The 61,912-nt window shown below is 31.8% G+C and overlaps 3 protein-coding genes across 3 annotated transcripts in view; all 3 read left to right on the top strand.

Moving 5' to 3' along the window:
• Positions 1-15,871, top strand: part of LOC130814109 (abscisic acid 8'-hydroxylase 2-like) — a 16,939-nt gene extending 1,068 nt beyond the window's left edge. Inside the window, exons 2-8 of the mRNA XM_057680113.1 lie at positions 1-204; positions 894-1,043; positions 1,945-2,205; positions 3,129-3,218; positions 3,527-3,712; positions 5,179-5,297; positions 9,987-15,871. The exon at positions 1-204 is cut by the window's left edge and continues 115 nt beyond it. Coding sequence (XP_057536096.1) covers positions 1-204; positions 894-1,043; positions 1,945-2,205; positions 3,129-3,218; positions 3,527-3,712; positions 5,179-5,297; positions 9,987-10,080 — 1,104 coding nt within the window. The 3' untranslated portion in view covers positions 10,081-15,871. The remainder of the gene's footprint in view (positions 205-893; positions 1,044-1,944; positions 2,206-3,128; positions 3,219-3,526; positions 3,713-5,178; positions 5,298-9,986) is intronic.
• An 11,929-nt stretch (positions 15,872-27,800) lies between these two features.
• LOC130814108 (ATP-dependent zinc metalloprotease FTSH 10, mitochondrial-like) lies at positions 27,801-35,926 on the top strand. The gene is made up of 8 exons (XM_057680112.1): positions 27,801-28,180; positions 28,312-28,543; positions 28,645-28,716; positions 31,518-31,657; positions 32,640-33,122; positions 33,282-34,049; positions 34,139-34,366; positions 35,306-35,926. Exons 1-8 carry the CDS (start codon positions 28,130-28,132, stop codon positions 35,780-35,782), a joined length of 2,451 nt encoding a protein of 816 aa, XP_057536095.1. The 5' UTR covers positions 27,801-28,129; the 3' UTR covers positions 35,783-35,926.
• Positions 35,927-47,688: 11,762 nt separating this feature from the next.
• LOC130814107 (uncharacterized) lies at positions 47,689-55,924 on the top strand. The gene is made up of 5 exons (XM_057680110.1): positions 47,689-47,969; positions 48,204-48,307; positions 52,999-53,080; positions 53,171-53,250; positions 55,335-55,924. Exons 1-5 carry the CDS (start codon positions 47,928-47,930, stop codon positions 55,579-55,581), a joined length of 555 nt encoding a protein of 184 aa, XP_057536093.1. The 5' UTR covers positions 47,689-47,927; the 3' UTR covers positions 55,582-55,924.
• Positions 55,925-61,912: the final 5,988 nt, after the last annotated feature.

Genomic DNA, 61,912 nt, shown 5'->3' with positions numbered 1-61,912 from the left:
CCACCTAGCAAAGAGAAGATGATTGGTCCTGAGGCTTTGTTTTTCCACCAAGGAGAATACCATTCTAAGCTTAAGAAGCTTATTCAAGCCTCTTTTCTTCCTTGTGCACTTAAGGGCTCTATATCTAATATTGAGAATATTGTCCTCAATATTCTTCCTACTTGGGAGAATAATACCATCAATACTCTACATGAAATGAAGAAGGTATAACAACTATATATCATTAGCATATTTGGGTCAAATATTCAATAGTTAGAGGAGTTACATCTGGTATACTCAATCTCAATTGAACTAAAGAGTACATTTTAGGAGCACAAGATCCGTAAAAGTAGATTGAGATAGTCCGGGCATTTGCGAAGGAAGACCACCAACTCGCTTGTAAGAAGGGTGGAAAACATTATTGCTGATGGGAAGAGAAGTCGTAGTAGACCTAAGAAAAAGAGAGAGAAGCAAATCAGGATTGAGATGAAAGAGTTGTACCCCTCTGAGCACTTGACTAGAAATAAAATTAGTTAGAAACGTCGTATTAGTATATTGATAGTTACCTTTAACTTATTTACCGAGTCTTGCATTTATAATTCTGTTTGTTATCCTCTGGATTATGGTATTAGCCTTAATATTGCTTAGATATGTCTTCCTACTTGTCTTCTGTTGTGACTCTTGTCTGGCTTTTTTTTTCATTTGTGGGGTTCTCGAGTTGAGAGTCTTATTGGCCGTAACCTTCTTATCTCCTTTGATAAGGGTATGGTATACCGTTTTCTGTCACTCTCCAAACAATAATAACTTTTTTGAACAACATATATTGGATATAATGATGATGCTTTTTTTTAGGATGTACGTGTGTATGTGATGTTAATTGTAAACTAACTTGGCTAATAAAATGTTAAATTCAGTACGCATTTGATGTCGCAATAATTTCGGCCTTTGGGGACAAAGGAGAATTGGAGATTGAAGGCATCAAGAATTTGTATCAATGCTTAGAGAAAGGCTACAATTCCATGCCATTGAATTTCCCCGGGACTCCTTTTCATAAAGCTATGAAGGTTTATCTCACTGCACTGCCTTAGTTTCTCTTTCAACCCCACATTATCACTATTTTCCAATAATATTTTTATCCTTCATAAATACTCTTCCCTTCCTTAAAGTTGTTTTTCCCATTTATCAGCTTAGGTTATTTTATTTATTTTTCAAAAATAACTTTTCTGTTTATATTATAAATTTTGAACATAATTAACCCTTTTAGCCTTATTTATAATATTTTACTAATATTTATGGCCCTATATATTTTCCACTAATTTCATTTTTATTCTTTCCACTAACTTTATTTAAATATTTTTTTAATAGTTATGGTTACGATATTTTTTCCACTAATTTTATTTTAATATTTTAATACTTATGGTCCTCATATTTCATCTATTAATTTATTATTTAATAAAATAATACATTTACCATCTAAAGATTATATTCATTTTTATTCTGGTGAGCATTCTTTGTAGGAATACTTTAAAGAACGGAGGAAGTAACGTATAAGAAACAATTGAAAAGAACATCTTTATTATCTACTCGCTCTTGCTTAATGCTTATACTTTACACAAATATATACACTTACAATCTTAAATTAAATTGATCATTTATAACTGCAAAGTGATGACTTAAAATTTAAAGTGATTATTTTTAATACTCTAAAAGTTATTAATATAACCTTACAGTTATCACTTAGAGTCTTAAAGGGACCAATATTTATTGTCTTAAATGATCACTTATAATTTTAAGGTGAAAATTACATGAAAAAAATTATTTATATAAACCCGTTTTTAGGGTGAGATAGTTTCATAAAAGACAGTTGTAAACTTTATTTATAATGATTATTAAATTGTTTTTACATATTACTTCATATTAGTTACTAATACACTTGTTTTCTCTATGTATATTTGTCCATTTTAGGCAAGGAAGGTTCTAAATGAGACATTAACAAATCTTATAGCAAAGAGAAGAAAAAATGAGAACATAGATGGAGGATTATTAGGTGTGTTACTAAAATGGCAAGACAAAAGATCATCTAGCAGTTCTGATCAACTAAGCGATTCTCAAATTGCCGATAATATTATTGGAGTCATATTCGCTGCTCATGATACTACTGCTAGTGTTCTCACTTGGGTTCTCAAATACTTACACGATAATGAGGAACTTCTCAAACATGTCATGGTAATATTTTCAACTTCACTGGAATTTGATTTTATCATCCACGTCATATATATCAATATTTATTTTACTTTGTCTTTTGATTTTTTTTAGAATATTTAACACTAAGTATAAGAAAATTTTATTGTCCATCTGCACATATAGTCTATTAGTGTATACTAAATGAGCGCATAATAGAATATAAAATTATTTTTAACACTTAAATTATTTTTTTAACTTTTAATTAAGGTAATGATTAATTAGTACTTCCTCCGTTTTCATACGTTCTTCTCATTTAGAATTTATAAATTTTAGTGTTTCACTTTGACTATAATTTCTCATTGATCTATATAAAAAAATATATTCATGCGGAATTTTGATAGATTCATTTCAATATGTATTTTCTAAAAATATCAACTTTTTAGAATTTTTAAAACTCTTAATAAAAATTATTTAACTTATCAGTTTGCATTGAGATCTGCACAAAAAATAAATGGGAAGAACAAATGAAAACAGAGAGAGTATTTCTTGGGTGTATCGAGAGTCACAATAATGATGAAAATCATTGTCTTTTTGAATTAATCAAATATATTTTGATTTGAATATTTTATTGAGTTGAATTTTTAATATATTATTAGAAGTTTATATTTACCTTTTCTTTTAAGCGGAGTATTTAACACTCCGAATAAGGGAAAATTATGGTACTATAACGTACACTTCCTATCTAACAATATATATAATATATTGTATAATTAAAGATTTAAAGGGGTATAATAGAATATAAAATTAGTTTAGAGACCTTAACTATTAACACAAACTTTTAATTTGAGTAAGTGAATTTTCGTTGTTGATCTTAAAAATAATACATTATTGATTGAGAGTAATATTTTGGTATATCCTTTATTATGACTTAATAACATGATCGCCATTAACTTTTGGAGTTGCAGAAGGAACAAGGACAAGTTAGACAAAGATTGATTGAAGATAACCGTGGGCTTACGTGGGAGGACACTAAGAACATGCCTTTGACTAATCGGGTATTACTTGTTTTTGTTAATTGATTTAAATTTATTGTCAATATCAATTTATAGTTGGCAATATAAAAGGTACAAATACTTCACAAGCCAATAAAATATTATCTTAAAATCATATGATAATGGAAGAAAAGACTTTAATAATTTATAAAGTGTGTGCACAACCTTTAATTCATCAGATGATTTATATTTTTATATATTCCTCTTTCAAATTGAAATTGCAACATCACCTAAATTTATATAATAACTTAATGAGATAAATAAAATGACAAAAAATGTTTCTAACTTAGAAACTATATGTTATATTATAGGTGATTCAAGAGACCTTGAGAAGAGCAAGTATACTATCATTTACATTTAGGGAAGCAGTCCATGATGTTGAGTTTGAAGGGTACTTGATTCCAAAAGGGTGGAAAGTCTTGCCCTTGTTTAGAAGTATTCACCACTCTCCTAATTTCTTCCCTCAGCCTGAAAAGTTTGACCCTTCAAGATTTGAGGTACTTTTACTTATACTTATCCTAAAGGATGGTGATATGGACTCTAGCTACAAACATGTCAAATTCAAAATTACTAATTCCTTTGTTAGAATTAGATTATCAATATTTCTATTTTTATTTACTTTTTTATTTTAGATAATATCCTCACAACTTTCTTTAATTATCATCATACATTTTTTTTTTTAAATCTTATTCGCACAATTTTAATATTCTCATAACTTTTAAAATCTTTGTACCTTTTACTATTGGTTTGATCTCATAGAGTCGGAGAGAGGATTATCATATCAGAAAAGTTAATTTTATGAAAATATGTGATTATACATTTCAAACAAAATCTGACATGACTATATTTTTTATTACAAATTAGTCACAATATATAAGATAGGCTCGAATGATAAATAGTGTCAATAGTTATAATGTAACAAGTATTTTAGAACGGAGAAATTTGATATTTATTAATTTGAAGGCCAAAATATAAGCTTCGGTTTAGTAGCATCTAGGTAATTAAAAGGCTTGAAAATTATGATATCTTAACTATTTTTTATTAGTACTAAGAACTATTAGTACGAGAGAGTATAAGGTAATTCAAATGTCTGGTTTTTGGAGAGATTGGAAATATAAGGTTATCAATGCTAGATTATCTTTGGTGGGGACTTATGTAAATCTTCTTGTGTTTAGGCCTTAGGGGAAATTGGGGACCCTCTTTAAAACCTCTACTAGCTTAAAATCACGTGAATTTGTTTAGGAATTCCCAATTTTTTTTGTTTTCTGTTTTCACTACAACAAATTTTTACGGCATTAAATTTAGTGGCATTAAAAAAATGTCAGTAATTTATATTTTTAGTGTAATAATCATTAGTTTTTATTTTAATTTTCTTTATAAAGTAATTTAGCGACACTTTATTTGATCTTTAGTGGCATATGTAATTGTTACTATAGTCTATAGTGACATTTGTGAGAAATGTCACTAAATCCTATATCGCAAAAAGCTTTAGTGTGATTTTTTATTATGCTGCTAAAGGGTCTAATAAATGTCATTATAACCTCTATATATACTAGTAGAAATTTAAAGTGGCGACATTTAAATTAAATGTCACTAAATATATCCCACTGAAAACAAATTATGTTGTAGTGTTTTTTTTGACATTTTCCACTTCAAAATTTTATTTAAAATTAACTTTTTGTCAACAAATCTTCTTTGTTGGTTTAGAATGTTTTTTTCTATAGTTAAGTTTAATATGAGACAGCTTAAACCGTTTAAATAACTTAGGCCGAGTATATCAGTAAGTTTAATATGAGACGGTTTAACCTATGTGAATAGCTTAGACCAAATATATAAGTAAGTTTAATATGAGATGGCTTAACTATGTGATTGACTTAGACTGAGTGAAAAACTTAACTATGTGATTGACTTAGACTAAATGAAAAAATATTAATATTGATTTATCGATTGCTGATTGGTTTAGGTACCACCAAGACCTAACACATACATGCCATTCGGAAATGGAGTCCATTCGTGTCCAGGGAGTGAGCTAGCTAAGCTTGAAATGCTTATTTTCCTCCATCATCTCACAACCACTTATAGGTTAGTTTGATCATTTCAACTATCTTAATATTACTATATTTAGATATTTGCTTTTAATTATATTACTTTAATGTGTTTATAAACATAGTCTTATAGATCGATGACATAACAAACATAATATAATATGATACATAATACTTTTCCTAAAAGAGTATTAGCATATAGCATATAAACTACTTTATTTATATCGAGAATTACTTAAATAAATTATTTAAGAGTCGACTAAAGAAACTATGTCATAGTCATAGTTATCATCAACTCAGTATCACGCATAAGTTGAGATCTAGGGGAGGAAGATTGCGGACAAATCATACTCGTACCTCCTCCAAAAAGAGGGCTAAGACGAATGTGCGCACTCAAATAATCTCCCAAATTGATGGGCTTTACAAAGAGAATGTGAGTGATATATAATTTGTTTGGAAAGACACCTGCAAGAAATCAAAATTATAATTGTAAATGAGTCATAATAAAAATAAATGATTACATAATAAGATATTAAAAACGTGATTAGAGATATTTCACCAACTTGTACATAATTGATCACATATTTTTCACTTAGAAGAAAAAAAATATATTGCATGATTAATTGTCATAGACAAATATTTTCAACCAAAAAGGATTATTTTAGTGGAGCACAGTACAAAAAAAGAAAATTGTGGAAGAAATTGCAAAGAAATTCTTACAACCAAGCTAGAGTGAGTGGGTTAAAGACTTTTTACATGGGACCAAAAAAGGACCACAACCTAATGGTTTCCTTAAGCCTTGGACATGAAGGCCCTTCACGTTGAGACCCAATGGGCCGGGCCCACTAATTTTAAGTCTGGAATGTGACCTTAAAAACTTCACAAATTCTAGGACTTGAAAACTGAAAATTTGAAACACTTAAGCAAAAAAAAAAAAAACACTAATTAAATAAGCTAAGTTTTAAACTTATTCTAAAAGTAAGCGTGAAATTTTCAAATCTGAAGTTTGGGACTGTTTGCAGTAACTAACTGCGAACAAATCAAAAAAAACAAAATAGCTGTTCGTGCTTACTAACTACGAACAACTATTTGACCTGTTTTGACCTGTTCGCAATTAGTAACTGCGAACAGCAACAGGACAAAATAGTTATTCCCAGTTACTAAGTGGGAACAACTATTTTGTCTTTTTTGACCTGTTCACAATTTGGGATTTTCACGCTTACTTTTGAAATAAGTTTAGAACTTAGTTTATTTTTTTTTTTTTTTTTTTTTTTTTTTTTTTTTTTTTTGCTTAAGTATTTCAAAAATTCTTGAAAACTTGGGATACTACCCTAGCTTAGTAAAGCCTATATACTAATAAATTGAATCTAGTCACGTGGATGTAATGTAAATAGAACCAAGGATCAAACCCTCTGTGTCATTTGTAAATCTATCAGATTCTTTGGTCGGAGTTAATTTATTGGGTTATAGATATATGGTGTAATTTTTTATCATTAAAATTTAAAAAATATTTTTCTCCTATTAAATTGGGCAAAAAAACATTATCAAGACATATTAGTTTAATAATAACTGAAAAAATTAAAATTAACGAAATAATAGTGAATTATAACTGAAATAATATTTTTACAAAAATTAACATGTTCAGCTATTTGTGACTTATTTGTATAGTTTTTATATGAGTATTTTTCAAAAAATTTATTCATGTTATATTATTGTGAAGTGGTCTAATGTAAAAGAAAAATGTGAAATAAATAAGTAATTTTAACCAAAAACAAAAAAAAGAGCTTCGGGTGAACTTAATTTCAAAAATAAGTATTTTTATGTCCGAGCCTAAAGTCAGGTTAGTTTACAGTTACTAACAGCAAACAAAAAAGTTGGTCAAAAAAAGTTAAAATTATTTATTCGCAGTTAATAACTACGAACAAAAGAAAGACAATGTTTTATAACATTAGAAGGGACAAAAAAAACTAAAAACATGTGTGTTTCCAGTCAGGCCCGATTATGAGCCTATTCCGGGTAGGCGACCGTCTAGGGCCCCTAGAAATAAAGGGTCTTATATATTAAATAGTGGTATTAATAAAATAAAATATAATTGAAAGAATTGGTAGAAGACTCATATGTTTTATAATGGGACTTTAGATCAAGTCTTACCAAAGACAAAAATTTTGTTTTTGGAAAATAAATTAGGTGGGCCCCACTAATAAATCACACCGAGCCTTATTTTTGGTAAATGCATATCAATCACGGTTGGCCCCACTGATAAATCACACTCCAACTTTATTTTTGGTAAATGTAATGTTTGCCTTCTGAACTCTGCAATCACCAATGCTTCACGCCTCACCTTCATCTTCTTCCCTCTAACCTTTCCACTTCTCCATTAATTTCTCCATCTAACAAAGTAATTTTTTTTTGGTAAATCAACTTTTATTTAAGATGAAGGAGAATTTTATTCATGTCTCCAATTTAATAACTGATTTCTTCATGAAATCATTTTTTAAACCATTTGAATTATTTTATAACTCCATATATTTGTTAAGATCTACAAATTACAATTTCTAGATCCCCAAAGTTGAATTATCAAAGAGAAAATTACATCAGATCTTCAATTAAAGGTATTTTATTTATTTAATTTTGTTTTTAATTCTTTGTTGATAATTGATTATAACTTATAAGATTTAATTTTCAGAATATTTTTTATTTTTATTTATTAATCTGGACTTTATGAATCAGTTGGGTTAATTGGTTAAATGCAAAATCAAAAATCTAGACTTTAAGTAATTTGTTTGTAAATTTTTTTCTATATTTTAAGTAATTTTTGATATTGTTACAATATATTATCTTGAACAATTTTTCTTGAAGTGGAAATTTTTTATCTTTTAATCTAACGAAGGGCCCCATTTTGAAAAAAATAGGACCTCAAAAATCTTTGCTCCGCCCCTGTTCCCAGTTACTACTGTGAACGAATATAATTTCACTTTTTTGTCTCTTCTAAAAGTATGACATTGTCTCCCTTTTATTCGCAATTAATAACTGCGAACGACCAATTTTGATTTTTTTTGACTAATTTTTTTATTCGCTGTTAGTAATTACGAACTAACCTGACCTTAGGCTCGGATATAAAAACTCTTATTTTTAGAATTAAGTTTACCCAAACTTTATTTTTTAATTTTGTTGTTAAAATTGCTTATTTGGTTCACATTTTCGGATGAAAGGACCTTAACGTAAAGATAACAATATAACATGATCGAGTATATAGCACCATTTACCAATTGAGAATCCCCCAATCTTTAGCCTTGAACAATAACACCTTTGGAGAAGTTGTACATAATTAATCAACCTGAAGTACTTCCTCTATTCTATAGTTTGAAATCAAGAATATTTGTGTCAATGAGATGACGAGAGAAGGTGAGTATCTGGAACATATAAGGTAAGACAATAAATGTAATTGATAAATAATTTTTCCATAATTATGGGTTGATTAAATAGCCAAAAAATGTTTTATAAATAGCTTTTAAGCAAAGTTGGTTTCTATACTAAAACCAAAAAATTATTGCGGTATTTTGCAAATTACAATTGATTTTTAATTGATTTTCTAACTAGCTAAAAGTGTTGGTTGTTTTTGTTCATTTTTAATTTATATAGATAAGCCAGTTGTTTAGCTAGGTAGATGTTTAATAAAATTATATATTAATTATTTATTATTTATTAAAAAAAAGTAAGTTAACAAGTCATAAATCATTGAAAATGAAACTATACATTGATCGTTTGAGCCCATTTTCATTCAGCACAACTCAAATCTTATTTACTTCTAGTATACAACTTTGTGTCTGATTAATATTAAAGAAAGACATTTCTAGCTTGGTACGTGAATCATGATCAAAAAAATGAACTATTATTAATAATAAAACACAATCAAATTTCAATATTGATTGCAATTGTACCTCGAAACATAGGTAATTTAACCTGCATCAACACTACCGATAATAACATAATATTTTATACATACTTAAAATCATGACTAGCGAATAAAATATTGAATTACAAACTTTCTCTTGAAATTTCCTTTATAATTTCTTTGAAGTTTGTTTTATAAATTTTACTTTTTTACTTTTTGCTATGACTTACACTTTTTTTAATTCTCAGAATTTACACATTTTTTACTTTCATATATATATATATATATTCTACTTTTCCTTGATTTACATAAAATTTGTAGTTGGTGCTAATTTCGTGAGAGAGATTAAAGATCCGGGGAAGAGGATCTTGGGTACGAAATCCAAATCCACATCAAATCAAAATCATAAGGTTTGAAAAAATGCTTTTCATAAATTGGGTCCAAATATTGACTTGTAAGCTAAATTAAGATGTACCAATAATTTTTTTTATCCAAATAGGATTATTTGAATATAGAGCATTGATATACCCAATCAAAGGGCTATTAAAACAACTGAAACTACAGTTGTTGAGATCTTATTTAATGAGATCTTCCGGACCGTTTTCAAGGGTAGTTTTGAAGTGTAATTGTTTAGGATTTAGCTTATACAAGGGCCCAAATTGAATTGGACCAATCAAAGGACCCACATTTTTAAAATTGGAAAAGAATACTTACCCATTTGAAATTTAATTGAAATTTTTTGAAATATTATCGATTTTATTTGATTTTGTTTTAGATCCTCTCCTCAATATATATGATATATATTAATTACATGTTTTCGGAAATTTTCAGGTGGAAAGTTGTGGGAAATGGAGATGAAATTCAATATGATCCATTTCCTATTCCTAATCGCGGTTTTCCTATAATGGTGCACCCACGAAAATAAAATTATTTTTTTTATTAAAATCTTACACTCTTCGCCTTGAAAGAAATATTTTTATCTAGTCTAGGAAATTGAAAGAAATATTCTTATCTAGTCTAGGAAAAAAGTGTTTGATAGGGGCAACTTATCCCATTTGAATTCTTGAACCTTCTCCCATTTTAATTCTAAATCCATTGTTTTTCAAAGAGTGGTTTTTTTTTTAAATTCCAAATTTCTTGCTTTTAAAAAAATCAAACTTTTATTGTTACTTTAAAACCCATTATTGGAATTGAGTTTTAATTGTCTTAATTTAAAAGCATGTACCAAGTTCTTAAATAAGATTTTGAGTTCGATTCTCATGTATCTCTACTTCTTCTACCAGTTTATCTAGTAATCCACAAAAAACTATTAATGACAACTGTCATGAAAATCATAACACAATTTTTCCTTGTTTTTGTAGAAAGGCTTAATTTGGCCATTTTATTAGTATCACTATCAATACGGTAGTTGTTGGAGTATTTGGTTATGTGAGTATGTAAGATTGTTGCAAAACAATTGTCAATTTGTTATGAAGGGAATTCAACATCCCGAAAGTTGAGAAATAGAAGATAATATTTCAACGCTTATGAACTTGTGGTATTTGGAAGATGCCCAAAAAGGTATTCTGACTTTTTTTGTACTTTTTAATTACTACTTCCTCCATAACATCAATTTTGCCCTACAAGAAAATTAGTAGGAAAATTAAAAAAAGCAGGTAAGTGATATTTTATATCAAAAAAAAAAGTAAAATAAATGTGTGGATAAGATAAAATAGTAAGATATTGGATGAGAATTAAAGAAATAGTATGAATTAAGTTTAAAATTACAAAGCAAGCAAATTTAGTAGAATGAACTAAAATAAAAGGTATGGCAAATTTAATTACATAGAGTGACTAATATAGGTTTTCACATTTGTAAAAGTCAAATGTTAAGGACGGCACACATGTAAAGTTATATGGAGTTTACACCGTATTCACTCTAATTGGGGTGAGTATGTGTATGAATTTGGTGGGAAGTGGATAGATATAAGTGTGAAAATTTCATACTTACCTGCCATGATATTAGATAGGTGGTGGCATAAAATTTTTCTCTGCTATGATATTAGGTAGTTGGTGGTATAAAGTCTTACATGTCCCTTATCCATTCACCTACCCTATATCTACAACATATAACTTTATACCAATTTTGTATATTTTGATCAAAAACTATTACGGAAAAAAAGTCAAGGATATTAATTTTATATATACTATATTGTATGGCTTTAATAACATTCGACTCTTAACCGATTCATATTGTACTTTTTAATTTTTAATATCATCATTATTATATTTTAAAAATAAATATCATGCATAATTATATCAACCAAAAAAATATTTTAAATAATTCATGTTATACGTTTGTCATTTATCTATCTTGCTTAATATTTAATACTTTTTCTTTCTCGAGTCAGAGGACTCTTTGACCGCGCTCTTCTTTATGGATATGAGTTGCCGCCGTCCTTCTCTCCCTGAACCCTGGCTATAGTTTTCTATGGGCAGAATACATTGGATGTGATGATGAAGATGACTTGAAAAATAGATGAAATTTATTATTGTAGTTGTAAATTACTAATTAATTTGAAAAAAGATATCATCCAAAAGAATTTTGTGTAAGTCCCCTTCTCTGAGGTTCTTTTAGGGTTAGGGTTTGCATCCTCTTTGTGGGTTTCCTCTAGAGACTTTTAGCCCCGACTTGATTCTCGTTTGATTATCATGGCGGATGACCTTGTCGAGCAATGCTCCAAACTAGCGTTAACTAGTGAAGAAAACGACGTTGTAGATCTTGGAGACAGCATTGAAGATGCTAACGATGATAATTTGTCTTTAAGATTGGTTGACCAAATCCTTACAGCAATACCGCTAAACTTCGATGTCGTTCGACGAACTTTGTTGCATATCTGGAGTCTTAAAGATGGCGTTATTATAAGGAGTATGGGTTCGAATTTGTTCCTCTTTCAATTCTTTCATTGGAGGGATAGGGATACAGTCCTCAACGGTAGACCGTGGTGCTTTGAAAATAAGTTGCTTGTTCTCCAAGAAATCGATAGAGAGAAACCGCCCGCTGATATGGAGTTCAACTTTTTGCCTTTCTGGATTCGTCTATACAACCTATTCGTTGGTTACAGATCGGATGAGAAGGTGAGAACCATTGCCAAGGCATTGAGAGATGTTTTGGAGATTGAAGAGGATTTTCTTAATATTAACCCTTTCCGTAGGGTTAGGGTTTGGCTTGATGTGACAAAACCGTTGAAGAGATTCCAAATGATCCGTCTCAAGAACAACACTACGTTAACGATCCCGCTTAAATATGAGCGTCTTCCACACTTTTGCTTCATGTGTGGATTGATGTGCCATACTGAGAAGGATTGTTCACATGTTTCTGATGAAGAGACGGAAGTTGGGTACGGTTGGGGTCTGAATATTAAAGCTTCTCCACGTAAGGGCCTCAGCAAGAACAATGAAGAAGTAAATGCCCTGAGATTAAAGAAGAGCGTGTTTGTAGTAAAGCCCAAAATCACGACAGCCTTGAATGTTCCTGTGAGAAATACAGAGACCATACACGATAATGAAACTGGAAATCAGGTAATAAAGACGTGTAATCCTGCATCTCATAGTGCAAATGGGGAAGATGTGATCGGCTTCGTGGCTAGCTCTCAGGAAGATACTTTTAATGCAAGTGATAAAATATAAAGGGAATCAGACCCCACGGCTCTACCATCAGCTTCCATTGAGGTTAGTGCTTCTGATGGTCACGAGAATATGATTAAAATAGAAGGGTCCATTACTACTGCTGTTGTGTCATGTCCTCCTTTTCAAATTGGTTGTCACAAATCCCAACCGAAAATATTTGTGAAAATTAAAAAACACAATAAAGGGGACAAGAATGTTAGGGGGGACCATAAATATTGTTGGGCCCACACAAAATACATCACTTGAAATGTCTGGAAAAGAGGAAAGCATGGGACTCTGATGTTATTATGGAGAACCGTGAGTGCGTGTGGAAAAGGTCTTGTATGGAACCTAATGTCGAATGTTTTGCCAAGGATTCAGTAGCGGAGGTCGGTTGTTCCCAACCCCACAAACAAAAATGAAAATATTTAGTTGGCATTGTCAGGGTCTCAACAATCGCCTGACAGTTCAAGCTCTCCACAGTTGGTGCTGGCGAGAGCGACCGAATTTTGTTTCATTATGGAGTCGATGATGGAAAAATGTAAACTTGAAGGGATTAGAGGTAAATGTGGCTTTAGTGATGGCCTGTGTGTCAGTGGCGAAGGCCACTCTAGTGGCATTGGTTTATGGTAAAGGAATGCATCTGTTAATTTAATCTCCTTTTCAACAAGACACATCCTGGTAGAGATTAGTGAAGCGGGGGGAGTGGATACTACGTGGTTTGCATGTGGCATTTATGGTTGGATTGTAGACCAAATAAGCACAAAACATGGGATTTAATCAAGAAACTTATGGAAGACTCACCGGGGCCAGTAATATTTTTTGGGGATTTTAATGAGATTATAAGTAATCATGAGAAGGAAGGAGGTGGGGCCAGAGCTGAAAGGGGCATGGATGCTTTTAGAGAATGCCTTGATGACTATGGTCTTCGTGATCTAGGGTACAGAGGGAGTACTTTTACATGGAGTAAAGGTAATTCTCCTGCTACTCTGATTAGGGAGAGGTTGGATCGCTTTGTGGCTTGCTCAGGGTGGCAACTGATTTTCCATTCTTACGATATTCGTCACTTTCCTATTTACCAGTCGGATCATGCCCCCATTATACTTCATACGTCTAGACCACAAGGGGAAGGGTGTGACGCAAAACTATTCAGATTCAAGTCTCTTTGGCTCTCTAATGAAGATTGTCGAAAAGTGGTTTCTGATGCTTGGCAAGAAGGTCTAGGTGCTGATATTGATTTCCTTATTGCAAACTGTGCTAGCAACCTGTCTTCATGGGCCAAATCGACTTTTGGGGTCCTTAAGTCCAGAATCAAAGCCTCGAAAAGAAAGCTACGAGCTGCTTAACGATGCCCTCAAGACGCAAACATGATCGACAATTGCAAATCCTTGTCAAGTGAGCTTGATGAACTCCATAAGAATGAGGAATCATATTGGCGTATGCGATCTAGGGCTAACGAACTTATAGATGGTGATCAGAACTCCAAATACTTCCACCATAAGTCTAGTTCTAGACGACAAAGGAACTTGATAAAAGGGTTGACTGACGAAAATGGCTCGTGGAAGACTAGCAATGTTGATATCTAAAGTCTTATCACGGCTTACTATGATAGTTTATTTGCCACTAGCTCTCCCTCAGGTTTTGAAGAAGCAGTTGATGGTGTTGGCTCAATGGTGACTGATGACATGAATGATAGTCTTGATGACGAACCTACTACAAAAGAGATATGCACAGCTGTATTCCAAATGCACCCCACTAAGGCCCTAGGTACGGATGGTTTTCATGCTCTATTTTATCAAAAGTTCTGGGATATTGTTGGTGATGATGTTGTGTGTCTTGTTAAGAGATGGTGGCAAGGGTTATTTTATTTGAAGGGGATTAACCAAACCTGTGTCTCTCTTATTCCAAAGTGCGACGAACCGAAGTCTCTTAAGGACTATAGACCTATTAGCTGTTGTAATGTGATATATAAGGTCATTTCAAAAACTGTTGTGAATATATTAAAGCCTTTGTTAAACAAGATCATCTCTCCTAATCAAAGTGCTTTCATCCTGGGGCGCTTGATCATTGATAATGCTTTGCTTGTTTTGAAACCTTTCATGCCATGAAAAGGTCGACAAATTGTAAAAACAATGCCTTTCATGCCAGTTAATGCGGTTCGCTTTAGGAGACATATGCATTCCTCTGCAATATGTGCTCGATGTAACAAAGCTGATGAATGACTATGTCATGCTCTGCTGGAATGTGTCGATGCTCGTGATGTTTGGCTTGCTTCCCCTTTTTGCTCTCTTATTAATGCTTTCCCTCGAGATACTTTTGAAACTTTATTCTTATGGTTGCATGCCCACTCTCCAAAGGATGAAATGTCCCTTATTTGTGCTTCTTTTTGGGCATGTTGGATGGGTAGAAATAAGGCGGTCATGGAGAATACCTACTGTGATCTTCTACAATTAACTTCTTCTATGAGCAAGCTTGTGAATGATTACAAGATATATGCACAGAAAGTTCACAATGTTCCTCGCCCGAGAGTGCTTTCCTTTGAAACATGGAAGCCTCCTGCTAATGGCTGGATCAAGCTCAATTTTGACGCCTATATGGGGGTTGGGTGCAAACAGGGGTTGGGCATTGTTTTCAAAGATGACCAGGGTCGTATCCTTCTCATGGGTACTAGACAAGTACACGCCAATTGGGCCGTAGATGTCTCAGAAGCTTCAGCTGCATGTTATGGATTGGAAGTAGCAAAACACATAGGTTTCAACTTGATACACTTAGAAGGCGATGCTCTCACTGTGATGTCTACCATCCCCAACAAAGACAATGGACTTACTCCAATTCATCTAGTCTATGATTGTAGTTTTGATTACCTGTCTTCTTTGGATGGCTTTCAATGTGGCTTTGTTCGTCGATGTGGTTATACGGTAGCCCATATGGTTGCTAGGTGGGATATGGGTGTGAGTCATGAGAAAATTTGTGTGCCCCTGTTCCCCGACTGTTTGTTAACTTTTGGAATAGCTCGATTTGAGCTAATTTTATCCCAGGTGATTTTCAAAAAAAAAAAAAAAGGATATCATCCAAAAGACTAACCTAGTAGGTGAGAGAGTCCATATACTCTATAAACCTCACATTAGTTACCCCATACAAGTGTACAACTTATGTGGACAAAGTCCTATAATCTTGTAATGGCCTCAAAATTCATTACATTATATTTGAACCCTCATAAGTTCCAATGTCCTCGTTGGTCATGGTTGGCTTAACCCATGTCACCACGTAGCAGGTTTGCCACTCTTGCGATATCTTAGTTATAGAATAAATAAAGGAACTCACCCAAAAGACTAGCTTAGTACATGAGAGAATTCATTTACTCAATGAACCCCATTCTACTTGTTCATACGACCAATATAGGACAAAGTCTCATAACCTTGTAATAGCCTTAAATCCATTCCATACCTAACTAACTAGAGGCATAACTACTAACAAACAATAATCAGGATTTTCTATTATAAACTATCAAATTCTGATACACCACAGCAATAACTAATAACTTAGATACACAAACATTAAAGCTATACAAATACACCTGAACAACGCGCACAATACTGACAGTGCCTTGTACATTCATTTAATATCGGATTTCTAGCTATATAGATAGCTAATTGATTATCAATAATAACCTAATTCTTGCAAAAGCCTTACAATCTACGAGACTTTGAAGGCTGTACTAGCCATCGCCATGTATTCAACCTCAGAACTAGATTTAGACGTAGTCTGTTGCTTCCTAGATTTCCAAAATATAGGTAAAGTACCAAGCAACAATAGATATCTTGTTACAGATTTTCTAGTGTCAACACATGCAGAACTAGACTTAGACATAGTCTGTTGCTTCCTAAATTTCCAAAATATAAGTAAAGTACCAAGCAACAATAGATATCTTGTTACAAATTTTCTAGTGGCAACACATGCCCTAGTGGAAAATCACAAAAATATTGGAGAACAATTTAATATAATTCAACGTATGTCGTAAGGCTTGAACTTCGAGGTTTTTGCATAAACTGTCTCAAATTCCGGATGGCATATGACAACTCTAGTCTAGTGTTTAAGTTCACCTATTGTACTTTTGTATTGAGTAGGATCTTGCAACAAAACAACTTCATGAGAAGATAGTTTAATGTTTTCTCTGTTCCAAATTACTTGCAACACCTTCCTCTTTTGGATATTCACAATACTTGCAATATTATCTTTTTTGACAAAAAGCAACTATATAATTCTCTATTTTACATACTTTTATTCACACTCCATACATCAACTTTTTACCTACTCATTGAGGGTATTATAGATATTATACACTTAAAAATGACATTTCTTAAAACTTATGCTAAAACACAATGTTGCAAGTAAATATGAACAAAAGAAGTATTAATAAGTGAAGGAAATACTACCTTCTTAAACTGTTGTACTTCACAAGTCTTTGACAGATCATTAGTGAATTTTTGCAGAATCAACCATTCCATCATCATCGTAACTAACTTCTATACCTAGGAAGTAATGTAACTTCCTTAGGTCGTTATTTCCCCATTGTTATTACCAATAATAATAGCATCCTCTATACATTGATGTTGTTTTTTTTCAAGAATAGAGAATAATCCTTTTTTTAACTAAACATATTGCATATATTAATTTCTTCTGACAATTTAGCATGACATTGTCTAGAAGCCTGCTTGAGAGACATTTCCAACAAAGCATACTTGTATCCGATTATGTGGTAAACCTTCTGAAACTTTCGTGTTAACTTTTCCATGCAAGTCTCAATGTAAGAGAGCATCATTTACATCAAGTTCAATGTTAACACACCTAATTGAAGACATTAGTCTATACCCTATTTTCGATTATATCCTTAACACCCAGTCTTTCTTTAAATCTCTCTAAGCTCCATTTGATTTTTGTTTAACCTTATAAACCATTTACTACCAATAGCTTTTTTTCCTTTAGGCAAACCCATAATACCCAAGTGTTACCTAAAGCATCTAATCATTTATTCATAGCTTCCATCCATTATGGATCTTTATAGGCTTCTTTGTATGAGCTAGGTTCACAAAATTTATCATGATTATATGAAATACCATATGATTGGGCAGCATTGGTGCTCCAACTGAAACCAAAGTAACGCGTCGCCATCCAAGTTCACCAACGCAACCTCTGCTTTTTCCTCCTTCTTAAGATTATAGAGATGAAAGTATTGTTCCGTCCGAATGATCCAACCATCTGGGTTGCAACACCAGCTCCATATACCATGAGGTACTTCTTTATATTCACCAACATACATTCAGTACAAACTAGCCTCTATATTTACAATGTTAGATTTTCCTAAATGCCACCTCATTGAAATCTAATAGATTCTTCCCCCTTACCCATAATTTTATTTCTTTTTTGTTATGACCTTGTGCATTGTACTTGGTTGATATTGTTTTAAGCTTTTTCCCATGTCAGCTCCAGAAAATGCCAGCTCAACCGTGGTGCCTTCTTTCTTCTTGTTCCTCCTTTGATATGTGATCCAACCTCTCTCTGCATATTAGGCATAGTACAAACCTTACTGGCAACCAAGATAATAAGAAAATAGAGGGCTCCCAACTTCAAGTCAGGTACTTAGTTGTACAGATCCTTGCATGACATGTTCTCCAACATGCCGTGTGATGAGCAATCTCAAGATGCAACACATCTAGCCTATTACATAATAATTAGATGAAATTGACAAGAGAGAAGAAATGCGAAAGATAGTATCACACAACCACTCAAAGTATGATGAATAATAAATATGTAACCGATCAAATAGTTCCCCAATTACTAACAAAAACAATCATCAAAGTGTGTGATTGATAAAATACTAATAGAATCTCATGTTATCCTTCTGAACTATCAAACTTTGTTAACACTTTGTATTAAAAGTAAAAAGTTATACCTAGTAAATAAACGAAATGAATTTGTACTTAACTTTGCTCGTGTACTTGAGATAGCTTTCTCTAATTTTCTCTACCATTAGATAATAAATCATTGGCATCATCAAATGATAAGTCCCTAAAGTTGTGAAACAAACTTTTAAGTTCAAAGCTTGAACTGGGGTTTTCAAAAACGACACATTTAACAGGTAGAAGCAAATGGGCACCCCTAAGCTTAGCTGAGTTCAATGGAAAAGATGAAAAAATTGAGACTTTCACCGTGCTACTAAGAAAATTTAGGGAAGAATGGGTTTTGCATAACAGGTGTTTGTTACCATGCCTAGCTGAGATTTTTCTGCTGAAGCAGGAACCCAGAGTGTAGTTAGTGGAATGTAGGGCAATTGATGGAGTAGCCATTGAAGTAGCAAGCGAAATTGCGTATTGATGCTATAATGTTATGGGAAGCTGAAGTCCATCGCAATCACCCTCTACGCTGAAGAGAGGAGGGGAAATTTAAGGACAGTCCGGAACATGATGGTTGAAAGTTAAAACAATATGAATATTTATGTGGGTAAAAATTAAGAGATAAAAGAAAGGCAGGGATGAGGAAGGAAAGGAAGAGAAGGGAAAGAGACGAAAAAGATTATATTGTTTGTATAGGAAGAAAAGGGAGGGGAAAAGATTTTATTTTTCTTTTAAATTTTTCCTATTATGAAGAGATTTGGATGTTAATAAAGTAAAGATAGTTAATCTCTCCAAATCTCTACCCTTCGTTTTTGCTATCCAAACAACGAAATTTTCATCCCTTCAAATCATTTCCTTTATTTTTCCTCCATTTCTCTTCATCCAAACAAGGATTTAAGTTCAATAACTCGACAATTCAATATTTATTCCGTTATGTAATCGAATTCGACTTTAATTTAACTTCTAAATTATGTAAAAATTTGATATTAAATAGGCATAAAATACCTAATCTCAAATCAACCTAATAACTCAAATAAACACCTTTAACTAAAACTATTGGCAAATTCAAGATACCATGCCCAACTCTAAGTGTCGCCTATGTTCTATGCGTTTGAGGAACCCACTTGTGCTACTAGCGAACATTTATAGAGGTCTTTATTGAGAGCTATTGTAATTGTACGTAATTTCTTAATTCAATTAATACTCTTTATTTTTTTATAAATTTAATAAATCAAATGATTTGATTATTGTGATAGATGTTTTTTGTAATCAAATCATTATACCTCCTCCGTTTCATAATACATGCATTTATTTATTTGGATTATTTTATAATATTTGCACTCTTTCTATCTTTGCCAAAAAAAAAAAAACAAGTCAATAATTTATTATTTTACTCCTACTTTATTTTCACTCATCACTTAATTACTCTTTCATCTACCATCTATAGGGGTAAAATAAACAAGTGTATTTAAGGTGATTTTCTTAATTCTTGTGTTACTATCCAAAGGTGCAAGTAATTCAGAATAGAGGTATTATATTGGAGTGAATATATATTTATAACCGAAAATATCTTTATATTTATGATGAACAATATATTACTCAATATTAACGAAAATAAATATTTGTTGCTTTTTTGTTCAATATATTTAGCTAGAAAAAATAAATATAAGTGTAACATTTGTGATTAAAATTAACTCTTTTTTATATTAGCATAGATTTGAAAGGGCTTTTTTTGAATTGTAAGTTTTAACAATCCCATATGGATTATTTTGAATTGTTTTCGATTTGTTTGGTTTCAATCTACTCTTAATTTCCTTTATAAAATGCTTATATAAACTTGATACAATTTTGTTTTTTAAGTTTATGGAATTTCTTTCTTGGGATGATGGATTTTTAAATTGATTTTTTTTTGTCAAATTGTTTAAAGTTTTTATGTTATAGGAAAAGTGAAGATGAAATAGGCTTTGTCTTGCGAAAGTTTTAAAAAATTACCTATTAATTATAGCAGTGAGATTGGTGGGTTTGTGTTATGGACTATGGCAAAAGACGCTAAATATATGATATTACCATTTATTTGACTTGTTTCTGATACAAAAGTTAGTGATGGAAATGTTGATTACAAATTCACTCCCATCTTCATTGCAAGTACAAGATGTAAATTTGATAATGTTCTTAGTACATCATTTGTGTTATTGAACTTTTGTTGGTACATTAATTTAATATTTTATTATCTCTAATTGTGTATATTTATAAATATTAATTTTGAATATATATAAATTAAAAATAAAATATAAATTTTAAAAAACCTCAATGTGCTCAAAAAGCAAATTGGAGACTTAAATTGTAATTCACCCTTAAAAAAGAGGATTAATATAAAATTTTGTGTTTGTTACCGACTCGTTTTGCAATTCAAAGACATGAACTTGATGAATTCCCTTATTCTTGTTTTACCATACTAGCAATTATTGTATTATGCTCACTACTATTGATTTGGTAAGGCCACCATTTAATAATTTCGCCTAGGGCTCTAAAATTCTTAAAGACGACTCTGGGTGATAAACATTATGGTTGATGAAAAGAGAAGTCGTGATAAGCCTAAGAAAATATAAGATGAGAAAATTAAGAATGACAAAAATTATGTACGTATTTTGTTGATGGTTTATTCAAGTGTTGATAATATAGTCTTTTCCATTTAAGAGAAACATGTTCCTAAACTTTTTGCATTGGTCACGTGGACAATGTCTTTTAAGTTTTAACTATTTATTAATAAAATTATATCACATATTAGTTTACTTTTGAGTTTTTTTCTTTTTAAGAATAACAAGTCGATCCTCCTCTTTTTGTCTAGAAGTCAAAGATTTCAAATTGTTACACGACCTTACAAATATAACTATTGCCCTAAGGGGCGCTCACCCATTAACTTCCAATATAGAGGTATATGTTTTATATTAAATTATAAAAATATTGAGTTGTAGTTTTTTTTTCAAACAAAATATTACAATGTGACCAAATAATATTCATTATCTTGTTTCTGATCTTGCAATCTAAATCTTTGTTAAAAGAGTGGTTGTTATATAACTCATGGCACAACAAATGAATTATACAAAATACTAGTATATAAACCCGTGCAATGCACGTTTTTTTTATATTAAATTAATATAAAGAATCTAAATTTTAATTAATGATGAAATTTCGTATTATCGTTATCATATTCATATGGTTTTTTTATTATTAATTAATAAATAACCATGTATGTAATCCAATCAAGATAAATTTTGAATACTATGTCTGCAAAAAATCTAAAATCCTAACTTTTCTTTACCATTATTGCAAATTAATATTACATTACAAAACTAATGCTGATTTTTAATGCATGAATTACAAAATATTTGCAAATCAATCATATAATTTTCTTATTTAATGTATCAGTTATTTCAAGATTTTAATGTATCAATTACAAAATTATTGATTTTAATGTGTCAATTACAAAATTATTGCAAATCAATTATAGAATTTCCTTATTTAATGTAAGATCACATGCTATATTTAAATTGCTTAGTCAACAACCTACTCCAATCAAATTAATCCAAATGTCAAAATCACTCCTATCGTGACATTTGTCATTTTCTTTCAGCTTTATTATAATGTATGATTATGATTATTTTTGAGCTTAAGACATAAGATTGTGTATATGAAAATAGAAAATTAATGTTTTATTTTTGTCTTATTTTGGTTGGATCACTTCAGTTTTGATAAAAGTTTAATGAACTAAGTTTTAATTTTCTTTATGATTTGAGATAAAAAAATTATACGTTTACATAAGGAAATATAGTGTATCAATAAATCACATATATTTATTGCCAATCAACAAATATACATGTTTTAATGTGTTAATTGTTTCCTTAAATATGAAATCAAGCATAAAAAATTTACATGTCAATGATAGAAAATAGACGAAAATATTTTTAATGAGAGTGACAGAGTGTGAGACGTGTCCTAAATTGTTTCTTCATTAGTATTTTTTTATTGATTTATTTTGAGCTTAGGACATAGCATTATGTATATGAAAATAGAAAATTGATATTTTTTTTTTCTTATTTTGGTTAGATCACTTCAGTTTTGATAACGATTTAATAAACCAAGTTTTAATTTTCTTTATGATTTTGAATAAAAAAAATTATGAGTTTACATAGGGAAATATAGTGTATCAATAATTCACATATATTTATAGTCAATCAACAAATACATGTTTTAATGTGTTAATTGTTTTCTTATATATAAAGTCAAATACAAAAAATTTCTATGTCAATGATAGATTATGAGCGAAAATTTTTTAATAAGAGTGTGACACGTGTCCTAAATTGTTTCTTTAGTAATATATTTTGTTGATTTGTTGATATTATCTTATTTCATATAATCGACCGAAATATAGTGGGATTAAAAACCTCTACATTATCGTTGTTGCTTTCATTTTGGAAAAATAATAAAAACTATTTATCTACATGTCCTGCTCGCTTAAGGAATGAGTGGGGCAGCAACAATAGAAAATTTGAAAAAAAATAAGATTATTTAACAACTTTATTCCAAAATAAGCTTCGTAAAAACTTTATTTCCAAAATAAGCGTCCGTACATCCAAACCTAGGCTTGGTGTAATGTCGTTGTTACTAACAGCGAAATAAAAAAAAAATTAGTAAAGTCTCAGGTCGTTGTTAGTAACAGCAACTTTAAGGTTGACTGGTCAACTCTTTAATCTCGTAGGTTGGGATGAAGAAGTAACTGAAATGACGAAGAAGAAACTTAAAACGCATTAAGTCGCTGTTAGTAACAGTGACTTAAGGCTTTACTAATTTTTATTTATTTTTATTTTATTTTTTTTTTTAATTCGCTGTTAGTAACAGCGATATTACCCCAAGCCTAGGTTTGGATGTACGGACACTTATTTTGGGAATAAAGTTTTCACGAAGTTTGTTTCTGGAATAAAGTTGTTAAATAATCTTATTTTTTTTAAATTTTCGCAACAATAAAGATAGGCCCATAAAAGCAGCTGAAGTTGGTAATTTTAGGCCCACAAATGATTTATTTTGGACAATTAAAATGTAAAATTCCCACCTCCTCTTGGATAATTTCGTCTTTTAATTAATATATAAATGGAAAAATTGTCAAAATAAACCAATCCTTGCTCGATCTAATGAAAATCCAACTATTATTTATTTTTAAATAATCCACCTATTCGGTATAGTTTTTGAAAATAAACTTAACTATTATTTATTTCTAATTACTTAACTTAGAAAGAAGCTTTAAAAAAATTGTACAATTGATGAATTTTTTTTTGGAAAATATACCTTATAAGTAGATTTATTAAAAGATAAACAATATGTGAATTTATTATTGACAATTTTCTCGATATAAAAATCGCACCTTTATAGCATTTATTAATCTAAGTAGGGCCGCAAGCCTGCAAAAGCTCTGATTTGGTCTGATTTAACACTATAATCAGAACAAGAAAAATACGTTTTATAAATTTTTAAGATTGGACAAAACTGTTTTAGACATTAAATACTATTTTCTTATTTGTTCAATTATTCCTTAATTAAATATTGTTTTCTTATTTGTTCAATTATTCCTTAATTAAATATTATTTTCTCTTTTGCTTAATTATTATCAATATCTCTAGAGTGTAAATCTTGTTTTCTCTTGTGTTTCTTAATTTGCATAATTTAAGTGGACTTCTTATAAAATCTAATGTCTTTATATATATTAAATTTATTTTTTCTATTGTTGCATTAAGATATAAATTGTCAGTAACTTACATTATAAATATAATATCTACTTTGATCGAGTATGTAAATTTTTTAACTATGATTATTAAATATTTTTTTTATTTGAATAATTAATAATTATGCTAAGAAAAAATTATCAAAATAGTTAAGACAATATATATATATATATATATATATATATATATATATATATATATATGTATATATATATATATATATATATATGTATATATATATATATATATATATGTATATATATATATATATATATATATATATATATATATATATATATATATATATGAAAATTTTAAAAATTTCATGTATTATTACAAAATTCAAATTGTAATCAATTGCTACCGACCTACCGTAGCATTACCAACTCACTCTAAATCTATACAAACAATGAAAAGCCATATGGGTGTTTGACAATTGGTTGTTGGCTTTTTTGATTGGTTTGTTTGACCAGCTGAAAATGTTGGTTGTTTTTGTTCGCTTTTATGTTAGCTGAAAAAGCTAGCTATTTGTAGAGATGTTTGGTAAATTTGAGTATTGGTTGTTTATTAGAGAAAAAGTAGGCCAACAAGCCAAAATCCAATCAAAAAAGTTAGCTGGAGCAGCTTTTTCATTTTGGCTTACAAGCCAGCTTTGCTGCTTTAAAAGTCATTTACCAAAAATTTTTTTGGCTCTTTGACCAACCAAAAAGCCAAAAGCCAAAAACCAACCAAAAAGCTAATAACCAAACACCCCATAGTAAAAAGGCAAAGGGTGTTTGAATGTTGGCTTTTATATTGACTTTTTGGTTGGCTTTTGATTTTGGCTATTGGTTGGTCAAATAGTAAAAAAAAATATTTGTTAAATGGCTTTTAAACTAGTTGTAAAGCTGACTTTTTTGTGCCAAAATAAAAAAGTTACTCTATTAACTTTTTTTGTTGGCTCTTAGTTTGTTGGCCCACTGTTTCTCTAACAAACAACCAACACTTAATACCTAAATTTACCAAATATCTCCACAAATAACCGACTTTTTCGATTAGCTTAAAAACCAACAAAATTAGCTAACATTCTTACTTGGTCAAATAAGTCAACTAAAAAAGTCAATAGTTAACAACCAACAACTAATTGCCAAACACCCACTTAAAATGATTAATGTTAAAATATGATTGTTGGAATTTTGATCAATCAGATAATTATAGAAAATTTGAAAAAAAAAAACTTATTTAAAAAAAATCCGAAAATAAGCTTTGAGAGATCTTAATTTTCAAAATAAGCATCTCCATGTCAAAGATTAGGTCAGGTATTTGTTCACTGTTACTAACAGTGAACAAAGAAACTACTAAAAAAGTCAAAATTCTTTGTTATTTGTTAGTATCAGTGACCAAACATGTTGTAACACCTCGGCCCCTTGGACCGCCGGTGAGTACTCATGGAGATTGTAGACTGGCTCCACATACCAACGCAAGTCTTTTCAACGCACTTTGGACTCACTCGTGCGCATTTAGAAAAACTTTCCAAAAGGTCAGCCATCCTAAGATTGCTCCCCACCAAGCACGCTTAACTATGGAGTTCTTAGTAAATGGGCTCCCTAGAAAAGAAGATGCAACTTGTTGATATGAGTAGTCTATCAAATTTTTTTTTAAACTAAATGACACTCACCCCCACTTAGGAATAAAACGTCCTCGTTGGACCGTAGTTTCAGAATCTTTTCCCCCTGCTAGGTGCACTGAACACATAATCAGTCACGGTCGCAAGGTTGCTCTGATACCATTTGTAACACCTCGGCCCCTTGGATCGCCGATGACTACTCATGGAGACTGTAAACTGGCCCCATAGACCAACATAAGTCTTTTCAGCGCACTTTGACCTCACTCGTGTGCAGCCAGGAAAACTTCCCAAGAGGTCACCTATCCTAAAACTGCTCCCCACCAAGCACGTTTAAATGTGGAGTTAGGGATGGTCATGGGTCCAGGACCCTGTAGGACCCGCTCCTTTTATAAGGGTCTGGGTCTTAATTTTTGAGACCCGTCGAATCCGGGTTCGGGTCTGGATCCAAATTTTTTTGACGGGTCCGGGTCCGGGTCCTAAGGTGAAGACCCGGACCCGGACCCGGACCCTAAACTTTTAAATTTTAAATTTTATATTTTTGAATTATGATATTATGAATAGATGGGCGTGGGAGTAGGCCATTCTCATTCTCAATTATTTACTTTTATAAGCCTTGCGTTGCCTCCTCTTACTGAGATTACAGTGTTGGTCTTCCACTGACTGCTTTGCTCTATTTTCATATCCTTCTTGTTCAGAAATGTTCAAGATATGGTAACTTTTTCAAACAATTTTGTTGACGGGATATAATCTAATTATTTTGTAATACGATATATTTTGTATTTGAATTTCATGGACTCGAACAAGTATTAGTAATACGATAATAAGTTGCTTACAAAAATACAAAAAAACTCGAAAAAGGTTCAATTTTGACAAATCAAAGAGGCTTTGTATAAGACCCATTAAGGACCCTAGACCCTGTCAGACCCGTAGGGTCCGGGTCCGGGTCTGAAAATTTTGGACCCTTAGGGTCCGGATCCGGGTCTGGATCCAAAAAAAAAAAGGGTCCGGGTCCGGGTCCGGGTCTGGCCAGACCCGCCCCATGACCATCCCTATGTGGAGTTTTTAGCAAATGGGTTCCCTAGAAAAGGAAATATACCTTATTGATATGGGTAGTTTATCAATCCTTTTTTTAACGCTATGAAATTGTTTTTATTTTATTTGCTGTTATTAACAGCGAAGAAACATGTTTTATTTTTTTTCCCTTCAAATGTTATGATATTGTCTTACTTTTGTTTGCTATTACTAACAGTAAACAAAGTAGTAGTAATTTTTTTTTCTCTTGTTGTTGTTGATAACAACAAACAAGCCCTGACCTTAGGCTCAGACATGGATAAAATTATTTTGGTAATTAAAATTAATTGAGATTTTTTTGATAACTTCTTTTATTCAATTTTTCTTACTTACAAAGAGAAAAGCTAAACACAAATTTCTAGAATAAGGTTTGGGAAATTTTAATTCCTAAAATAAGTGTCATCGTGTTTGAACCTAAGGTCAAATGTTAATTCACTGTTAACAACATTTGATTTATATTTCTATCGTTTTATATGTTATGACATTATCTATTTTTTGTTCGCGATTGTAACAGTGAACAAAATAAGTTTTTTTTGTTTGATATTAGTAACTTAGAACAATTTGTAACCGTAGACTCGAATACGAAGACGCTTTTTTTGAAAATTAAAATTTGCCAAACTTATTTTGGAAATTGTTTTTTTTAAAGTTTATTTTTTCAATTTTTCTCAATCCAGTTTCCTGCAAAGTGGAGTACTTAGTACTTACGAACGAGTAGTCGGAATTGGCTCAAGAGGAAAAGAAGAAAAAGAATCAAACCGCCCCTTCCCCCTTCGACTGTCGTATGAAAAAATCAATCTCGTGTTTTTGAATTGCTCCATGGCTATAATTCAATAAAATTAAGCCTTTCTGTCAAAATATCCTTCACCAATTAAATCCCCAACTTATTTTAGTCATTAAACTTCACATTCATCCCTTTTTTGAACAAGATACATCCATTTTCTCTTCTAGGTATTTTCCAAAATATCAAAAAGAAAAAAAATGATATTTTTTAAAGTGGGTCGTTCTTTGTCCCGTTCTTCTCGATCGAAGGTATGATTTTTTCTGCTTTTATAATGGTTTTCTTTACTTCAAATTTCTCTAAAATTTGTGGGTATTAAGTTTTTTTAGTGGGATTCATTTTAAGATTAATGTTTTATTCCTGATTATGGGTTTTACTGCAGAATATCATCAATGGATATTACAAAGGAAGGCCAGCTTTTTTAGATGAGAGTTTATTAAGAGCATCATATGTTAATTCATCTGTGAATGGGAATAATTCTAATTTAGGGTTTCTGAGGAATTATTTAGCTTCAACTGGAGTTCAGAATAAAGAGTATTTATCTGATATAAGATATGTACTTGCCAATCCTAGATTTTCTAGGTTTTTCTCCAGTGAAACCCCTAAGAAAAAGAGTAAGTATTTGATTATTTTTTGGGGAAAAAGTAATGCAATTTATTCTTGTTCTTTGTCGTCTTCTAGGCTTGATTTTTATTGTTGGATTGAATTACTGTAGATTATGAGAACTTTTATCCCAAGGAGAAGAAGGAAATTCCGAAAACAGATGAACAGAAATCCAGATCGAAAGGTACATGATTTTCTCCCTAGTTTTGCTTGATGGGTTCATTTTGATTGTTTAGTGGTGATTTAGGGTATGTAATAGAGCTAAATATAGGTGTATTGGCTCATTGCAATGTGGAAGATAACTTTAAGTTCAGTTTTGATTGCTCTGGTGACCTAAATTGATGGGTCAAATGCTCATTAAGGGGAAACTTTTGCTTCAGGAAACTGTTAAAGATTCAACTTCCAATAGTTCTTGATGAGTGAAGTTGGGAACTTAGGAGTTACGATTGCTGAGGCTTTGTAGACACTATCCTATATATCTTTACCTTTCACATATAGAAGTACCCCATAGAATTAAGGTTTTATACAGTGAAATTTTGGTCTTGTGCTACAGTGTAAGAGGCACTTGTTATAGCTTTCTAGACTGATTGTAAGGTTTGGCATTAGAACTTAGAGGTGGATAGCATGTCACCACTCTTTGGATAATTGATACCCATTAGTAAAGAGGGTGAACAACTATATGTTTGTACAAGGTTGTGTAATGTATCATTAGTGTTTGGGTGACTTCAGGTACATGTTGCTTGGACTGATTAGCTTATAAATTCAACTTGATTCTGTCATTAGGGATCATCTTCCGAAGAAGAAAAGATGTTATGATACATCATGAAAACATTGTGTGACTGCTTCAAGTTGCTTTTATGCTATCCAGTATCAGGATTAAAAGTTTCAAGTTTTGGTTAATGGTTATTCTCCTATCAAGATATACAAGCCTATTCTAGTTTTCAAATCAATGGCAAACCAAGTTGGATCCTAAATCAATTTACATGATTGTCACATCACACATGTCATTGCAACTCTTAACAACTAATATTAGAAGTTCTTGATGGAGTGTCTTTGAACTACATCTTGTGAGATTATTTTTTGTGAAGCTAAAAGCTAGATTGGGGTGTTGATAGCTTTATAAGCTTGATCTATGTGGCATTTTCTCATTGGGCTAGTGACTGCATTTTCAAAAGAGATACCGCTAGTTGCTTCTAATATACTTTTTGGGTGCATTTAGTCGTATCATGGTCCATATGTACTTACACGATCACAAGTCCACATTGAGCGTGCATTCGTTCAAAAACTAAAAGGGTCTTGTTCATCTCTTTTCATTGCTTTATTTTAGGAATGTATCCATGGTTTGAGTAACCTGATTTTTGTTAATTATTGTGGTATTTTTGGATAAATTTGTATTTCATGCATAAAACACCTCTATTTCGTTGAGTGTTTACAAGGTTACGAGAGAGGTTATTCCCGGCGCGAGGTGGCCTCTTTGAAAACAAAACTTTTCACTTTGTCTTTTCCTACTTTGGCGTGTTGAACATGTAATAATGAGTTATAGAATCTTGTTAAGATATATGACTATTGTATTTTTGTGGGAAAAGTATTAGATATATGTTATCAGCGGATTTTTCGGCCTCTTGTTAGCCGAAATTCAACTCTTGTTTAGGCGTGTGTTTTAGCCCGTTTGTTAGGGTTTCTAAGCTATGTGGTTGAGCTAAGATTCTAAGCCTCCATTCAAGTAGCTACCTATGTCTGTTGGTTTAAATGTACATAGGAGCTTAATCTATAAACATGAGGGAGAAAGAATTATGGGTTAGGACTTGGGAGAAAGAATTATGCCTACAATATGCACTTTATTATAATATGTATAAATTTAGTATTTTTTTAAAATCTTAAGTTGCATAGCCCTTATTGGCACAAAGTTTGCCTCGTCGTTGTGACCATAAAGAAAATTTCGGATCCACTTTCGTGGTCGATATTAAAAGTTTTGTGGTTATCACGACCTATATTGCGGTTGCAGTAACTTCAAGAACTGCTTTCACGTACCAATGAAGTGATATTTTGCACTATGTTTGTGACCTAAACATGACGGCTGAAGTTTACTTAGAAATTATAATATAACCAATGTATCTGTTGAAATGTGTCCATGAGATTTTGTTAAGGTCTAGATAGAATGGTACAATCTCACTATTTTTATTTGGGTCTTATGAATGATGCTTCAAGGTGGAAACAAAGGTAAACAAGATATGATGATATCATGTTTGAACAATGAGAATATGTTGGTGTTGAGGGGATAAAGAGGAGATGGTCATTAGATTAGACGGGATTTAAGTGTAACTTACAACTTATTATTTTAAATACTTAATGACAAAACAATTGTAACATTGTGAGCCATATTCAAGCATGGTTCAAGGTTGCTTGGTGATTAAGTAAACTTATTTAGCCTAGTTAGTGCAGGAATTAGTTTCATGGTTCAAGATTGTTTGGAGATCAAATAACCTATTAATCCTTTTTTTGGAGGAGTGAGTTTTCTTTCTTCTTGTTTTTCTATTGTCTTAGTTTGTGAGGAAAGGTTTTCGTACTGGGTTTTTACTTTGGTTGAATTAATTATTGATTAGGATTAGTTTCAGATTTCATAAGGTAATCATTATCAAGTCTACTTGTTTAGCTTTTGAATTCTTGTGAGTGAAGCATAATTTTGGCCAAAAGTTTGGTTAGAGTGAATCATCTAAGGTTCTAAGGGTGACAATACTTTTGAGCAATCAAAGTTTTTGAGGTGATTTGATGTGAGATTAGGTTAAAAATTCCTTTCCAATTTAAGGCTTTTTCAGAATAACAATGCCTTATCAAGTATCCAATTCGAGTATCTTCAATCTATAAATTCTTAAAATCACGCATAACATTGCTGATAGATTCGAGTTATTTTGGCCTTTGGGAGAAGAAAATATGTGATATGACAATCTACACCTTTGTAACTTGTTTAAGATTTTATAATTTCAGAGGAATCAAACTCGAATAATGAGGATCAAGGAAATTTTCAAGAAACATTTATGAAGCAGTTTCAAAATATGCTGACTCCTCTTTTAATGATCGGACTCTTTCTCTCAACACTCTCTTTCGGTTCTCATGAGGAGAAGCAGGTAAGGATATTTTATTGATAATTTGTTTTTGAAAAGAAGCGGATCATGTTTTAGTGACATTTATTTTCTGCTTGTGTTGGATTCTGTATGATTTTGTTGTACGACATGTTCATTAGGCTGTTTATCATCATAGCTGAAACCTGAATTAGTTAAGTTATTAGACTAGATAGCATCCGCATATAAGATATATGTGCCTTTTTCAATTTACAGAAGCCAAAGAAAAGAGTTAAGAAGGGAAAAGGGCAGTGAGGGGAAATTACACATGAAAGAAGCATTCAGCTCACTTCCGTATTTTGTTTGGATCTTACTAAAAGCAAGGAATCACCAAAGTTCCTCCTCAGGTCTTTTGATAACCATTGCATCATCAATGTATACTCGTCAGTTTGACTCGCGTTGGTTGAATTGACCATTAAAATTTTCTCTATTCATACCGGTCAAGCTAGTGTAGATCTGAATTTTTAGACGCATACATTGCTCATGTTAGTTGTTGAGGCGTGAAATTTTCTTGTTACTTTTTTCAGAGATCTGTTTACTCTACTTTACTGGGCCCGTATTCTTTGATTGTCCTGTTTTACCTGATATATGCAGTACGGATCTTGTCCAGCATAAGGCTTGTACATTAGCGTGCTTATCTTTTCAATCATGCTCGGGAGTTTAATGTTTTTTCATCAATATATCTTCTAAATGCTACTATGTTGTTTCAAAATTTCACCTCTCAAGGAGTATAACATAATGCTTAATCATGATTAGCCTTCATGCTGATTACGTATCAGTTTGTTTATCCTGTGGTTCATTTTGTTATATGATTGCTTGACTTCTGGGTTTTGTGTTTTTTTGCTAAATGCTTTAGATTAGGTAATTAATCCGCTATTTAATATTATTCACCTTATTTTAATTCTTACGTCCTGTTCGTGCTTCTTGAACTGTAGTATGTAGTCTCCTTCCTTTTTTGTGTGATTTTTGGTCTAATCTATTTTTGCAGATTAGTTTCCAAGAATTCAAAAATAAGCTTCTAGAACCAGGTCTAGTTGATCATATTGTTGTTTCAAATAAATCAGTTGCTAAAGTTTATGTAAGAAGTTCACCATGGAATCAAATAAATGACGATGTGGTACAAGGGCCGGCCAGTAGTGTACCTGCAAGAGGGCGCTCTGGTCAGTACAAGTATTATTTCACCATTGGAAGTGTTGAATCCTTTGAAGAGAAGTTGGAGGAAGCCCAGGAGGCCTTGGGTATTGACCCTCATGAGTATGTTCCTGTAACATATATGAATGAAATGGTGTGGTATCAGGAGATAATGAGGTTTGCTCCGACACTTTTGCTTCTTGGGTCACTTCTATACATGGGTAGAAAAATGCAAGGTGGGCTAGGTGTTGGTGGCACTGGTGGACGAGGAGGAGCGCGTGGAATATTCAACATTGGAAAAGCCCAAATCACGAAGGTGGACAAGAATGCAAAGAACAAGGTCAGATATATTTATTAAAAAATTGTACGTTTCATTCATTTGTTACATCTATACCATATATATTTAAGAGTGAACAGCAACCTTTTTGATGTGTAGTATATTTTTAAATGTTACATGATTGTGTTTTTGATATTTACAGTTTGTAAGCCACTGTTTCAGGTATACTTCAAAGATGTTGCTGGGTGTGATGAGGCAAAGCAAGAAATCATGGAGTTTGTGCACTTCCTTAAGAACCCGAAGAAGTATGAGGAATTGGGTGCAAAAATCCCTAAAGGTGCTCTCTTAGTTGGTCCGCCAGGGACAGGAAAGACGCTCTTAGCTAAGGCAACTGCTGGGGAATCCGGTGTACCCTTCCTTTCCATATCAGGTTCAGATTTTATGGAGATGTTTGTTGGCGTTGGGCCATCCAGGGTAAGAAACCTATTCCAAGAAGCAAGACAATGTGCTCCTAGTATTGTTTTCATTGATGAGATTGATGCCATTGGGCGTGCAAGAGGACGTGGTGGGTTTTCTGGTTCAAATGATGAGCGAGAAAGCACTCTTAATCAGCTGCTTGTTGAGATGGATGGTTTTGGAACTACATCTGGGGTGGTTGTCCTTGCCGGAACAAATAGGCCAGATATTCTGGATAAGGCTTTGTTGAGACCTGGCCGATTTGATCGCCAGATCACCATCGACAAGCCTGATATCAAAGGTCGTGAACAAATTTTTCAGATTTATTTGAAAAAGATCAAGCTTGATCATGAACCATCATACTATTCTGAAAGGCTTGCAGCACTGACTCCTGGATTTGCTGGAGCTGACATAGCGAATGTTTGTAATGAAGCTGCTTTAATTGCTGCAAGGAAGGAGGGGACAGTGGTTAATATGGAACATTTTGAGGCGGCTATAGATAGAGTTATCGGTGGCCTGGAGAAGAAAAACAAGGTATTTCCTGTATTCTGTAAGCTTTATTATGATGATTGCAGAAAAGGTAGCGAGGTCCTAAGGTTTTCAGTTCCTCTCTGGTCACACAGGTAATAAGTAAGTTGGAAAGACGGACTGTTGCTTACCATGAATCAGGCCATGCTGTAGCTGGATGGTTCCTCGAACATGCTGAGCCACTTTTGAAAGTCACAATAGTTCCTCGTGGCACAGCTGCCTTAGGATTTGCACAATATGTTCCAAATGAAAATCTGCTTATGACGAAAGAGCAGCTTTTTGACATGACTTGCATGACCCTGGGTGGCCGAGCTGCTGAACAGGTACTTGCTTCTCATTTTCTCATAGCCTACGACTGTTTGTTCCAAAGATGTTCCATTCTGCAATGTAAGTGGCAATTGTAAGTGAGGGGTGAGCATAATCGGATATCCAAAAGTTGACATATCCGTTACGCGATATCCGATCCGATTTGACTCGGATATCTGATGCTTTTAAGGATAAGTTGACAATTTTCAATTGGATGCCTGAAATTAGTCAAAATAATTTTTTAAAAAATATAAAATTTAGTATTATGATTATCATATATCTGAAGCTACTTATAAAATGTGCACATCTGCCAATTCAAAATTGTCGGATATCCGAAATCTCAAAATTGATATCCAAATCAGTATTCGATTTTTCGAATCGGATATCTGATCCGAATTATAATTTCAAATCGGGTATCCTAATATACAAATTGGATATCTGATCGAATCATCGGATTTTCAAATCATCAGATAGTTTTGCTTAGCCCATTATGTGACATACTATTTTTGGTGACTTCTGTCCTCTCTAGTCTTTACTTTTTCTGAAGTTGAGAATTCTAAACCAGTACCTAACCCAATCACCACCCACCATGTTTTTTGTACCTTTCCTTTTGCAATTTATGCCTAAAGAATTATTATTGGGGCTGGACTGGAACAACCTCATTATTATTAATAACAAGGGTAAGATTGCATACATTTAATCTGCAATCTATGCCTAGGTGGGAGTTATTTAATGGTATTTGGGTATTGGAATGTTTCTGCATACATCCGACTCCCAATGCACGCCTAGGTGGGAGCTATTTAATGACATTTGGGTATTACAATGTTTGTTGCAGGATTGGAATAACAATGATAACTGATCTTGATATGTTATCCCTATAGTTTTGAGGAATCGAGCAAATGAATATATGTAAAGGTTTTTCTGGGCTTTTCACATGATTTTTGTTAATTTTATAGGTTCTGATTGGTAAAATCTCGACGGGAGCTCAAAATGACCTGGAAAAGGTAACCAAAATGACATATGCCCAAGTTGCAATCTACGGGTTCAGTGACAAAGTGGGTCTACTCTCATTCCCCCAAAGGGAGGATGGTTTTGAAATGTCAAAGCCGTATAGCAACAAGACGGGTGCTATCATCGATGAAGAAGTGAGAGAGTGGGTAACCAAGGCATACAAGCGGACAGTTGAGTTGATCAAAGAACACAAGGAACAGGTTGCTAAAATAGCTGAATTATTGCTTGAAAAAGAAGTTCTCCATCAAGATGACTTGGTTCGTGTTCTTGGTGAGCGGCCCTTCAAACCAGCGGAGCTCACAAACTACGACAGGTTCAAACAAGGTTTCGAAGAAAGTGAGAAGAGCAGCCAAGCCTCGGAGAAGAGAACGTCAGAGGATGATGGATCGTCACCTCTTATGCCTGATGTGGTCCCTACATAGTTAGCAGGGCGGAACCTATATTGTGTTGTAAATGGGTTATTACAGAAATGTGTTTTTTTTCTGAGGTGTATAATCGAAGTGTTACGCATTTTACTCTTTGGTAATCTAATACTCTTATTTGTTCAACGAGATGAATTGATGTTAGCTGCTGGCTTGCATTTTGCATTGTTTTGTTTGAATTTCAGTTTCCAGCATGAGAAACATGATTTCGGGGAGAAACGTTTTTGCGTAAATACAAATACTAGTAGTTCACCTTATTCAATTTACAATTTGATTTTTGGCCTTTATTTTAAGGTGCTTTGTGGCTTCTTACCGGTATCAAGCTTGAATAAAGGAGGAGATTGAATGGTAGGTTAGTCACAATCAGCTCGAGTAAAACTAAGTTATATCTTACTTTCATGAACCAAAAATCAATTCTCGTTGGAGTGTTCCCTATTTAGTAGTGCGCTTTACTTCTTAGACCTGGGGTTGTGAAAATTATGCAAATGTTGTAGGTCGTTGTCCAGAAGCGACATATCACATTGTTCGAGTGTGGTGTCAAATGAGAAGGGGCAGGTTACTTATACTAGGATATCGTCCAGAAATGATGTGCTACATGGCCCGAGTGTAGTGTCAAATGAATAAGTGCATATAGGGTTTACGCATACGATGTTAAGAAAAACCAAGGGTCTTACGCTAAGAATGAGATCTTAGAACATTGGGTAGCTTAACTATTAGGTTCTTAGAGCTGGTGGATATAATGGAAATTAATGAGGAAGTACGGAAACAAAATGGTTAGAGATAGAGCCAAAACAATAGTAGGTGAAATGCATGAATATAAATTGTGATGCTCTGGACAAATAGAAATTAGAATGACGTTGGTGTTATTATGGATGACATTTAACGATGTCGTAAAGGTATGTAGGAAGAACGATAGAGTTATAATAGTGAAAATTGTATATAGAAATGAAAATTTGAATCTCATAAGTGCTTAAGCATCGTAAGTGGGATTTATAAGAATCAACTAAAAGATAATTCTAGAAGGATCTCGATGATATGTTGCAAAGCAAACTAATGAATGAGAAGCTCTGTATCAGAGATGATTTGATTGGGCAAGTAAGAGTATGTCGCAGTGGCTACAAAAATATTCATGGTCGTTTTAGCTATGAAACCAGAAATACATAAAAATAATCCATTTGGATTTTGCACTCTCAAACAATTTATTAATTGTTGACTCATAGTTTAAGAAGAGAGATGACCATTTGATAACTTTTAGAACTAATGTAAAAATAATCTAAATTGATTACTTTTTGATAAGGATGATAGATAAAAGGAGTTATAGGGCCGACCTTGAGACTTTGAAGGCCTGGCTGAGAGGTAAATTTTAGGCCCCTAATTTTTTTATTCAATATTTATAATGTGGAAAAGAAAAATTTGCAAGATCATTTAAATGTTTTTTGTGAGATAAAATATATTAACTTTAGTGTCTTCAATTTCGAAAAAATGTTCTCGAAAAATACTATAGTGACAAAATAATTAATAAGATTTAATAAATTTACGTATTTTAAAATTCGAATAAAAGGAGTATTTATTTGCCAATGTTTTGTTTTCTTTATTTTTATGTTTTTCAAAATAATTTTTTCAAAAATAATCGGCAATAACAAGTTACCAAGTTATTGGGTATTTTGGAAAAATATATACAAAGGTGATATTATTATTAAAAATATAATTAAAAGTTGAGATTATGTTTAGCATATGGTTGAAATTTGGACTATAATTCATTTTTCCATTAGTCCTCCCAAAAACAATTGTGTTAATATACCCTCTAAAAAATTCAATCTTCAAAAAAATCACAAAATTTTACCTTAAAAAATAAAAATAAAACCACTAATGATACATAAAAAAAACGTGTTACTTGTTTGTTAATAAAATGCAATAGTAAAAGTAGGTATATTATTAATAAATAAACTTGATAACAAAAATCAAAATAATTGTTATAGCCTAGTTGAAATGCATGCATCAATTTGCTTGTGGGGGTGAAGTTTAATTTCTAGCAACTACACAGCTGGGGCGCAACTAGGATTTTGAATTAGAGGACAATAATTGTCAATATATTAAAAAATTGTTTATTATATAAAAAATAGAGGTGTTCAAAATAGACACGATGACCTGAAATTTATACGACACTGTAACCGAGTCCGATTTGACTCAACTTTTAAAATAGTTTACAATTATGTAAAAACAATATGGACACAAAATCCGATTTCAAACCCACCTGAAACACCTAACCCGAAATCAACGATAACCCAAACGAACACCATTAAACTTTCGTTAAGCTACGAAGATACTAAAATCATATAGATTGAAATGAATTTAAATCATTGTCAAAAATTATATTTAACAAAGAATAAATAGTGTTGAAGCTTTCCTATAATAATTATTTTTGAAAAAACTAAATGTCTTTGACTCCATATATTTGCCTAATAAGTCTCCATAAAAACACTACTAAAATTAAGATAGAAAAAAATATAGACGCACACTAAAAAGGACATTATAATATAAATTTATTAGTCTATAAAAAATAATAGTTTACATTAGGGTTTAATCCCTTAACCTTAGATTATAAATGTGTTACTTCAACCATTGAGCTATAGTATTTTTTGTTATATTTTTACTCTCTTTAAAGTATATATCATATTAGTATGGGGCCAAAGCCAAAATTATAAAGGATTATATTTTCAGCAAGGGGGGCCGAGCCTCCCCCGATCCTTCATGTGGCTTCACCCATGACACTAAGGGCATTATAATTTTTGTGAGTGGGCCTACGCTCTTCTTAGCCAAGGGGCGATCTTGAGTAGTTGCTTAAACTGTAAGGTTATCCCAGAATATTGTGGCCCAACACAAACACCTTATTGTAGATATTTGCCTTCATGTAAGACCAAAGATAAAGAAAGCTAAAGACCATAACATTGAAAAAGAATATTGCTAAAGGTTTCATAACTTACATTATTCGAATAACTAGGGAGATTTTTAGTAGCATTAGGGGTAGTTTAATAGTAAATAAGGATACAACATGGTGAAATGAGGAACTGAAAAAAATTATCATGTAAAAGAAAAAAATGCTATCTCGCATCAGGAAAATGTAGGAATGAGCAAACTTTAGCCAATTATAAGGAAATCAATACCAAGACAAGAGTAGAAATTTGCGAGGTAAAATTAAATATTTTTAAAGAGGTGTTTGACAAACTAGATTCTAATAAATAAGGAGAAAAAGATATTGGATGGAAAGAGGAGGTAAAAAAACTAATGACATAGTGTAACAAAGTGTATTAAATATGAGATAAAGAACATTCTAGTTTAGGATGAGAACATCAATGATCGATGAAGGGAGTATTTTGATAATCTATTTAATGGAGAACAAAAAAATGTTGTTGGGACCAGGACAATCACTACCTTAGATGAGAATAGAGAATTTATGGGAATAATACAAAAATAGAGGTGAATGGGGCTTCAAAGAAAATGGAGCTAAAGAAAGCGTTGGTTGGATGGTATACCTATTAATGAATGGAGATACCAAGGTCGATTCGAGTAATTTGGCTAACTTATCTTTTCAACAAGATTTGGACGAATAACAAGATGCCCAATGACTAGAGAAGAAGTACTCTAGTGCCCATTTACAAGAATAAATAAGATGTCCGAAATTGCTCCAAATATCCGGAATAAAACTCATGAGTCATGGCATGAAGTCATGGAAAAGAGAGATAAAGATATGTATGAAGAGATGTACCTCCATATCAGAGAACCAATTTGGATTTGTGCCAATGCAAAGAGATCTTTAATGGAAGAAAGAACTGGCTCATTAGCAAGAATGTGCCATGTCCTAAAGAGCAAGATTCAAAAATTTCAAACTATGACAATCAAAAGGCATATATAATACTCTAGGCCTTAGGGTTTATTTCAAGTAAACACTTATATAAAGATGTTTTCCTTTCATATTAGAACCATTATCATAACCTTCACATCTTATATCATCGACATCAAGATTAAGAGACTTTAATACATTTAATTGCAATTCAGCAAATAGTCCTAATCTAGAAGTATCATTCACCTCCAAAAACTCTATAAAATACTCTTGAATTTTTATTTTACTTATTGACATATTCACACACCGTATTATAAGAGTCATTTTATCTTGATGAGAAAATTCAGGTGTACAATCAAGAATGATGGAAAAATATTTTGACTCTTTGAATGTCCTTATTATAGAATTTTTCACATTTTGAGCTAATAGCAAAATCAAATTTATTTTGAATTTTATATACAATAGAATGATAATTTATTTCTCTATTGTTATGTGTCTAACATGATCTTGCATGACTACATCAAATTTCGCAATCATTTCAATTAATCCTAAGAAATTACCATTACTATCTTTATAAATTTTTTCATTAGATCCTCTAAAAGCCAAATTATAGGTACAAGACATTTCACAGCTGAAAAAATATTGTTATTAAAACTTGCCTCCAACGATCTTTCTCTTATTTAATTGCTTCTTGTAAGTTTTCATCAAATTGTTTCATTTTTAGATAACCTTACTCTTAATTCATCAACTAATCATATTATTCATATGCTCAATATTATTTTTCATGTTGTTTAAGCCCTTCACTAATATGCTTCTAATCACGTAAACCATCTATTACTAATAGATTGGAACAACTTAGAACTAAAACAAAATATTTATCACTATTTTTAGAATAAATAAGCCATATTCAATCATTAATTTCACCGTTTACTTAGCTTTCTAGAAATATGAGAATATAAAAAATGCTTATTGCTAGTATCAAGAGGAAACTCAAGGTTCAATTCTTTAAAGGTTCTTTCTCAATATTATTTTAAAATATTAATTTTATTTATAACTTTATTTTTATTAGTTCACTAAATTCACACTAATAACTTAATATTCTATTAATAGTCTCCAAATTAATATTTTCCAATAGTAGCGACTAAAATCTATTTCTCTTTAAAAAAGTTCCTAAAATCAACATTTCCAACTTTACAATAAATAAAATTTTATTCTCTTCAAGAAAACAAATTAAATACTCTAATTAAAATTCAAGTTTAAATTGTATCATTTGGATAAGTATTCAAAATTCTACAAATTCAGCAAAAGTCAATATTTTAAGTTTAAAAAAACAAGTGAACTTAGGTTTGCAAAAATCAACATTCTAGTTGTAAAACAAATAAAAATTTATAATTTCATAAAAATTAATATTTCTAGTTTTCAAACAAGTCAAACTTATAATTTTCACAAAAGTCAATATTTCTAATTATAAAACAAGTAAAACTTGTAATCTCACAAAATCAATATTTCATACATAGTTTGAGCGGCAAGTATACTAAAAATACTTTTACATCATTTTACAAAAATTTTGGTAAAATAGTTAGCAAATAAAATACTTTTTACTAAATAGTGATTAAAAGTTACTTTTATTATGAAATCTCATATATTCAAGAAAAACACTTCAACATTTAATAACTTAAAAAAATTTCTCAAAAATATCTTTTTAAATTGTTATTTTATAATTATCACAAAAATAGTTGTAATAATTTAAAATAGTAAATCAAACTCTTTTTTTTTTTATATGATAGTGGTCAAATGACCTATGAGTGTTTTGGGCCCTTTTCACTTTAAAAGAACGACTTAATTTAATTTACAAATATTTTATGATATACCACTGAGTTTCTTCGAAATTCACCATCTACCACACAAAATGGTTTAATTCACCATATACCATTGAGTTTTCGTCCGTTAGCATAGAATACCATTAATGACAACTGCCGTTAGTGTGCCGTTTGTGGTATATTATTAATTCACCATATACCATTAATTTTTTTTGCGTCAAATACCACTTTTTGCGTCAAATCTAACAATAGCTGAAAACTCAGTTGCTAAATTTACGGAACACGAGTCTGTGATGGGGTTGAACGTGATCCATTTTGGTTGAATTCTTGCCTTCAATCACGTTCTAAATTGAAAGAAATTAAGGTGGTACATGATTTCATTTTGAAGAGTAAAATGAAAGTATTTGTGTTTATAGATAATAATTTGATTAATGGGTATTTGAGATTTGGGAAGTTAAAGGAAGCTTGTAAGGTGTTCGATGAAATCTTTGAACTAATGTTGCTTTTTGGACTGCAATGCAAAATGGGTATTTGAAATTTGATTTTTTAAGAGTTTATGAAGTCGGGTATTGAAGCAAAAGGGATGATGTATGTGTGTGTGTGTGTTGATTTTGAGTGGAAAGAGGCTGAATTATGAGCTATGCAAGCAAGTTCATGCTTGTATTATCAAAGGTAGATGGAGCAATTTGATTGTAGAAAGTGGTATCTTGTATTTCTAGGCACAATCTGGTGATTCAAAGTGCTTTAAGAATCTTTGATAGGATAAACAAGCGGGATATAGTTGCTTGGACTACGATGATCACTTCTTGCTCGCAACAGGTTACAGTGAGAAAGTGCTCTCACTGCTATTACGAATGCTGGTCAACAGATATTTTCTGAATGAACATACTATATGTAGTGTTCTGAAGGCGTGTGGAGAAGAAAAGACACTAAAATTTGGAAGACAATTGCATGGTATTGCAGTTAAGAAACTGATCAGAAACAATGTTTATTTTTGGTGAACAGTGTTTAGTGTCAAGTTGTTTTTGAACAAAATGTTAACTACTTGGTTTGTATGACTCTTCTTTTGTTTATCACAATTCCAACGGCTATATTTAAAAAAAATGATATTTGACGACGCAAAAAAAAAAACAATTAATGGTATATGGTGAATTAATAATTTACCACAAACGGCACACTAACGGCAGTTGTCATTAATGGTATTTTGTGCTAAATGATGAAAACTCAATGGTATATGGTGAATTAAAACATTTTGTGTGGTATATGGTGAATTTCGAAGAAATTCAGTGGTATATCATGAATTATCCGTTTAATTTATCATACTAAATTCTAGATTTAAAATAATTAACATGATCACCTACAAAAATAAAAATTTTACGCAATAACTTAGAAATTTAATATAACCTTAAAGATAAACTTAAATCTCAAAATAAAGTATAATAACAATATTCTTAATATAAACATACTTAATAAAAAATAAGTTCATAAAATAACTTACTACCTTATAAACTAATTTGAAGGCTAACATAAACATATTAATAAAGTTTTAACATAAAAATTCTTAAATATAATAACATTCCTAATGTAATACATAACTCATAAACATGAATCATAGTTAATATCATTAGAATATAATTTTGCACCCAACTTCCTAAACTTGTTCAAAGATTATTAAACTAACATACTAAAAGATACTTTTAGCATACACATACTTAATATGATCTTGATTATAATTTCATTAAACTAACTTCTTACTAAAATATATTAGCATATATTCATACTTTGCATATTATAAAGTAAATATAATGTAAAATTCTACAAAAAAATAGGGTAAGAAGTTATACCATACTAACACCAAAGATTAGTTCTAAGTACTAATTAGGAAAATAATAAGAAATAAGATCCTCCAAATAGATAATAATGCTATAAAGATAATTAATCTAAACTCCCAAAATAATGATGATCTTCTAAGCTCCTAAAATAATTAAATTCAAACTCCAAAAATAATGATACATTAAGTATCCAAAGTAATAACCTAATAATGCTCCATAATGATGATGATTTAAGCTAAATAAAGAGTGTTCTAAGCTCCATCTTCTTGAATTTCTTCAACTAATAATAAAGATATTAAGTTAGTAAGATTTTAGTGAAGAGAAGATATAAGAAAAAATGTTAGAAAGATTTGATGATGGAGGTTGAAGTGTTCTCATGGCAAAGGGGTATTTATAATGGGTTTTGAGAAATTTCTAGTTCATAAGTTGTATGAATAAGAATGTTAGGAGTATGGAAGAAAGTTAACTTGTGTAAGTGGTTTGGAGTATGTAAGTGTATGTGTAAGAGTTGGAGTGTAGAAGTAAAATTGTAAGACTTGGAGTGTGAAAGTAAACTTGTAAGTATTTGTAGTGTGGAAGTAAACTTATAAGAGTTGGAGTGTGTAAGTGAATGTATAAGAGATTGAAGTGTAGAAGAAGGTTAACCTGTGTAAGAAAATGGTAGCAGCTTGTATAAGTGATGAATATCATGGGGTTAAATAAAATGGATTTTAGTTCATCAAATTTTTGTTTTATTTTATACAATTGGATATGCTTTAGAATAATGTGTAAATTTGATTAAGGTTTAATATTGAAAATATGATAGTTTACTTAGAAAATTTTGATTAAAACTATAATTAAAGTTAATAATAAAACGTGGCTAATTTTTAGGTATAAAATAATTAAATAAAAGTTATACGGTTAAAATAATAAGTAGTAATGTTAGTTTAAGGAAGGAAACTTAAAACGTAACATTTTACAAAATCGTAAATATAATAATAAAATTTTACTTTTCGTATTATAAAATAATAAAATAATATTTTAGTGCTTATAAAAAAAATTTAAACAAAATAATAATTTAAAGTTTAATATTTGAAAAAAATTATAAAATCGGAAAAAGGTTTAGGAATTAAAGATGGTTCGACATGGATAACCAAAGGATTAGGAATTTGAATTGAAAATTCGGAATAATTAATCGGAAGATTAAGATTAAGATTTTTGAGTCTATTACATTAATGAAATCAATAAATCGAAAATCAAAAACAAGAAATAGAAATCAATCTAATATTGAAATTGAACTTGATTTGGGGAGATGATGAACTTGAAATTCAAGACAAACAGAAAAGGGAATTGATGAAGAGAAAAATCATATTGACATTGACATTCAGATGATGAACTTAATTATGAGATCGAAATTCAAGACAAAGTTCAAAACTGAAAAAGGAAAGGGATTTGAAATTCAACTTAAATTGAAAAAACTTACCGTTACAATGGAAATTGATGAAGCCAAGGGGAAGTTGGAGAAGAAAAACCAACTAAGAATGCCGCCATACACACTGAGTGAAGGAACCACACACAACGAAAAATTGATAGAGGAGCTGATTTTGGGAATTGATCGTCAGCTCGAAATTAGGGTCTGGGTGAGGAAAGGTAACAGACAATTCAAAGAGAGGATTAGAGGAATGTGGTCAATTCTACCCCCAAAACGAAAGAGCCCTGCATTAAGAGGAATAAGATAGACATTGATGCCTCAAGAGTAAAACTACTTGCAGAAAACAACATTATCAAATCAAACTGGGACTGAAGCAATATAACAAATACGATGAGTAAATAAATAGTCAACAAGGAACGAGTAAGAAGCAACTAGACACTAGGGCAAAAAAGACAACTAAAGATACAATCTAGTATTCTGAAATATGAATATGGCGTCTCCAACTGTTCCTATCCTCAGGTCCGCGGAGAGGTGCATATCACTCAAGTCATTCTTAATTTGCTTAATCACGTTTTCTTAGGTCTTCCTCAACTACTCTTATGCTCCATTGTGATACTCTTAACCCTCTTGATGGGAGAATTAAATGTCTTTCTTTTTACATGTTCAAATGATAAGTGCAATTATTTGCATTTATTTATATAATTTTATACTCCTTAATGATGGTCGTTGTTAGTAATTTCGTGCTTATTTTGAAGATTTATGTTACTTTACTCGTTTTGGTTATTCATGTTGATTTTGAGTGGTTTTGATTGTTTTAAGCATAATTCTTATTTTTTTATGATGACGGATTTCACTAAGGATATTTTAGCTCGGGTGAAGATGTTCTACAAAGAAAATGAGCAAAAGAGTAAAAGAGTGTTTATAATGCAAAAGTTTTGAGGTGAAATTTAATGTATGTCTACTCTTTTGGTCATAACTTTTTATAGGAAGATCGCGTGAATACAAGGTTTGCGACATTGGAAACAAGACTTCAAGAGCTTTCTAATGGTATACTATTCTTGATTCCGACAACCGAGTAAGAAATGATGATTGTTCAAAGTTTGCTGCAATTGTTAGAATAAAAAGCCGACTCGGTTTATATGTTATGGAAAATGCCGCCGACTAGGCTTTATCTTCTGGTTTTTGTGCAGCCCTTTTTTCATCACTTTAATTTCGTAATATTTTATTTTATATTTATTTTTAATTAAGTTCTTAGGATTTATTTAGTGGTTAATATATCATTTAGGTTAAGCCTCATTGGGAGAGGTGCACAAGGAGGGAGATTAAAAACCTCTTCTCATTCCTCCTTTTTCTTGTTCCTTTATCTTCCTCCATAGAACACCATTTTAAATTCTTGTAATCTTTTAATTTCTTGTCATTTTAATTTCTCGTCTTTGATTTACTTTCTTATTATTAGTTTAATCTTTCTTTATCAAATTTGTATTAGTTTAATCTTTCCTTGTCAAACTTTAATTGTTTTTTCTAGAAATTGTCATTTGATAAATATAGTATTGTTCTTCATATTTTTGTCTCTTGGATCTTTAATTGTGTCTCTCACATTTTATTATTGTTTTCGTGCAAGTATTATTATTATAATCTATTATCATGCTTAGTTTCATTTTATGGTTTTTGTTTATTATCTTCACCATGAATAGTGAGTAGATCCATTTTTTTTATAAAACTTAATACTTAGCAAAACTACTTTTTAAAAATAAATAACTAACTAAAATCTTATAGTTATACTAAATTCTAATAAAATATTATTAAGTCAAGTAAAAATTAATCAAGTTAATATTAATTTAGTAAATTTAATTTTTAAAGTTTGAGTAAACCCAAAGTGAAAATTAATGGGGGTGTTACATCCTTAGTCTCCTCATTCACAATCATTGTTAGAGGGAACAGGAATCATAGTCATCACTACTCGGACATCCAAACCATTAGTAATCAAAGATATTAGAGGATTCACAATGATAGAATTTGCAGAATCATAGAGGAATTTCGAATTATATGTAGTTACTCTTACAAAATTCATTGGGAAAACTTCTTAGGTCTTCCCCTACTTGATACATAGTAGGAGTAAGCAAAAGCCCAACAAAAATGGAGGATCATGATCAAAGTAAACAAATAAACGTTGAAGATCAAATGCATGAACCCTAAATTGAACAATTGTAGTGTCTGTTTGTTTCTAGAGAGATAACAGAGAGCATTGAATTTATTTATTATCATTCAAGATTGTTTCTCTATAAGAAAATTATTGGTAAAATGAAAATGAGGGCATAAAAAAAATCTTATTTAATAATGTGATTTGACCCAAATTGCTACAGTCATTCATATGTTATCAAACCAGTTTCAGATCAATTCCAATTCGAGTCTAATCATTTTTATATTCGGTCATTTTCACATCGGGTTGGGTTTTTTTTTTTAAAAGAAACTTCTTATCATTACTATTTTAAAGGTTTGACAAAATATATTGATTCAAAAAAGTTAAATTGAAATATAGTGAATTTCAACCAAACAATAATTACGTGAAACTCAAAAACTGAAAACAAAAAATACGAGTCAAAACGACTGATTTGGATTACAATCAGACTTGTCACAACTTCTCCCTACATTATCACTTATGTGTTAAATTTTTAAGTTATTTTCTTCGCTCTAAAATACTTTTAATATTTGCTTTTTCACGCGATCCAATGCACTAATTCAATCCTTAATATCTATAATTATTTATAATACAAAATTATAAAATTTGATACGAATAATCTTTATATCGAGACGAATCAATTAAGATCTCACTTGACTATATTTTAACTTATAAATTTCAAATTAATCATAAATTAAGAAAACTAAGTGAATGATACTTGTATTTCCAACGTTGCGACCGGAGGAAATATAACCTACGAGTCAATTCATGAGTTAAAAATCAATAGGTCTGGCCATCTAGGCATCTAGTCAAGAATCTATCTCCAACCCGGACCACCCAGCCCGACCCTCGGAACCCTGGCCCGTTGTCACATGAGAGGATGAAGTGCCTTTTGCTTTCTCACAAAAAACCCTTGTTCTACAAAATCCTTGGACTTTCAAAATCACAATTGCTCAAACCCTTCTCCGCCAACCAGGAGAAACAAGTTGAATTTTTGGGAAAAAGATTGCCTCTTCTTTAAGTAAAATACAGAGAGCAAAGAAGATAAAGGGGATAGAAAGCATGGCGAAGAGGGAGCTTTCGAGTACTTTGATGAACTTGAAGGTAACATCAAATTAAATCTTGTAATTTGTAATTTGTATATTAATCTCTGCATTTAGTTTCTTTACATTGAAAATCAAACTGGGTAATGTTAATTTTCACGTGGGATATTCTTATTTAAGTTTTTTCTATTGGTCTTCAATCTTGATTGGTTTTATACATTCTTTGAGCTCATGAAAATTCCCTCTTTTTTCATCTTGTTTTTGTGTGGTTATCTGGAAAATTGCTGTGTTAAAGTTTATGCAAAGGGCAACTCAGAAAGTGGAGAAATCTAAGCAGGAAGTGGAAGAAACCAAGCCAGATGGGAATGTTTTTTCACCTAGTAATGTTAGTAGAAAATGGTAGGATTACTCTTATTGATTTCACAAAATCTTGACATTGTTTATAATTTTAAGATCAACTGTGTGTTCATACCTGCTATTTGTTTTTCAGTACTGAATCTTGAATTTCAGTTTGAGTTGTATTACAATTTTGATGGAGTCGGTAGATGCTATTATTGGCACCCTTAAATTGATGCCATTAAAGATGAAAAATCCTAATCAAGAACTTAAATTTGTTCATACAGTATCGTCCACGTAAGATTGGTGTAGAATTCATTGATTTCAGCTATAAACTGCTTGCAGCATTGGTGTTTTCTTGAATGAACTGTTAGCAGTTTTACTTTACTAGATAACCTTGGTTTTTCACCCAAAAATGCATAGGAAAAGTCGTTAACATTGTTCAGGTTTCTATTTTCAAAAATTGTTAGCGGTTTCTCCTATTTAGTGAAGTAAATTTAGGCTAAAATGTAGAAAATTAGCTTGAACTGGTTAACAATCTTGTGACTGTTTTTCATGATTTAGCCTAGAATTAGTGAACCGAAATAGGGAAGACTAACATTATTGGTTTTTCTTTATGAATAGAACCGCTAACCATGTTAGCAGTTGGATGTAGAATCATTAATATTGCTAGCGGTTCTCTTAGCTTTGTCATTACCTCCAAAAAGAAAATTCTATGTGGACGGTATTGTGTGGATAAAATTTTTTGGCATTATATTGAGAATTCTGATCTTCATTAGTCTTATTTAAGGAAAAATTACTTCCTTTGGTTGAAATTAGTTGCTATGTTTGAATGGTTAATACTATTTTTTGTGATTGACATTGTTTTACCTTTTATTCGTTATATAAGAATAAACATAGTCAAGTAGAATCTTGTTTTATTCGTCTTAATATATATTTTCATAATATCAACTTTTAATCATTTTTAATTATATGTGCAAATAAAAATATTAAAGATCAAATAGTACATTGGATAATGAGAAAACAAAAAGTGTAGCAAATAATTATATTAGAGTCTTCAATGTAGAACTAGAGGAAGTATAAAAAAACAGAGGGTAGATTAGAGTCTTTAAGTGAAGTTGTTGACTGGTTATGTTCTGCAAAGCTGCTTCCGTTGAAAAATGGTGTATTTATTATATTATTAGTGTTTACTTTCTGCAAAACAGAGGTCACTATCTCTAAACAAGGCTTGTTTGAGTAAGTAATTAAGCAATTGCTTTCGCAAGAGAAGCTCTGTTAGGTATGGGATGAATTTATGTTGTGTGAAATTATGTTTTGTTACTCAATTTTCTTTGATTGTTTTGGTCTACTATTGTCATTTTTCAAACTTAATAAGATTTAATTCATTAGACTTGATTAGTATTTGTCATAATCTTAAATTATTTTGGTTGTATGTGGATGAAGATTTGACATAGACGCTAATTTGATGTTCGAATCAGTTTCATAGACCTTGTAATGTACAATGACATAATAATCAATGTAGACACAAAACTCGATTTTGATCTGGCCTGAAATACCTTACCCGAAACTAACCTGATTACCCAAATGAACTCCTCTAGGTTCTTATAAGGTTGCAAGTATAGTAAAAGACATTAGATGCACCAACCAATCAACGGCATGTAAAAAAAATGTAACTGAGCATATACTAGAATTATGTAAGTGTAGTTCTTTACCTAATTCAATTCGTTAAGCTACTTCTATAGTTTCATAGAAAACAAGTTTCTCAGGGAACGTAGGATGGTCAAAATAACAGTAAAACCATTTCTAATATTGAGGCATAAAATATCCTATGACTACTTCTACTAGGTTATGATCCTAAAGGTAAGGGTAGTTGCATTTAGGGTTCAATATTAGTGCTAGCTTTTCACCCTTTCTACTTCAATCTATAATCTTTGGAAAGATGGATTTTCTTTGTGATAATGAAGCTGATTTTGGTTGATAAACACATGCTTATCTTTGTCTAGAGGAAGCAGTAACTCAAAGCACAATCTGTTTGGAGAAACTAGTTGTGAGTTGTGACTATTGAAGTAATATGTCTTACGAGTATGTTGTAAAATTCCATAAGCAGTTTATGTTGTAAACTTGATTACTTTTGATTGAGGTTGAGTATATGTGAGAACGATGTTTGTATTAGAGTTCAAACAACATGTTTCAAACTCTAATATCACCAAGGTCGAGGGTATGAAATCTTTTGATGAACAAATTACACTTTCAATGAACTAATGTTTGTAAGAGATAATAATGCAATAAAAATGACACAATGATCTACGAGGTTCGTCCAATTTTGACTACTTCCTCGGAGGTGTGCAATATCTCACATATATTATCACAAAGGAGTTCAAAGAACTCTCAAACGGAGAATTACAATAGAGAAGAGATTAGGCTATGTGTTTAGGTTTGGGGTACATATGCGCTTTTTATAGGGGACTATACATTTAATGAGATCACATAATTAAGGCTAAGAATAAATGAGAATGTAACATCTCCAAGCAAGTGAATCGATCAACAAAAGGATCCAATGCTGCTGTACTGAGAAAACTGCTCGTTTGAGCCTATACCCAGCTCGTTCGAGCAGCCTATAATGCAACCTTCTGATCAGCAGCCAGCTAACTGCTCGTTCAAGCACCATTTCGCTTGTTCGAGCAGTTCTTTTCCCGACATTCTGTTTTGCTACTGTTTTGATGCTCGTTCAAGGCAAGACTTGTTCCTTGAGTACCTCGATCAAGAATCTTTTCTTTACCCTTTAATCTTCTCATTAATTATCATTCATCATGCTTAATAACACCATGTTTAAGATTTACTTCATCGCCTTCATTACTTCATGCATTGACTACACTCTTAAACACCACATCAAGTCCTACTTAATCACCCATCTTTAATCCTACATTGGATCTCATATCTATGCACTCACTAATGCATATAATTTATTTGGTGCACTCAAGTCACCATCAACACTTAACATTATGAACCCAAACATCATCGACAACAAAGATTATACATTATGTGGCTCGATCAAATACTAATATACAATTAACAAAATCAATTTCATTGATCATTCACATACTTTTTTTCTTCATCCAATGGTCTCGATTGTCATGCTATTGCTAATTCCAATTCTTCAATCCTAGCATATTTGGCCTACCTTTTTCTCTTCTAGGCCTTTGAAACTTTCGAAATTTAAAACTTACGCTTTTCTAAAAGATGAATTTCAGTCTTCTTAGCACATATAATTCTTTTATTTTGTCTTCCATGTCCTCTATGTTAAGAACCCTTTTTATTTATTCAGTATCTAAAATTAGCCAAAAGATATAAAATAAGCAAAATGATGCAACTTGTCGTGAAAGGAATATATAGCTCTAAGAGTGGGAACACATAAGGAATAGTTTGGCTATTAGTTTATACACGGGGAATAGAACTGATAGGAATGAAATCAATGAAGGGAATTTGAAATCTAGGTTTGGTTATGGTAGGTTAGAGAAATGAAATTGATAGGAATGACATGAGTTTTGGGAGTTGCAAAAGGCATGGAGTGGTATTCCTATGCAACAAGTTTTCTAGGAGATAGGAACTAAATTCAATCACTTCAATTCACACGTGAGACTTGATATGGAGTGGTTTTCCGCATTGGTTGACCTCTTTTCCATGAAATAGGAGAGACAACAAGAAAAACTAACCAACTCTCAGTTGTAAAAAGCATATTGTGTCGGTTATTAACCGACGCAACAAGTGTTGCGTTAGTGTGAAATAACACTCAATCAATTTTTTAACAAATAATATAGATAAACCAAATTAAAATATGTATCAAACTCAATTTTAACCTTTCTTGCTTCCTAAAGTTGCAATTGACGAACTGAGCCCATATCTCTCGTACTTTCATAATATCCCCTACCATATATCACATCTTAGTAGGAAATATAATGCCTATAAATAATGCATTATGTTAGACTTGATTAATAATATAAACTATAATAATAAAATAAACCAAAAGTTACCCACATTGAGTATGTTGTCTCTATGATGTCGTGTTACGATTTCGTATCATTTAATAACCATGTTCAATTCCTCCGTGTTGTTTATGACTCAAATCATTTTCGGATATAGGTTAGTTAGTCTTTTACTGTTAGTTTTCCGGCTCTTATTTTTTATTTGTTGCATTTAGTGTTTAGGCATGTGTAAATAATGCAATGTGTTAACAGTGTCTGGTGCTACTAGGCCTAAGTATTTGGCAACTTGACATTTTCTCACTCTGCTTTCCTGATAGAAGGCCTAAGTATTTGACTACCCACAAGTGCTTACGCCCTAGGTGAAAAATAATTATGATAGATAAGAGTTTAGCTCCTTTGCAATTTATATATGAATAGGTTTTTTATTGGATTTTGTGGGAATATTATAAGCCTTTTTGTTCTGAAGGCGCTATTTTGTTTAGTTATATCTCTAATTCTTTTGTGCAAATTAATTTCTCACCCTGTTTCGACAAATCTCTCGGGTATTTTGTGTGTACATATTTTTTAAATTGAGTTTTGGGAGTTATGGGGCTTAGGGCGTTGCTGGTGGATGCTGAGATTCTAATATGTTTAGTTAGATTTACATAAGAGCTACATGTTTACATTTTAGCTGTCATCCCTGAATACCTAAAGTTAACATGAGTTCATTTGTCTCTGCTCATTTGATTCCATTGAAAGAGAAAGGCTAAGTTCATGGGTGATATTGTGCAGTGTTGTCATCATGGAAGGAGATCCTCATCCTGGGACTGTAAGAGGTCGCATGTCATTTCAGAACTTTAATCCTACCATTGATGTGAGTAACATGTTGAGTGATGTATTCTTTAGCATCAGCCTTTTGGACTCCTTTTGCGCTTTTTACTTATTTTGAACCTTGTCTTGGTAGAAATTGAATGATGAGGCTGCTACTGAAGAAGTAGAAGCTTCAACATCGTCTATCTTTCAGAGTGGAAGAAAATCTGGCAGGTATGTAATGTTTGATTTTTTTGTCCGTCAACTATTATAAGCTTGGAAATGGAAACATGAATCACGTGATAATATGCAAGACTACAATTTGTATAGGAGATGACCTGGAGATAGGAAGTGATTTCTCATGAATATGCTGGGAGCTAAAAAAATAGCTTCAGAACAATGCCAAACGACCAAAATCTTATCCTAACCTATGAGGTCGACTATATGAACTAGAACATCACCGATAACAAAGATTATACTTTATTTGGCTCTCTCTAATACTACTATACAATTAACAAAATCAATTTCATCGATCGTTTACATATATTTTATTTAGTGCTATCTATTGTCATATGCTATCGCAAACTCCAATTCTTCATGTCATTTTTCACTCCTAGCATCCTTGGCCTACCTTCTTTTTTCTTTTAAGCTTGTGAAAATTCCGAAATTCCAAACTTCCGCTTTTCTAAGCGATGTATCTTCAGTCTTCTTTGCACATACATATGAACATAAAGAATTTTCTTTCATTTTGTCTTCATGTTTGCTTATCAAGACCCCTGTTTATGTCTTCACTATCTAAAATTAACCAAAAGATTTAAAAGTATTAAGAAAAATGTTGCTGCTGGCAGTGAATGAAATTTAGAGGTCCGTGAGTGGGAGCAACCAGATCATAAGGAATCGTTTGGTTAGTTTGTACGCGGGGAACTGAAACTGATAGGAATGAAATCAATGAAGGGAATCTGTCATAGGTTTGGTTATGGTAGGCCCGAGAAATCAAACCCTATAGAACTTTTTTTGTTCTAGCCTTCTAAAGGAGCTCTTCATTCTCATCTTCCTCCATGCCATAACCTCCATTTCAATGTTAGCCTTCTATATAAGAAATATGATACCATTGCTATTGATGTCAATCAGCTCCATTGTTCTGAATGCTACCGTCTTCATCACCAAGACATGTCTTCTTAGCAGTCTTTGTTTCTTTATCACGGTCTTGGAGATTGGTCTATGGTAGCTTAAATCGAATCACCTAAACTTTAGTTTTGTTAGTGTTAAAGTTTTTTTGACCACATCATATGGGTATTCTTGGTGCTACTGCTACCACTTTCTGCTAAGTTTTGGAGACTTAGATCTATAATGTCTGTCCTCTACCTCTCTGGTGTATTTTTAATTCTAGGTAATGGCAATTGATGTTTAGTGAGTCCGCCTATCAGAATTTCTTCAGGTGTTTCTGGTTTTGATTTGTTCGATTTTGGTTGGTGGAGATTGAGATGGGTAGGTCATGGTGGTTGGTAGAGTTACAATCGATGTTAGTGGTTACCCCAGAGATGGCGTTTCTAGGTAGGTTGTGGTCGTGTTGTATCTTTGTGGTCTTGTGGGGTTGAGTTGGAAGGCAACCATGTGTTGAAATAGGTGGTGGTAACTGGTAATTTAAGTCCCAAGTGGAACGAAGGAATAATGTTAGGGGGTTGAGAGACTTGATAGAAAAGAGGACTTGGGATGTGAAAAATGTTCAAGCAACCACCTTTAAGGAAATCTAGGGTCCTCTTTCCCTTATACCCTTTCCTTGATTCGGTTACTTATTGTCATCTTAAGAGATTTCTTCTTCAGTTCCTTGGAGGTTTCAACATAAAAATATATAAATGCTCAGTTCGGATTCCTGATCATTATGAGTGGACCTTTCTGTAGTGAGCGTATACAAAATTTCTATTAAAATTCTCGCTTTTGATGCTTCTGTAGAGCAGACTTGGATGTGAGGAAAACCATACTATATTTCATCACTAGTGTGCTGCAATTGACCTTTGTTTGTTATCTATACTCAGTTAGCTATAAGGGTGTGTTTGGATATTGTTAAGGAAAGGAACGGGTGGAAAGAGAAGATTGATGAGTTTCCTTTAATTTCCTTTGTATCATTTCCGTCTCCTCCCTGTTGGCTATCAAAATGAAGTAATTGTAATCCCTCTATCGCGTCACTTAATTTTTCCTGCATTTGCTTCCATCCAAACATATCATTTGTGTTTCCCAATAAATGTGAGAATCCTCCATAACATGGTAAAACTGAAAAGAAAACGTCCTCAATAATGAATTGATGTTGAAATTGGCAGGGAAAATGGTGAATCAAAGCATACTGATATGAATACGGGCGACAACGATGCTGATGGAGAATTTAAAAGGAAACAGACTGGGGAATCTTCTCAAAAGAAGCATCCTAAGAAGTTAAAGAAAGATAGCCAAGGTAATAAACAGCCTTCCTCAAGCGAGAACAGTTCTCGTAAGCAATCAAAACGTGATAAGCTTGACTACAATGTGCTAGTGCGACCGAAGTCTCAAAACAAGCACAATGGAGGGTAGTCAGAAGAGTCACTAGTCAGCTAGTGATGACGGATTGACGTGTAGAATGATATTGCAATGCATTTTTTTGACTTCAGGAAAGTTTGTCATCCACAGCCTTTGTTTTCTCGTCAGTTTAGCCAGTTTTGTTAAGGAATCTGTTGTGAATGATACATCGAACCATTTTCCTTGTCTGAGGTTGTAATTTACTTATTTGTCGTGCTTCTTACGAAGATTTATTGACAAATTTGATATGGTTGTAAGTTTGTAACTCATAATCTTAAGCTCCTTCAAGTAATCGGAGTATAGATTATATATTCCAGTTTTAAAACGTTGCTAATGCATGTTCGGAGAAACTTCAGCACCCCATCCTTGTGAGACTAGTAGATGTCTTTCTATGCGCAATTGATTGCTTCCCATTTGTTAGCTTATTGGTCTGATTTCAAAGGAGACTTAGGAGGTGTTTGGCAATTGGCTGTAAGTTGTCTTTTTCAGTTTTGATTAGCCGGAAATATTGGCTGTTTTTGTTGGTTCTTAAGCTTGCTGAAAAAGTTATTATGGAGATGTTTGGTAAATTTAGGTATTGATTGTTGGCTGTTTATTAGAGAAAAAGTGGGTCAATAAGCCAGAAGTCAACAAAAAATACTAACTGAAGTAGCTTTTTAATGTGGCTTAAAACCCAATTTTCCAGCTAGCTTAAAAACCATTTACCAAACAATATTTTTTGGCTGTTTGACCAACTAATAAGCCAAATAGTTGGTTTTGGACGAGACAACCTGATAATGAGACTGTCAATTTGGGCTGGCTCAATTCGTGCGTGTAGCAACCTAAGTATTTTTTTCATTTTCTGAGTATTTTTCAATTTTGATCTTAAAGGTATCAATTTTGACCTTAAAGGTATCAAATTTTAAAATTGATATCTTTAAGGTCAAAATTAATAAATGCTCAGAAAATTGAAATGTTGTTATATGCGCGAATTGTGCCGGCCTAAATTTACAGTCTCATAATGAGACCATCTCGTCCAAGTTTTTGTACAAGTTAAAAGTCAAAAGTTAATTAAAAAGTTAAGTAAAAAGCCATTTACCAAACATCCCCATAAAATAAGGTCCTACAATAGTTAAGGGTTGGATAGTGTATAGCCATACTCCCAATAGTTATGATGTAAGATCCTCCAAGAGTTAAGGGTAAGGAGAGAAAGTTGGGTTAAGGATTAAAGGTAATTAGAAAGGAGTTAAATATCATAACTGAGTTTAATAGGTCATTTAAAAATCTCGTGAACGAACTTTAATGAGATGGTTATAATGTTTGCAGCTTCTAATATATAGAGGTTGAGGGCTTGTAGATTTTAATATTAAACTTTGTGACTATTATTTATAAATAATCTAAAATTTTGAGATTTTATTTTAAAAAAGAATTCTTCTAAGATATATGCTTCCTCATTCCTTTGTAGAAGTGATAAAGATTCTTTTTTTTTTTATTTTTTTTTATTTTTTTAGCTTTTGGTAGTTGTGGGAGAAAAAAAAAATTCTTTATAAATTCAATTGTATTAGTTAATCTAATAAAGTGATAGATATTTACATAGTTTCTTATATGAAAATATCTATCACTTTATTAATTAACTAATAAGAAGGTTTTATATATTTAGAGGTAATAATCAATGGTTAATATTTATTAAACTATTTTTAATCAAATTAGATGAAAAATAATAGAACTTTAATTTTAATTTACAGTCAAACAAGTAAAAGTAAGAAAGTAATAATCACTAATTGATTTGCATTTTAACTATTTTTCCTTAAGTAAAGAGAATCTTTTCATCAATTAAAAAATGATTAGCAACTTAATCTAATATTGACTCGATCGATAGTAATTAATTACTCGTAGCCGAATTCACATGAAAAAATACATGAACCCAATCCGTAACCTTAAAAAGATCAAATATTATCAGCCGATGACAACTCGAGACCGATTGACACTCGACTCGAACTTCAAACGACATCGAACCGATGTACACCCGATAGCTCGAATAACCGATCTTCAACCGAACCTTGATTAACCGACCCGACACAACACTCATCCGAAAAATAACCGATCCAAAATCCAACTGAGCTGACTGACACCCATTTGAAACTGACCCGATCGACTGAATCAACACCTCTAAATTATATTGTAGTAAAGCTATAAGGAAGAAAATGTAATTCTTCTGTCCTATTGAATTTATTATATTTTTTTATTTTTGTTTGTTTCATTAAGTTCACCGTAAATTTTTTATGTGAATAATTTTATCCATTTATATAATTTTTTCTCGCTGTTAATGAGTATTATTTATAATTTTATATTATTATCTCATTGACTCATTCTTTTTGACTCTTTACTTACAAACTCAGGATAACATAATCATCATCCTACCCAGTATATCCTGCTTATAGAAAATTAAGGATAGGATCTAGGGAGGGAAAGAGGGAGGCAACTCATACCCATAAAGGAGAGCGCGACTCGAAGAAGATGAAGAGACGTAATAACACGTGAAAGATAACGTAAAGGCTAATAAAAAAAAGTAGAACCACTACAAAAAGAAAATAAAGAACTAATAGGAAGGAAACGATAAAAGCAAGAGATTAAGAACACTAAAAGATAAACTAAGAAGACATCAGTAATCTAAGTAATCTAAGTGATGTTCTATAACAAATCCATTTAATTTTGGTGAGTCAATACTCAATATGTGCTGGAATAAATGGGAACTGATAATTGAAGAACAAATGATAGCGACTCCATATTAATGACATCTAATCCTATTATCTAAGACAATATAATATTAACACTAGTTCTTTATTGACAACGTCGTACTCTGAGACGGTATCAATTGGGTCAACTCAAACCAATTAATATAGGGATGTATACGGTTCGATTTGGTCTGATCTGATATTAAAATTAGAACAAACTAAAAATTCCGGTTTGAAAATTTTCCAGAATAAACTATATTATTCAATATAAGCTTATAATACAAATTTCTTATTCAATACATTTCAAAGGCCATGAGTAAACTATACTAGTATATCTTAATCTTCAATACAAGCTGATAATACAAATTTATTAACCAATTTATATAATTATCTTTTAAAAAGTAAATTGAATATGAATTCATATTAAATTTTAATATTGTGCCTATCAATTTAATTTGCTATATAATACACAAAAGTCCTCATTTTAATTTTAACAGAAAAGCAAAAATATGTGGCCCTTTATAAATCAGGGTTCAGAGCAATAGCTCATCCTACTCCCCCATGTAGCCGACCTTGGGTGCTAGTATGAGCTCATCTCATGGTGAGACGGTTTCACACCATACATGCTCCATAATTAATTGGTCATAACTTGAAAACTTATCCTTCAAATTAATAAAATAATCCATAAATTCCAGAGGAAACATCCATGATTAGGTACCTTTGTTACAACATATGGAGTAATAATTAACATTAACAATTAATTAAGAAATATAATTAATTTATTTACAAAAAGAGGGATTCTAGAAGGTAATGATGGAGGTTTATATTTCATACTTCATATTTGGAGGGTAGCTTGGGAGCTAAGCCAAAATAAAGTGGACTCGTATAAATGTTTACCGGGTTGTTGGGTCAACCCAGACGATCCAATGCGTCACTGTTGACGTTTCATGTAATTGATTGATTGATGTTTTCACTAATCATTGGACGTGGATTTTTAAAGTATGGTCAAATACTACTATTAAATATAATTAGTTGTTTAATCACACCAATTTTATTATCAACTAGTCTCTTGAAAGACTGTCTCTTTAAAAGATGTATCTCAAGCCCAACTCATTAACGATTAATGCCTACTTATCGTATTCTTAATGCCTTCTTATATTATCCTTAATGCTCACTTATCGTATCCTTATGCCTACTTTTAATATCTTAAATGTCTACTTACATCATTCTTAATGTCTACTTATAATATTTTAAAAAAATATATAATGGGCCAGCCCAATTAGAGATGGTCTCTCAAAGAGAAGAGACCGTCTCTCACAAGAATTTGTCTTTCATTATACTATTGAACTATAGCGTAAACTGTCCGTAATCTGAGTTATGTTAGTTGATTCAGTGGATAAACTATTCAATTTGATAGATTGATAAAATATTTTTTTGTGGGTGAGTTGCATTTTCCTTTATATTGATATATATTACTCCTTAAATTTTTATGTTTTCATTTGTTCTTCCCGTTTACTTTTTGCGCATTATTGCAAATTTAAAAATAAATAATTTAAATTGTAAGTTTTTGGAAATTCTAAAAAGTTGATATTTAGAAATATATATTGAGACGAATTGTTATGGGTAACATTTTATTTATCTATTTATTTATCTATTTATTTAATAATTATTATGAAATTACTTAAATACCCCGTTGATTGTTATTTCCCATCGACCATGACTTCTCGTTGACCTTTGACTGGTCGTAAAGGGGCTTAAATGGCTTTTCCTTCTTCCTTGTCCATCAAGTAGCTCCTTTTGTAAACCCTAACTGCTGGTCATGCCACTCTTCACCACTATGTTCCATGTCACCTATGATCTCCCTGTAAATGCTCCATAATCCTTAAATCAACCACTATAAATACCTCCAATAGAATTCATTTACTCTCTAAGCTTCCATACTACATATCGTTACTCTACCAAAATTCATATTCACCATGCTTTCGATTCATTTGAAAACCGTTACTCCTTTAATCTGAATTCAATCTATAAATACGTTAATCTAGCATTCATTAAAGTATCATTTCTTAATTTGTATCTCCGAATTTGACTTGAGTGTCGGATGAGGTTTTCGGGAGATCACCCCCAGGCAAAGCTAACGTGTTATAATGCAGGATTTACAGTGATTTCCGTAGTAGGATTATATCATACATCCAGATCATTGACAATTGACTTCTACAACTCTTCATCTTCAGGTATTATAAGAATCTGTTGCACATTCCAGTTTTATACCAAAACAGTTTGACGCCATTTGTAGAGATCCCTTATAAATATTTAGATTGAACAAAAAGAATCCTACTCAAAAAACTACCGTGCAAAGTATACTTCCGTGGGTCAAGCAAACAATTAAGTCGTGACCTGCCAACATCTGAAGATACTGGCACAATATCTCACCAATGTATTCACTGAACAAATTCGCGCCATTGTAAGCGCCAATAACACTTTCCCTAAGTAGCAGGTATTGGCCGACATGGCCGATCAGATAGAGAAGCTAAAAGAGAAAGTAGACCAAAGTAAAGGTGTCTCCACTTCCCAAAAATCAAATGATGGTGAGACAAAAATCTATCATTCTAGCAAGAGGAACAACATGAGGAGAGAAAGATCAAAACTTTGCAAAAGTCTAAGCAAAAGCAAATAGGAAGAACAGGGTGAATCTAAGTCTGAGACTCGGGATGCAAGAAAGCATTTGGAGGACAAAAAATTAAAACAATCGAAAAGTGTCCAATCTTTGATGGACAAGAAGCGAGATGAGAGGAAGATGAAGTGACTTACTAGATCTAGCCACCTAGTATGCCCCATCAAAACCCAACAAAGATTAAAGTTCCCAACATGACGACCTTTGATGGAACTAACTACATGCCCCGAAGAACATATTGTGGCTTACAAAAATCTGATGCTACCGTGTACCACAAATCCTGCGTTATTGTGTAACTTCTTTCCAACCACACTTACTGGTCTTGCATTGATATGGTACACTTTGCTTCTGGTTGGAAGCATCAATACATTTGCCCAACTGAAGGCAAAGTTCTTTGGCCGCTTTTATTATGAAATAATAATGCAAAATACAAATTACAATTTGAGAATTTGTATTTTCCCTTTGTTGATAGCTAAAATAAAACTTACAAGAATACACTAAGAACAAACTTGAAGATGATCTTTGTAACGACAATCGTTACCAGGAAACTTGATACTTGTGTTAGGCGTGTAATCACTTTCTTTTTGTGATATTTCCCCCCACAAAGGTATTTGGGTTTTGACTTGGAAATTCACAACGAGATACAAACAACACAACACACCCTTAATACTTAGGGTATGTCTCTTAATGATAGTGTTTAGTGAAGTATAAACTATGGAAAAATTCTAACAAGAAGTTTATAACTCTTTTTTAAAGAACACAAGTAAGAGAGAAAACAAGGACAAGAATTCAGATTCTTTAAATGTGTCTAGTATTCTTCCCCAAGCCCCTATTTATATTAGTTCAAGTATAGTCAAGGGTCATGACACATTCAATCACTCATTGATGATCATCCTTAATGACCTGCAATCAATACCATTTACCAAGATATTCATGAGCATTATTCTTCCTCATTATG

Source organism: Amaranthus tricolor, chromosome 5 (assembly GCF_026212465.1).
Source record: "Amaranthus tricolor cultivar Red isolate AtriRed21 chromosome 5, ASM2621246v1, whole genome shotgun sequence".
Classification (NCBI taxonomy): Eukaryota; Viridiplantae; Streptophyta; class Magnoliopsida; order Caryophyllales; family Amaranthaceae; genus Amaranthus; species Amaranthus tricolor.
Note: the sequence above shows the minus strand (reverse complement) of the source record. Positions and strands in the feature narration are given on the sequence as shown.

Coding starts and splice junctions, on each gene's coding strand:
- LOC130814108 (XM_057680112.1), top strand. CDS start 28,130: ATGATATTTTTTAAAGTGGGTCGTTCTTTGTCCCGTTCTTCTCGATCG. Junction 28,181..28,311: donor CCCGTTCTTCTCGATCGAAG/GTATGATTTTTT, acceptor GTTTTACTGCAG/AATATCATCAATGGATATTA. Junction 33,123..33,281: donor ACAAGAATGCAAAGAACAAG/GTCAGATATATT, acceptor CCACTGTTTCAG/GTATACTTCAAAGATGTTGC.
- LOC130814107 (XM_057680110.1), top strand. CDS start 47,928: ATGGCGAAGAGGGAGCTTTCGAGTACTTTGATGAACTTGAAG. Junction 48,308..52,998: donor AGTAATGTTAGTAGAAAATG/GTAGGATTACTC, acceptor GATATTGTGCAG/TGTTGTCATCATGGAAGGAG. Junction 53,251..55,334: donor AGTGGAAGAAAATCTGGCAG/GTATGTAATGTT, acceptor TGAAATTGGCAG/GGAAAATGGTGAATCAAAGC.